Source organism: Nothobranchius furzeri, chromosome 10, assembly GCF_043380555.1.
Source record: "Nothobranchius furzeri strain GRZ-AD chromosome 10, NfurGRZ-RIMD1, whole genome shotgun sequence".
NCBI lineage: Eukaryota > Metazoa > Chordata > Actinopteri > Cyprinodontiformes > Nothobranchiidae > Nothobranchius > Nothobranchius furzeri.
This window is the reverse complement of record NC_091750.1, coordinates 70,714,963-70,781,403: the sequence shown is the minus strand read 5'-3', so window position 1 is coordinate 70,781,403 and position 66,441 is coordinate 70,714,963. Positions and strand designations below refer to the sequence as shown.

The following is a 66,441-nucleotide window of genomic DNA, read 5'->3' as shown; positions in this document are numbered from 1 at the left end:
TGACTGGACTTTGCCTAATGAAACCATTTAGAAACAATTTCATTTAGATGTCTTTATCAAAATGCAAGTTTCTACTTACTTGACGTTCTGGAGCATTAAAAAACGACCTGATGTCTGCTGTTTTTCGTTTCTCTGCCATTTCAACTGACCTGGTCTGCTGACAGTTGGACAGCAACACACACACAGATGGGATGTTGTCATTAGAACGGAGCTGGAGGATATTAATCAACAATAATATCTTGCCAATTTTGTACGTCTCCATAAGCATCCATTCTTTTTGTTTTCATTTCAATAAAAGGCTGTGGCCTAAAACGGAATAAGCAATTCAGAATAAAGATTTAAAAGTAGATCGTTAATAGTTGAAGCAACATGTCCTGAAATGACACGGCTATTAGCTGACCAACAGCTACACGTGTGGACGGATGCAAAGCATTAATCGTAAGTACTAAAACATATCTAACTTTTTCACAACAAAGAGAGAACATAAAATGTCTAATTAAAATTTTATTAAATCACATAACATGGAAGCTACTAAAATCCAAATAGTTCCATATTGATTTTAATATATTTGAATTTTTCCTTCTAAATATGTCTAGAAAAAATAACAAACTTCAAATCAGCTTTCACAAGTCAAGTATCAAAATGACTGAAATCTCTAATACATCATAGAAATGTTTGTAGGCTATTAGAGAATAACTGTAATATTTAATAACTATCTAAGTCCTACTGAACGAAAAAATAGACAAAATCTAAAAATATATTCTTGAAATATTTGTTTCATTTTAATAATAAAAATTAAAACTTTTACTTTACAAATACACTAAACATATACATACTCAATAGTTTATCTTTCAGTTTAATCAATCTCTCACTTTTCTCAGTTTTCATAGTGTTTTTGGGTCTGTGTGGCCAACGGGATCTTTGGCTCTATGTTTTACACTGAGAGCTTTGAGCAACGTGCCTCCATCACACATTTGCTGCTACCAGTTCATCCCTAAGCTGCACGGTGCACCTGCACTTTGACATATTGTAAACAGCTGCAGAGCCTGGGGAAGACGTGATAAGAGCGGTTAAACGCTGTGGTTTTCCATACATCAGACCAGTTAGTTTTGATTCTACCACATTCATCTGCTAAATAGGATGAAACACGGACATTTTCATCGATCTATAAATGCTCTGCAGTTTCCAGGGGCAGACCGCGAAAGCGTACGTGTCCGGATAAAGGAACTTTTGATCACCTTAGTGAATGGAATAATAATAGCGGAATAATCCTGGAATGACCCGAGAACATGAAGGGACAACTTTTTTTTTTACTGTGGTGGTGGTGGTCTGTCATAAAGAGATCTCCGACCGGTGATCAAAATCTAAAGATAATCGCTGTCTGTTTGACATTTATGACCACATTTGACATACATATTTAAGTTTGTAGAACAAGCGTGTGATAATTGACTTACCGTTGGAAACCGCTGACTTTTTGATTCCCGCTTCCTGTGAGCCTGCGGGCTGCTGTGAAGATATGAGCAGGGCAAAGCTGGTGTTGTGCCCAAAAGTGATCGTCTGCCAGAAACTGATTGCCGTCTGCAGGAGCGCGGGCAGCTGCTTAAAGCTGCAGCGCCTGGATTACTTGCATTGCCACTACTTCTGTGCAACTGGTATAACGTGTCACTGAAAAAATATTCCTGCTTCAAACTTATTTGATATCATTCAGAAGGATCATATGTGACACATTATATCCCAATCAGTCTCTAATGACAGCTGAATAACTTTGAAAGGATCATTAATACCCATAATATGCCATTTTAGTAAGTTTGAAGCAGGAATATTTTTTCTGTGACAAGATATAGGCAGCAATCACTTTTTGGCAGCTTGAAAATGGCATATTATCGATATTATTGTTCCTGTACACGTTATTCAGCAGTTCTCAGGGACGGCAATCAGTTTCTGGCAGATGATCATTTTTGGGCACAACACCGGCAGCCCCGCCCGTTGGAAACAGCGCGTGTGGACCGACCGTACCAACTTGAGGAATTGGGGGGGGGGGGGGGGGGGGGGGGACTATAATTTCTCAGCAATTAAAAACACATTGTTTTGTATTTGCAGACTAACTTTTACATTGTGGTTTTAGAAGAAAACACAGGTTTACTGATAGCATTAATACATTTACAATAACTTTTGTGGGGGGGACAACTTTGTGTGAGGGGGGGACGCGTCCCCCCCATCCCCCCTGGGATCTCCACCTATGGACGGGATAGTCTTAAATGCTTAAACCTTTAGGCCCTAGGCCTTTTTTCTTTGGGCCCTGGCACCTCCCAGTTGGGGGCCTTTGGAGTTTCATGTCCCAAGTGTCAGCGATTGTTTCCATTCCCCGATCACAGCTACAGCTACAATCAAAACAGTTTAGATTGTAAACAAAGCAAGTTTTGGATTTTGATACATTAAGATAAAATAATACTTTAACTTTATTTTAGAACAGCTGCCCTGTGTGAAAGTTCTAACAGGATGGAGGTTGTGAGTTCAAATTCCATTTAGGAAATTAAGTCAATTGTTTTATTTGTTCCAGGGGTCCTCAACTAAATTTGTTCAATGTTATTTTTTTCCCCCAGCAGACACCAGAGAAGGTGCTCTTCAAAAATAAAGTTCATATATCATTGTAACTTAATTTATTACATTTAAAATGGCCTTGTTTCCCATCTGGGCTGTTTGACTGTGGCTTTAGTTGTGTTTGGAGAATGTCGACAGTTGTAGATGTTTGGGACATGAAACTGTAGAGGCCATCAATTTGGAGGTGTTAGGGTTAAACAGGTTAAAAAAAGAATCACATCCTTTCTATGTTAATCTTTTCTGTTAGTGTTTTTCATCAAACTTGTTTATTTTGAATGAATTAATAAAAAATAAAGACCATTCTTATATAATTATTATGTAGTCTACTCAAATAGGATCTTTACTGATTCATGGTGCAAAAAAGAGTACTAACTGAAAATAACTGAAAAGCGGTTCTTAACTGATTATTGTTGTTTATACTGTTTCCTTTTCCTTATTAAATGTTAAGCCCTTTGGTCACCCTCTGAGTAGTGTGAAGTGCTACATAAATTACCATTGACTGATTGATTGAAACAGTCACTAACATTCATCCATCCATTACTGGAACACAACATTTTGTCATTCTTTGACTGCAGCAGAGCGTTGCACAGATTCAATCCAAGGGACACAAATGGCCCATGGGCCACATTTTAGAAAACCTGTCTGTTTTCACAGTCTCCATCAGAGTGAATGGCAGCTGTAGGCGAGGCAGGAGAGACTATATACAGGCTGACAAAGCTCTTCAAACTGACGAAATCGTCTTGCCTTATTTCAGATCTTAAATACACCAAACGAGTCAACTTGATGATTTAATAATGATTTATTATCAGTTATGTCACATATTGATATCAGTATTAACAAATGACCGTTGAACATATTTATTTCACATATTAATTGAAATAAAGTTGTCTGAGAAAGGTCAGATGACTCTTTGAAAACGCCGATTAAAATTTCATAAATCTGGTTGGTCCAAAACTTATAAACAATGAACCCTTAAAAGAGAAAGCACTTCCTATATTCGGCAGTTCCTGTTAAAAGCTTCCAGCTAACGCTAAATTGCCATCCAATGGGAAATCAATCCAGAGTTTTCTGTGTGATAATTTTAGTGGCACAAAGAATCATCATTTTGCAGAATCAACCAATTATTATTTGTTTAATCTGCAAAATAACTCATCAGCCATGAAACGGTCCGCCTGCAGACCCAGGGGGCTATCTCCGAACTGCTGATTCAGAGGCCTGTGATATCCAGAAGTCAAACTATTGGCTTTCCGAGAGGACTTCATGACCAGCCGAATCGCAGAGAACTGAACTGGCATTTGATGGGTTAAGATTAATTAGATAACTAATTAAACCTTGTTTAATTCAACTAGATTTATTTTATAATCCCAGACATCACTTATATAATTATGTTAATTGCAAAAATGAAGAAGGAAACCAAAACCAAATACAAAACAAAACAACAACAACAACACAGGAACATAATTGATAAATAGAAAAAATATTGTCTAAACTTATAAATAAAATTTAATTCCATTTATTTTCCCATAGTTTTCTCAGGCAATGTAAAATAAACTTATAAATACATCGACACCTCAGTTTAATAGTGTAAAACAAATAAACCAGACTGAAGACAAGTCTTCGAAATAATGACCTGATTAAATGTGATTGTTCTCATTTGTGTAAAATTATTTAGAAAAAAAACACTAAAAGTCCAAGAAGTAGATGAAATACACTCAGCCGGATGCTAGATGCATCACTGGTGGTTGTTGTTTTAGTAGTAGTTTTTGTAGGTGGTGCAGTGGTTCCAGTGGTTGGTTTATTAGTTGGAGTCGTTGGAGTAGTGGTTTTAGTGGTTGGTGTTGTGGTGGTAGTGGTTGAAGTAGTAGTTTTAGGGGTTGGTGTTGCGGTGGTAGTGGTTGAAGTAGTAGTTTTAGTGGTTGGAGTTGTGGTGGTAGTAGTTGGAGCAGTAGATGGTTTGGTAGTTTTAGTGGTTGGTGTTGTGGTGGTAGTGGTAGTGGTTGAAGTAGTCGTTTTAGGGGTTGGTGTTGCAGTGGTAGTGGTTGAAGTAGTAGTTTTAGTGGTTGGAGTTGTGGTGGTAGTAGTTGGAGCAGTAGATGGTTTGGTAGTTTTAGTGGTTGGTGTTGTGGTGGTAGTGGTTGAAGTAGTAGTTTTAGTGGTTGGTGTTGTGGTGGTAGTAGTTGGAGCAGTAGATGGTTTGGTAGTTTTAGTGGTTGGTGTTGTGGTGGTAGTGGTTGAAGTAGTAGATTTAGTGGTTGGAGTCGTGGTGGTAGTAGTTGAAGCAGTAGATGGTTTGGTAGTTTTAGTGGTTGGTGTTGTGGTGGTAGTGGTTGAAGTAGTAGTTTTAGTGGTTGGTGTTGTGGTGGTAGTAGTTGGAGCAGTAGATGGTTTGGTAGTTTTAGTGGTTGGTGTTGTGGTGGTAGTGGTTGAAGTAGTAGTTTTAGTGGTTGGAGTTGTGGTGGTAGTAGTTGGAGCAGTAGATGGTTTGGTAGTTTTAGTGGTTGGTGTTGTGGTGGTAGTGGTTGAAGTAGCAGTTTTAGTGGTTAGTGTTGTGATGGTAGTGGTTGGAGTAGTGGTTTTAGTGGTTGGAGTAGAAGTTGGTTTGGTGGTTGTAGTGGTTGGAGTAGAAGTTGGTTTGGTTGTTGTAGTGGTTGGTGTTGTGGTGGTAATGGTTGAAGTAGTAGTTTTAGTGGTTGGAGTTGTGGTGGTAGTAGTTGGAGCAGTAGATGGTTTGGTAGTTTTAGTGGTTGGTGTTGTGGTGGTAGTGGTTGAAGTAGCAGTTTTAGTGGTTAGTGTTGTGATGGTAGTGGTTGGAGTAGTGGTTTTAGTGGTTGGAGTAGAAGTTGGTTTGGTGGTTGTAGTGGTTGGAGTAGAAGTTGGTTTGGTTGTTGTAGTGGTTGGTGTTGTGATGGTAATGGTTGAAGTAGTAGTTTTAGTGGTTGGTGTTGTGGTAGTTGTGGTTGGAGTAGTTGGTTTAGTAGTTTTAGTGAATGTGGTTGTGGTGGTAGAGGTTGGTTTGGTAGCTGTAGTGGTTGGTATATTAGTTGGAGTCGTGGTGGTGGTTGGAGTAGTGGTTTTGGTGGTTGGTGTTGCGGTGGTAGTGGTTGAAGTAGTGGTTTTAGTGATTGGAGTTGTGGTGGTAGTGGTAAGAGTAGTAGTTGGTGTAGTAGTTGTATTGGTTGGTGATGTGGCGGTAGTGGTTGCAATAGTAGTAGTTATAGTTGTGGATGGTGAAGAAATTGTGGTGTTTGGGACCGCAGTTCTGGTAGTTGGAGTTACAGACATGATTGTTAGTTCTGAAATTGTGGTCTTTGCAGAGGTTGCTGAGGTCTGTGCTGTAGTTGTTTGAACAGCATTTGCTGTTGCAGCAGTTTTGATAGTGTTAAACTCAGCTGTAGATAGAAATACTGTTGATTTGCCTTTTAGAGTTGCAAATGTGGTCGTTGGCGCTAGATTTGTGATGGTTGCAGGCACAGCCATTGCTGAAGTAGGTTCTGCAATTGATGTTGCTGGCTCTGCAGTTGTGCTTATTGGTGCTGTGGTTGTAATTCTTGCTGGTATCGTTGGGGTTGTTAGTGCCGAAGTTGTGGTCATAAATGCTGTTGTTGTAATTACCTCTGTGCTGTTTGTGGGGGCAGCAGCTGTTGTTCTTTTAGATAATGAAATTGCACTTGTTGGTGCTTCAGAAGAGACTGCTGAAACAGAAGTAGAGTTAGATGGTAGTGTGGTTGTTGTTGTGGAAGAAACAATTGTCGCTGTAGGTACTGCAGTTGTGGTTGTTGATGCAGTTGTGCTCATAGGTGCTGCAGTTGTGGTAGTTGGTCCTGCAGTTGTGGTCCTAGGCGGTGCAGTTGTGGTTGATAGTGCTGCAACTTTTGATGCTGATGTTGCATTTGTGATAGTTGGTGTTGCAGTTGTGGTTGTAGGTACTGCTGCAGTGGTTGTTGGAGCTGCAGTTGTGGTTGTTGGTGCAGCAACTGTGGTTGTATGTGCTGAAATTGTTGTTATTGACACTGCAGTTGTGGTTGTTGGTGGAGCAGTTGTGGTTGTAGGTGCTTCAGTTGCGGTTGTTGTTGCTGCAGTTGTGGTTGTAGGTGATGCAGTTGTGGTTGTAGGTGCTGCAGTTGTGTTGGTAGGTGCTGCACTTGTGGTTGTAGGTGCCGCAGTTGTGGTTGTAGGTGCTGCAGTCGTGGGTGTTGATGCTGCAGTTGTAGTTGTTGGTGAAGTGGTAGTTGTATGTGCTGCAGTTGTGGTTGTTGGTGCTGCAGTTGTGGTTGTAGGTGCTTCAGTTGCGGTTGTTGGTGCTGCAGTTGTGGTTGTAGGTGCTGCAGTTGTGGTTGTAGGTGCTGCAGTTGTGGTTGTAGGCGCTGCAGTTGTGTTGGTAGGTGCTGCACTTGTGGTTGTAGGTGCCGCAGTTGTGGTTGTAGGTGCTGCAGTCGTGGTTGTAGGTGCTGCAGTTGTGGTTGTTGGTGCTGCAGTTGTGGTTGTTGGTGCTGCAGTTGTGGTTGTAGGTGCTGCACTTGTGGTCGTAGGTGCTGCAGTTGTGGTTGTAGGTGCTGCAGTTGTGGTTGTTGGTGCTGCGGTTGTGGTGGTTTTTGCTGAAGTGGAAGTTGTATGTGCTGCAGTTGTGGTTGTTGGTTCTGCAGTTGTGGTTGTAGGTGCTGCAGTAGTGGTTGTAGGTGCTTCAATTGTGGTTGTTGGTGCTGCAGTTGTGGTTGTAGGTGCTGCAGTAGTGGTTGTAGGTGCTGCAGTTGTGGTTGCAGGTGCTGCAGTTGTGGTTGTAGGTGCTTCAGTTACAGTTGTTGGTGTTCCAGTTGTGGTTGTAGGTGCTGCAGTTGTGGTTGTAGGTGCTGCAATTGTGGTTGTTTGTCCTGCGGTTGTGGTGGTTTGTGCTGAAGTGGAAGTTGTATGTGCTGCAGTTGTGGTTGTTGGTGCTGCAGTTGGGGTTGTAGGTGCTTCAGTTGCAGTTGTTGGTGCTGCAGTTGTGGTTGTAGGTGCTGCAGTTGTGGATGTAGGTATTGCAGTTGTGGTGGTTTGTGCTGAAGTGGTAGTTGTATGTGCTGCAGTTGTGGTTGTTGGTCCTGCAGTTGTGGTTGGAGGTGCTTCATTTGCGGTTGTTGGTGCTGCAGTTGTGGTTGTAGGTGCTGCAGTTGTGGTTTTTGGTGCTGCAGTTGTGGTTGTAGGTGCTTCAGTTGCAGTTGTAGGTGCTGCAGATGTGGTTGTAGGTGCTGTAGTTGTGGTTTTTGGTGCTGCAGTTGTGGTTGTAGGTGCTGCAGTTGTGGTTGTATGTGCTGCAGTTGTGGTTGGAGGTGCTGCGGTTGTGGTGGTTTGTGCTGAAAAGGTAGTTGTATGTGCTGCAGTTGTGGTTGTTGGTGCTGCAGTTGTGGTTGTAGGTTCTTCAATAGCAAATGTTGGTGCTGCAGTTGTGGTTGTAGGTGCTGCAGTAGTGGTTGTAGGTGGGCCAGTTGTGGTTGTAGAAGCTTCAGTTGCGGTTGTAGGTGCTGCAGATGTGGTTGTAGGCGCTGCAGTTGTGGTTGTTGGTGCTGAAGTAGTGATTTTAGGTGCTTCAGTTGTGGTTGCTGGTGCTGCAGTTGTTGTTGTAGGTGCTGCAGTTGTGGTTGTAGGTTCTGCTGTTGTGGTTGTAGGTGCGGCAGTTGTGGTTGTAAGTGCTGCAGTTGTGGTTGTTGGTGCTTCGGTTGTGGTGGTTTGTGCTGCAGTTGTGGTTGTAGGTACTGCAGTAGTGGGTATAGGTGCTACAGTTGTGGTTGTAGGTGCTTCAGTTGCGGTTGTAGGTGCTGCAGTTGTGGTTGTAGGTAATGCAGTTGTGGTTGTAGGTGCTGCAGTTGTGGTTGTAGGAGATCCAGTCGTGGGTGTTGATGCTGCAGTTGTAGTTGTTGGTGAAGTGGTAGTTGTATGTGCTTCAGTTGTGGTTGTTGGTGCTGCAGTTGTGGTTGTAGGTGCTTCAGTTGCGGTTGTTGGTGCTGCAGTTGTGGTTGTAGGTGCTGCAGTTGTGGTTGTAGGTGCTGCAGTTGTGGTTGTAGGTGCTGCAGTTGTGTTGGTAAGCGCTGCACTTGTGGTTGTAGATGCCGCAGTTGTGGTTGTAGGTGCTGCAGTCGTGGTTGTAGGTGCTGCAGTTGTGGTGGTTTGTGCTGAAGTGGAAGTTGTACGTGCTGCAGTTGTGGTTGTTGGTGCTGCAGTTGGTGTTGTAGGTGCTTCAGTTGCAGTTGTTGGTGCTGCAGTTGTGGTTGTAGGTGCTGCAGTTGTGGTCGTAGGTGCTGCAGTTGTGGATGTAGGTATTGCAGTTGTGGTGGTTTGTGCTGAAGTGGTAGTTGTATGTGCTGCAGTTGTGGTTGTTGGTCCTGCAGTTGTTGTTGGAGGTGCTTCAGTTGCGGCTGTTGGTGCTGCAGTTGTGCTTGTAGGTGCTGCAGTTGTGGTTTTTGGTGCTGCAGATGTGGTTGTAGGTGCTGTAGTTGTGGTTTTTGGTGCTGCAGTTGTGGTTGTAGGTGCTGTAGTTGTGGTTTTTGGTGCTGCAGTTGTGGTTTTTGGTGCTGCAGTTGTGGTTGTAGGTGCTGCAGTTGTGGTTGTTGGTGCTGCAGTTGTGGTTGTAGGTGCTGCAGTTGTGGTTGTAGGTGCTTCAGTTGCGGTTGTTGGTGCTGCAGTTGTGGTTGTAGGTGCTGCAGTTGTGGTTGTTGGTGCTGCGGTTGTGGTGGTTTGTGCTGAAGTGGTAGTTGTATGTGCTGCAGTTGTGGTTGTTGGTGCTGCAGTTGTGGTTGTCGGTTCTTCAATGGCAAATGTTGGTGCTGCAGCTGTGGTTGTAGGTGCTGCAGTAGTGGTTGTAGGTGCTGCAGTTGTGGTTGTAGAAGCTTCAGTTGTGGTTGTAGGTGCTGCAGATGTGGTTGTAGGCGCTGCAGTTGTGGTTGTTGGTGCTGAAGTTGTGGTTGTAGGTGCTTCAGTTGTGGTGTCTGGTGCTGCAGTTGTTGTTGTAGGTGCTGCAGTTGTGGTTGTAGGTTCTGCTGTTGTGGTTGTAGGTGCGGCAGTTGTGGTTGTAAGTGCTGTAGTTGTGGTTGTTGGTGCTTCGGTTGTGGTGGTTTGTGCTGCAGTTGTGGTTGTAGGTACTGCAGTAGTGGGTATAGGTGCTAAAGTTGTGGATGTAGGTGCTTCAGTTGCGGTTGTAGGTGCTGCAGTTGTGGTTGTAGGTATTGCAGTTGTGGTTGTAGGTGCTGCAGTTGTGGTTGTAGGAGCTCCAGTCGTGGGCGTTGATGCTGCAGTTGTAGTTATTGGTGAAGTGGTCGTTGTATGTGCTTCAGTTGTGGTTGTTGGTGCTGCAGTTGTGGTTGTAGGTGCCTCAGTTGTGGTTGTTGGTGCTGCAGTTGTGGTTGAAGGTGCTGCAGTTGTGGTTGTAGGTGCTGCAGTTGTGGTTGTAGGTGCTGCAGTTGTGTTGGTAGGCGCTGCACTAGTGGTTGTAGGTGCCGCAGTTGTGGTTGTAGGTGCTGCAGTCCTGGTTGTAGGTGCGGCAGTTGTGGTTGTAAGTGCTGCAGTTGTGGTTGTAGGTGCTTCGGTTGTGGTGGTTTGTTCTGCAGTTGTGGTTGTAGGTACTGCAGTAGTGGGTATAGGTGCTACAGTTGTGGTTGTTGGTGCTGCAGTTGTGGTTGAAGGTGCTGCAGTTGTGGTTGTAGGTGCTGCAGTTGTGGTTGTAGGTGCTGCAGTTGTGGTTGTAGGTGCTGCAGTTGTGTTGGTAGGCGCTGCACTTGTGGTTGTAGGTGCCGCAGTTGTGGTTGTAGGTGCTGCAGTCCTGGTTTTAGGTGCGGCAGTTGTGGTTGTAAGTGCTGCATTTGTGGTTGTTGGTGCTTCGGTTGTGGTGGTTTGTTCTGCAGTTGTGGTTGTAGGTACTGCAGTAGTGGGTATAGTTGCTACAGTTGTGGTTGTTGGTGCTGCAGTTGTGGTTGAAGGTGCTGCAGTTGTGGTTGTAGGTGCTGCAGTTGTGGTTGTAGGTGCTGCAGTTGTGTTGGTAGGCGCTGGACTTGTGGTTGTAGGTGCCGCAGTTGTGGTTGTAGGTGCTGCAGTCCTGGTTGTAGGTGCTGCAGTTGTGGTTGTTGGTGCTGCGGTTGTGGTGGTTTGTGCTGAAGTGGAAGTTGTATGTGCTGCAGTTGTGGTTGTAGGTGCTGCAGTTGCAGTTGTTGGTGCTGCAGTTGTGGTTGTAGGTGCTGCAGTTGTGGTTGTAGGTGCTGCAGTTGTGGTTGGAGGTGCTTCAGTTGCGGTTGTTGGTGCTGCAGTTGTGGTTGTAGGTGCTGCAGTTGTGGTTGTTGGTGCTGCGGTAGTGGTGGTTTGTGCTGAAGTGGTAGTTGTATGTGCTGCAGTTGTGGTTGTTGGTGCTGCAGTTGTGGTTGTAGGTTCTTCAATAGCAAATGTTGGTGCTGCAGTTGTGGTTGTAGGTGCTGCAGTAGTGGTTGTAGGTGCTGCAGTTGTGGTTGTAGAAGCTTCAGTTGCGGTTGTAAGTGCTGCAGACGTGGATGTAGGCGCTGCACTTGTGGTTGTTGGTGCTGCAGTTGTGGTTGTTGGTGCTGCAGTTGTGGTTGTTGGTGCTGAAGTTGTGGTTGTAGGTGCTTCAGTTGTGGTTGCTGGTGCTGCAGTTGTTGTTGTAGGTGCTGCAGTTGTGGTTGTAGATTCTGCTGTTGTGGTTGTAGGTGCAGCAGTTGTGGTTGTAAGTGCTGCAGTTGTGGTTGTTGGTGCTTTGGTTGTGGTGGTTTGTGCTGCAGTTGTGGTTGTAGGTACTGCAGTAGTGGGTATAGGTGCTACGGTTGTGGTTGTAGGTGCTTCAGTTGCAGTTGTAGGTGCTGCAGTTGTGGTTGTAGGTAATGCAGTTGTGGTTGTAGGAGCTCCAGTCGTGGGTGTTGATGATGCAGTTGTAGTTGTTGGTGAAGTGGTAGTTGTATGTGCTTCAGTTGTGGTTGTTGGTGCTGCAGTTGTGGTTGTAGGTGCTTCAGTTGCCGTTGTTGGTGCTGCAGTTGTGGTTGTAGGTGCTGCAGTTGTGGTTTTTGGTGCTGCAGTTGTGGTTTTTGGTGCTGCAGTTGAGGATTTTGGTGCTGCAGTTGTGGTTTTTGGTGCTGCAGGTGTGGTTGTAGGCGCTTCAGTTGCGGTTGTAGGTGCTGCAGATGTGGTTGTAGGTGCTGTAGTTGTGGTTTTTGGTGCTGCAGTTGTGGTTGTAAGTGCTGCAGTTGTGGTTGTAGGTGCTTCAGTTGCGGTTGTTGGTGCTGCAGTTGTGGTTGTAGGTGCTGCAGTTGTGGTTTTTGGTGCTGCAGTTGTGGTTGTAGGTGCTTCAGTTGTGGTTGTAGGTGCTGCAGCGGTGGTTGTAGGTGCTATAGTTGTTGTTTTTGGTGCAGCAGTTGTGGTTGTAGGTGCTGCAGTTGTGGTTTTAGGTGCTGCAGTTGTGGTTGGAGGTGCTTCAGTTGCGGTTGTTGATGCTGCAGTTGTGGTTGTAGGTGCAGCAGTTGTGGTTGTTGGTGCTGCGGTTGTGGTGGTTTGTGCTGAAGTGGTAGTTGTCTGTGCTGAAGTTGTGGTTGTAGGTGCTGCAATAGTGGTTGTAGGTGCTGCAGTTGTAGTTGTAGAAGCTTCAGTTGCGGTTGCTGGTGCTTCAGTTGTTGTTGTAGGTGCTGCAGTAGTGGTTGTAGGTTCTGCTGTTGTTGTTGTAGGTGCGGCAGTTGTGGTTGTAAGTGCTGCAGTTGTGGTTGTTGGTGCTTCGGTTGTGGTGGTTTGTGCTGCAGTTATGGTTGTAGGTACTGCAGTAGTGGTTGTTGGTGCTGCAGTAGTGGTTGTAGTTGCTGCAGTTGTGGTTGTAGAAGCTTCAGTTGCGGTTGCTGGTGCTGCAGTTGTTGTTGTAGGTGCTGCAGTTGTGGTTGTAGGTTCTGCTGTTGTGGTTGTAGGTGCGGCAGTTGTGGTTGTAAGTGCTGCAGTTGTGGTTGTTGGTGCTTCGGTTGTGGTGGTTTGTGCTGCAGTTGTGGTTGTAGGTACTGCAGTAGTGGGTGTAGGTTCTACAGTTGTGGTTGTAGGTGCTTCAGTTGCGGTTGTAGGTAATGCAGTTGTGGTTGTTGGTGCTGCAGTTGTGGTTGTAGGAGATCCAGTCGTGGGTGTTGATGCTGCAGTTGTAGTTGTTGGTGAAGTGGTAGTTGTAGGTTCTGCAGTTGTGGTTGTAGGTGCTGCAGTTGTGGTTGTAGGTGCTGCAGTTGTGTTGGTAGGTGCTGCACTTGTGGTTGTAGGTGCCGCAGTTGTGGTTGTAGGTGCTGCAGTCGTGGTTGTAGGTGCTGCAGTTGTGGTTGTTGGTGCTGCAGTTGTGGTTGTTGGTGCTACAGTTGTGGTTGTAGGTGCTTCGGTTGTGGTGGTTTGTGCTGCAGTTGTGGTTGTAGGTACTGCAGTAGTGGGTGTAGGTGCTACACTTGTGGTTGTAGGTGCTTCAGTTGCGGTTGTAGGTGCAGCAGTTGTGGTTGTAGGTAATGCAGTTGTGGTTGTAGGTGCTGCAGTTGTGGTTGTAGGAGCTCCAGTCGTGGGTGTTGATGCTTTAGTTGTAGTTGTGTGTGAAGTGGTAGTTGTAGGTGCTGCAGTTGTTGTTGTAGGTGCTGCAGTTGTGGTTGTAGTTGCTGCAGTCGTGGTTGTAGGTGCTGCAGTTGTGGTTGTTGGTGCTGCAGTTGTGGTTGTAGGTGCTGCACTTGTGGTCGTAGGTGCTGCAGTTGTGGTTGTAGGTGCTGCAGATGTGGTTGTTGGTGCTGCGGTTGTGGTGGTTTGTGCTGAAGTGGAAGTTGTATGTGCTGCAGTTGTGGTTGTTGGTGCTGCAGTTGTGGTTGTAGGTGCTGCAGTTGTGGTTGTAGGTGCTGCAATTGTGGTTGTTTGTCCTGCGGTTGTGGTGGTTTGTGCTGAAGTGGAAGTTGTATGTGCTGCAGTTGTGGTTGTAGGTGCTGCAGTTGTGCTTGTAGGTGCTGCAGTTGTGGATGTAGGTATTGCAGTTGTGGTGGTTTGTGCTGAGGTGGTAGTTGTTTGTGCTGCAGTTGTGGTTGTTGGTGCTGCAGTTGTGGTTGGAGGTGCTTCAGTTGCTGTTGTTGGTGCTGCAGTTGTGGTTGTAGGTGCTGCAGTTGTGGTTTTTGGTGCTGCAGTTGCGGTTGTAGGTGCTGCAGATGTGGTTGTAGGTGCAATAGTTGTGGTTTTTGGTGCTGCAGTTGTGGTTGTAGGTGCTGCAGTTGTGGTTGTAGGTGCAGCAGTCGTGGTTGTTGGTGCAGCAGTTGTGGTTGTTGGTGCTGCAGTTGTGGTTGTAGGTGCTGAAATTGTGGTTGTAGGTGCTTCAGTTGCGGTTGGAGGTGATTCAGTTGCGGTTGTTGGTGCTGCAGTTGTGGTTGTAGGTGCTGCAGTTGTGGTTTTTCGTGCTGCAGTTGTGGTTGTAGGTGTTTCAGTTGCGGTTGTAGGTACTGCAGATGTGGTTGTAGGTGCTGTAGTTGTGGTTTTTGATGCTGCAGTTGTGGTTGTAGGTGCTGCAGTTGTGGTTGGAGGTGCTTCAGTTGAAGTTGTTGCTGCTGCAGAGGTGGTTGTAGGTGCTGCAGTTGTGGTTGTAGGTGCTGCAGTTGTGGTTGTTGGTGCTGCGGTTGTGGTGGTGTGTGCTGAAGTGGTAGTTGTATGTGCTGCAGTTGTGGTTGTTGGTGCTGCAGTTGTGGTTGTAGGTTCTTCAAAAGCAAATGTTGGTGCTGCAGTTGTGGTTGTAGGTGCTGCAGTTGTGGTTGTAGGTGCTGCAGTTGTGGTTGTAGAAGCTTCAGTTGCGGTTTTAGGTGCTGCAGATGTGGTTGTAGTTGCTGCAGTTGTGGTTGTTGGTGCTGAAGTTGTGGTTGTAGGTGCTTCAGTTGTTGTTGCTGGTGCTGCAGTTGTTGTTGTAGGTGCTGCAGTTGTGGTTGTAGGTTCTGCTGTTGTGGTTGTAGGTGCGGCAGTTGTGGTTGTAAGTGCTGCCGTTGTGGTTGTTGGTGCTCCGGTTGTGGTGGTTTGTGCTGCAGTTGTGGTTGTAGGTGCTTCAGTTGCGGTTGTAGGTGCTGCTGTTGTGGTTGTAAGTAATGCAGTTGTGGTTGTAGGAGCTCCAGTCGTGGGTGTTGATGCTGCAGTTGTAGTTGTTGGTGAAGTGGTAGTTGTATGTGCTGCAGTTGTGGTTGTTGGTGCTGCAGTTGTGGTTGTAGGTGCTTCAGTTGCGGTTGTTGGTGCTGCAGTTGTGGTTGTAGGTGCTGCAGTTGTGGTTGAAGTTGCTTCAGTTGTGGTTGTAGGTGCTGCAATTGTGGTTGTTGGTGCTGCAGTTGTGGTTGTAGGTGCTTCAGTTGCGGTTGTTGGTGCTGCAGTTGTGGTTGTAGGTGCTGCAGTTGTGGTTGTAGTTGCTGCAGTTGCGGTTGTTGGTGCTGCAGTTGTGGTTGTAGGTGCTGCAGTTGTGGTTGTAGGTGCTGCAGTTGTGGTTGTAGGTGCTGCAATTGTGGTTGTTTGTCCTGTGGTTGTGGTGGTTTGTGCTGAAGTGGAAGTTGTATGTGCTGCAGTTGTGGTTGTTGGTGCTGCAGTTGGGGTTGTAGGTGCTTCAGTTGCAGTTGTTGGTGCTGCAGTTGTGCTTGTAGGTGCTGCAGTTGTGGGTGTAGGTATTGCCTTTGTGGTGGTTTGTGCTGAAGAGGTAGTTGTATGTGCTGCAGTTGTGGTTTTTGGTGCTGCAGTTGTGGTTGTAGGTGCTGCAGTTGTGGTTTTTGGTGCCGCAGTTGTGGTTGTAGGCACTTCAGTTGCGGTTGTAGGTGCTGCAGATGTGGTTGTAGGTGCTTTAGTTGTGGTTTTTGGTGCTGCAGTTGTGGTTGTAGGTGCTGCAATTGTGGTTGTTGGTGCTGCAGTTGTGGTTGTTGGTGCTACAGTTGTGGTTGTAGGTGCTGCAGTCGTGGTTGTAGGTGCTTCAATTGTGGTTGTAGGTGCTGCAGTTGTGGTTGTAGGTGCTGCAATAGTGGTTGTTTGTGCTGCAGTTGTGGTTGTAGGTGCTGCAGTTCTGGTTGTAGGTGCTGCAGTTGCGGTTGTAAGTGCTGCTGTTGTGGTTTTAGGTGCTGCAGTTGTGGTTGTAGGTGCTGCAGTTGTGGTTGTAGGTGCTGCAGTTGTGGTTTTTGGTGCTGCAGTTGTGGTTGTAGGTGCTGCACTTGTGGTCGTAGGTGCTGCAGTTGTGGTTGTAGGTGCTGCAGTTGTGGTTGTTCGTGCTGCGGTTGTGGTGGTTTGTGCTGAAGTGGAAGTTGTATGTGCTGCAGTTGTGGTTGTAGGTGCTGCAGTTGTGGTTGAAGGTGCTGCAGTTGTGGCTGTTGGTGCTGCAGTTGTGGTTGTAGGTGCTGCAGTTGTGGTTGTAGGTGCTGCAGTTGTGGTTGTAGGTGCTGCAGTTGTGTTGGTAGGTGCTGCAATTGTGGTGGTATGTGCCGCAGTTGTGGTTGTAGGTGCTGCAGTCGTGGTTTTAGGTGCTGCAGTTGTGGTTGTTGGTGCTGCAATTGTGGTTGTAGGTGCTTCAGCTGTGGTTGTAGGTGCTGCAGATGTGGTTGTAGGTGCTGTAGTTGTGGTTTTTGGTGCTGCAGTTGTGGTTGTAGGTGCTGCAGTTGTGGTTGTAGGTGCTGCAGTCGTGGTTGTTGGTGCTGCAGTTGTGGTTGTTGGTGCTGCAGTTGTGGTTGTCGGTGCTGCAGTAGTGGTTGTAGGTGCTTCAATTGTGGTTGTTGGTGCTGCAGTTGTGGTTGTAGGTGCTGCAGTAGTGGTTGTAGGTGCTGCAGTTGTGGTTGCAGGTGCTGCAGTTGTGGTTGTAGTTGCTGCAGTTGCGGTTGTTGGTGCTGCAGTTGTGGTTGTAGGTGCTGCAGTCGTGGTTGTAGGTGCTGCAGTTGTGGTTGTAGGTGCTGCAATTGTGGTTGTTTGTCCTGCGGTTGTGGTGGTTTGTGCTGAAGTGGAAGTTGTATGTGCTGCAGTTGTGGTTGTTGGTGCTGCAGTTGGGATTGTAGGTGCTTCAGTTGCAGTTGTTGGTGCTGCAGTTGTGGTTGTAGGTGCTGCAGTTGTGGATGTAGGTATTGCAGTTGTGGTGGTTTGTGCTGAAGTGGTAGTTGTATGTGCTGCAGTTGTGGTTTTTGGTGCTGCAGTTGTGGTTTTTGGTGCTGCAGTTGTGGTTTTTGGTGCCGCAGTTGTGGTTGTAGGTGCTTCAGTTGCGGTTGTAGGTGCTGCAGATGTGGTTGTAGGTGCTGTAGTTGTGGTTTTTGGTGCTGCAGTTGTGGTTGTAGGTGCTGCAGTTGTGGTTGTAGGTGCTGCAATCGTGGTTGTTGGTGCTGCAGTTGTGGTTGTTGGTGCTGCAGTTGTGGTTGTAGGTGCTGCAGTTGTGGTTGTAGGTGCTTCAATTGTGGTTGTAGGTGCTGCAGTTGTGGTTGTAGGTGCTGCAATAGTGGTTGTAGGTGCTGCAGTTGCGGTTGTAGGTGCTGCAGTTGTGGTTGTAGGTGCTGCAGTTGCGGTTGTAGGTGCTGCTGTTGTGGTTTTAGGTGCTGCAGTTGTGGTTGTAGGTGCTGCAGTTGTGGTTGTTGGTGCTGCGGTTGTGGTGGTTTGTGCTGAAGTGGAAGTTGTATGTGCTGCAGTTGTGGTTGTAGGTGCTGCAGTTGTGGATGTAGGTGCTGCAGTTGTGGCTGTTGGTGCTGCAGTTGTGGTTGTAGGTGCTGCAGTTGTGGATGTAGGTGCTGCAGTTGTGTTGGTAGGTGCTGCAATTGTGGTTGTAGGTGCCGCAGTTGTGGTTGTAGGTGCTGCAGTCGTGGTTGTAGGTGCTGCAGTTGTGGTTGTTGGTGCTGCAATTGTGGTTGTAGGTGCTTCAGTTGCGGTTGTAGGTGCTGCAGATGTGGTTGTAGGTTCTGTAGTTGTGGTTTTTGGTGCTGCAGTTGTGGTTGTAGGTGCTGCAGTTGTGGTTGTAGGTGCTGCAGTCGTGGTTGTTGGTGCTGCAGTTGTGGTTGTTGGTGCTGCAGTTGTGGTTGTCGGTGCTGCAGTAGTGGTTGTAGGTGCTTCAATTGTGGTTGTTGGTGCTGCAGTTGAGGTTGTAGGTGCTGCAGTAGTGGTTATAGGTGCTGCAGTTGTGGTTGTAGGTGCTGCAGTTGCGGTTGTAGGTGCTGCTGTTGTGGTTGTAGGTGCTGCAGTTGTGGTTGTAGGTGCTGCAGTTGTGGTTTTTGGTGCTGCTGTTGTGGTTTTTGGTGCTGCAGTTGTGGTTTTTGATGCTGCAGTTGTGGTTGTAGGTGCTTCAATTGCGGTTGTAGGTGCTGCAGATGTGGTTGTAGGTGCTGCAGTAGTGGTTGTAGGTGCTTCAATTGTGGTTGTTGGTGCTGCAGTTGTGGTTGTAGGTGCTGCAATAGTGGTTGTAGGTGCTGAAGTTGTGGTTGTAGGTGCTGCAGTCGTGGTTGTAGGTGCTGCAGTTGTGGTTGTTGTTGCTGCAATTGTGGTTGTAGGTGCTTCAGTTGCGGTTGTAGGTGCTGCAGATGTGGTTGTAGGTGCTGTAGTTGTGGTTTTTGGTGCTGCAGTTGTGGTTGTAGGTGCTGCAGTTGTGGTTGTAGGTGCTGCAGTCGTGGTTGTTGGTGCTGCAGTTGTGGTTGTTGGTGCTGCAGTTGTGGTTGTCGGTGCTGCAGTAGTGGTTGTAGGTGCTTCAATTGTGGTTGTTGGTGCTGCAGTTGTGGTTGTAGTTGCTGCAGTAGTGGTTGTAGGTGCTGCAGTTGTGGTTGCAGGTGCTGCAGTTGTGGTTGTAGGTGCTGCAGTGGCGGTTGTAGGTGCTGCTGTTGTGGTTGTAGGTGCTGCAGTTGTGGTTGTAGGTGCTGCAGTTGTGGTTTTTGGTGCTGCAGTTGTGGTTTTTGGTGCTGCAGTTGTGGTTTGTGATGCTGCAGTTGTGGTTGTAGGTGCTTCAGTTGCGGTTGTAGGTGCTGCAGATGTGGTTGTAGGTGCTGTACTTGTGGTTGTAGGTGCTTCAATTGTGGTTGTTGGTGCTGCAGTTGTGGTTGTAGGTGCTGCAATAGTGGTTGTAGGTGCTGCAGTTGTGGTTGTAGGTGCTGCAGTTGTGGTTGTAGGTGCTGCAATTGTGGTTGTTTGTCCTGCTGTTGTGGTGGTTTGTGCTGAAGTGGAAGTTGTATGTGCTGCAGTTGTGGTTGTTGGTGCTGCAGTTGGGGTTGTAGGTGCTTCAGTTGCAGTTGTTGGTGCTGCAGTTGTGGTTCTAGGTGCTGCAGTTGTGGTTGTAGGTGCTGCAGTTGTGGATGTAGGTATTGCAGTTATGGTGGTTTGTGCTGAAGTGGTAGTTGTATGTGCTGCAGTTGTGGTTTTTGGTGCTGCAGTTGTGGTTGTAGGTGCTGCAGTTGTGGTTGTAGGTGCTGCAGTCGTGGTTGTTGGTGCTGCAGTTGTGGTTGTTGGTGCTGCAGTTGTGGTTGTCGGTGCTGCAGTAGTGGTTGTAGGTGCTTCAATTGTGGTTGTTGGTGCTGCAGTTGTGGTTGTAGGTGCTGCAGTAGTGGTTGTAGGTGCTGCAGTTGTGGTTGCAGGTGCTGCAGTTGTGGTTGTAGGTGCTGCAGTGGCGGTTGTAGGTGCTGCTGTTGTGGTTGTAGGTGCTGCAGTTGTGGTTGTAGGTGCTGCAGTTGTGGTTTTTGGTGCTGCTGTTGTGGTTTTTGGTGCTGCAGTTGTGGTTGTAGGAGCTGCTGTTGTGGTTGTAGGTGCTGCAGTTGTGGTTGTAGGTGCTGCAGGTGTGGTTTTAGGTGCTTCAGTTGCGGTTGTTGGTGCTGCAGTTGTGGTTGTAGGTGCTGCAGTTGTGGTTGTTGGTGCTGCAGTTGTGGTTGTTGGTGCTGCAGTTGTGGTTGTAGGTGCTGCAGTTGTGGTTTTTGGTGCAGCAGTTGTGGTTGTAGGTGCTTCAGTTGCGGTTGTAGGTGCTGCAGATGTGGTTGTAAGTGCTGTAGTTGTGGTTTTTGGTGCTGCAGTTGTGGTTGTAGGTGCTGTAGTTGTGGTTTTTGGTGCTGCAGTTGTGGTTGTAGGTGCTGCAGTTGTGGTTGTAGGTGCTGCAGTCGTGGTTGTTGGTGCTGCAGTTGTGGTTGTTGGTGCTGCAGTTGTGGTTGTCGGTGCTGCAGTAGTGGTTGTAGGTGCTTCAATTGTGGTTGTTGGTGCTGCATTTGTGGTTGTAGGTGCTACAGTAGTGGTTGTAGGTGCTGCAGTTGTGGTTGCAGGTGCTGCAGTTGTGGTTGTAGGTGCTGCAGTGGCGGTTGTAGGTGCTGCTGTTGTGGTTGTAGGTGCTGCAGTTGTGGTTGTAGGTGCTGCAGTTGTGGTATTTGGTGCTGCAGTTTTGGTTTTTGATGCTGCAGTTGTGGTTGTAGGTGCTTCAGTTGCGGTTGTAGGTGCTGCAGATGTGGTTGTAGGTTCTGTAGTTGTGGTTGTAGGTGCTGCAGTAGTGGTTGTAGGTGCTTCAATTGTGGTTGTTGGTGCTGCAGTTGTGGTTGTAGGTGCTGCAATAGTGGTTGTAGGTGCTGCAGTTGTGGTTGTAGGTGCTGCAGTTGTGGTTTTAGGTGCTGCAGTTGTGGTTGTAGGTGCTGCAATTGTGGTTGTTTGTCCTGCGGTTGTGGTGGTTTGTGCTGAAGTGGAAGTTGTATGTGCTGCAGTTGTGGTTGTTGGTGCTGCAGTTGGGGTTGTAAGTGCTTCAGTTACAGTTGTTGGTGCTGCAGTTGTGGTTGTAGGTGCTGCAGTTGTGGTTGTAGGTGCTGCAGTTGTGGATGTAGGTATTGCAGTTGTGGTGGTTTGTGCTGAAGTGGTAGTTGTATGTGCTGCAGATGTGGTTTTTGGTGCTGCAGTTGTGGTTGTAGGTGCTGCAGTTGTGGTTTTTGGTGCCGCAGTTGTGGTTGTAGGTGCTTCAGTTGCAGTTGTAGGTTCTGGAGATGTGGTTGTAGGTGCTGTAGTTGTGGTTTTTGGTGCTGCAGTTGTGGTTGTAGGTGCTGCAGTTGTGGTTGTAGGTGCTTTAATCGTGGTTGTTGGTGCTGCAGTTGTGGTTGTTGGTGCTGCAGTTGTGGTTGTAGGTGCTGCAGTAGTGGTTGTAGGTGCTTCAATTGTGGTTGTTGGTGCTGCAGTTGTGGTTGTAGGTGCTGCAATAGTGGTTGTAGGTGCTGCAGTTGTGGTTGTAGGTGCTGCAGTTGTGGTTGTAGGTGCTGCAGTTGCGGTTGTAGGTGCTGCTGTTGTGGTTTGAGGTGCTGCAGTTGTGGTTGTAGGTGCTGCAGTTGTGGTTGTAGGTGCTGCAGTAGTGGTTGTAGGTGCTTCAATTGTGGTTGTTGGTGCTGCAGTTGTGGTTGTAGGTGCTGCAATAGTGGTTGTAGGTGCTGCAGTTGTGGTTGTAGGTGCTGCAGTTGTGGTTGTAGGTGCTGCAGTTGCGGTTGTAGGTGCTGCTGTTGTGGTTTTAGGTGCTGCAGTTGTGGTTGTAGGTGCTGTAGTTGTGGTTTTTGGTGCTGCAGTTGTGGTTGTAGGTGCTGCACTCTTGGTCGTAGGTGCTGCAGTTGTGGTTGTAGGTGCTGCAGCTGTGGTTGTTGGTGCTGTAGTTGTGGTTGTCGGTGCTGCAGTAGTGGTTGTAGGTGCTTCAATTGTGGTTGTTGGTGCTGCAGTTGTGGTTGTAGGTGCTGCAGTTGTGGTTGTATGTGCTGCAGTTGTGGTTTTTGGTGCTGCAGTTGTGGTTGTAGGTGCTGCAGTTGTGGTTTTTGGTGCCGCAGTTGTGGTTGTAGGTGCTTCAGTTGCGGTTGTAGGTTCTGCAGATGTGGTTGTAGGTGCTGTAGTTGTGGTTTTTGGTGCTGCAGTTGTGGTTGTAGGTGCTGCAATCGTGGTTGTTGGTGCTGCAGTTGTGGTTGTTGGTGCTGCAGTTGTTGTTGTAGGTGCTGCAGTAGTGGTTGTAGGTGCTTCAATTGTGGTTGTTGGTGCTGCAGTTGTGGTTGTAGGTGCTGCAATAGTGGTTGTAGGTGCTGCAGTTGTGGTTGTAGGTGCTGCAGTTGTGGTTGTAGGTTCTGCAGTTGTGGTTGTAGGTGCTGCAGTTGCGGTTGTAGGTGCTGCTGTTGTGGTTTTAGGTGCTGCAGTTGTGGTTGTAGGTGCTGCAGTTGTGGTTTTTGGTGCTGCAGTTGTGGTTGTAGGTGCTGCAGATGTGGTCGTAGGTGCTGCAGTTGTGGTTGTAGGTGCTGCAGCTGTGGTTGTTGGTGCTGCAGTTGTGGTTGTTGGTGCTGCAGTAGTGGTTGTAGGTGCTTCAATTGTGGTTGTTGGTGCTGCAGTTGTGGTTGTAGGTGCTGCAGTAGTGGTTGTAGGTGCTGCAGTTGTGGTTGCAGGTGCTGCAGTTGTGGTTGTAGGTGCTGCAGTGGCGGTTGTAGGTGCTGCTGTTGTGGTTGTAGGTGCTGCAGTTGTGGTTGTAGGTGCTGCAGTTGTGGTTTTTGGTGCTGCTGTTGTGGTTTTTGGTGCTGCAGTTGTGGGTTTTGGTGCTGCAGTTGTCGTTGTAGGTGCTTCAGTTGCGGTTGTAGGTGCTGCAGATGTGGTTGTAGGTGCTGTAGTTGTGGTTTTTTGTGCTGCAGTTGTGGTTGTAGGTGCTGTAGTTGTTGTTTTTGGTGCTGCAGTTGTGGTTGTACGTGCTGCAGTTGTGGTTGTAGGTGCTGCAGTTGTGGTTGGAGGTGCTTCAGTTGCGGATGTTGGTGCTGCAGTTGTGGTTGTAGGTGCTGCAGTTGTGGTTATTGGTGCTGCGGTTGTGGTGGTTTGTGCTGAAGTGGTAGTTGTATGTGCTGAAGTTGTGGTTGTAGGTGCTGCAATAGAGGTTGTAGGTGCTGCAGTTGTGGTTGTAGAAGCTTCAGTTGCGGTTACATGTGCTGCAGTTGTTGTTGTAGGTGCTGCAGTTCTGGTTGTAGGTTCTGCTGTTGTGGTTGATGGTGCTGCAGTTGTGGTTTTTGGTGCTGCAGTTGTGGTTGTAGGTGCTGCACTTGTGGTCGTAGGTGGTGCAGTTGTGGTTGTAGGTGCTGCAGTTGTGGTTGTTGGTGCTGCGGTTGTGGTGGTTTGTGCTGAAGTGGAAGTTGTATGTGCTGCAGTTGTGGTTGTTGGTGCTGCAGTTGTGGTTGTAGGTGCTGCAGTTGCAGTTGTTGGAGCTGCAGTTGTGGTTGTAGGTGCTGCAGTTGTGGTTGTAGGTGTTGCAGTTGTGGTTGTAGGTGCTGCAGTTGTGGCTGTTGGTGCTGCAGTTGTGGTTGTAGGTGCTGCAGTTGTGGTTGTAGGTGCTGCAGTTGTGTTGGTAGGTGCTGTAATTGTGGTTGTAGGTGCCGCAGTTGTGGTTGTAGGTGCTGCAGTCGTGGTTGTAGGTGCTGCAGTTGTGGTTGTTGGTGCTGCAATTGGGGTTGTAGGTGCTTCAGTTACAGTTGTTGGTGCTGCAGTTGTGGTTGTAGGTGCTGCAGTTGTGGCTGTAGGTGCTGCAGTTGTGGATGTAGGTATTGCAGTTGTGGTGGTTTGTGCTGAAGTGGTAGTTGTATGTGCTGCAGTTGTGATTTTTGGTGCTGCAGTTGTGGTTGTAGGTGCTGCAGTTGTGGTTTTTGGTGCCGCAGTTGTGGTTGTAGGTGCTTCAGTTGCGGTTGTAGGTTCTGCAGATGTGGTTGTAGGTGCTGCAATAGTGGTTGTAGGTGCTTCAGTTGTGGTTGTAGGTGCTGCAGTTGTGGTTGTAGGTGCTGCAGTTGCGGTTGTAGGTGCTGCTGTTGTGGTTTTAGGTGCTGCAGTTGTGGTTGTAGGTGCTGCAGTTGTGGTTTTTGGTGCTGCAGTTGTGGTTGTAGGTGCTGCACTCTTGGTCGTAGGTGCTGCAGTTGTGGTTGTAGGTGCTGCAGCTGTGGTTGTTGGTGCTGCAGTTGTGGTTGTCGGTGCTGCAGTAGTGGTTGAAGGTGCTTCAATTGTGGTTGTTGGTGCTGCAGTTGTTGTTGTAGGTGCTGCAGTTGTGGTTGTATGTGCTGCAGTTGTGGTTTTTGGTGCTGCAGTTGTGGTTTTTGGTGCCGCAGTTGTGGTTGTAGGTGCTTCAGTTGCGGTTGTAGGTTCTGCAGATGTGGTTGTAGGTGCTGTAGTTGTGGTTTTTGGTGCTGCAGTTGTGGTTGTAGGTGCTGCAATCCTGGTTGTTGGTGCTGCAGTTGTGGTTGTTGGTGCTGCAGTTGTTGTTGTAGGTGCTGCAGTAGTGGTTGTAGGTGCTTCAATTGTGGTTGTTGGTGCTGCAGTTGTGGTTGTAGGTGCTGCAATAGTGGTTGTAGGTGCTGCAGTTGTGGTTGTAGGTGCTGCAGTTGTGGTTGTAGGTGCTGCAGTTGTGGTTGTAGGTGCTGCAGTTGCGGTTGTAGGTGCTGCTGTTGTGGTTTTTGGTGCTGCAGTTGTGGTTGTAGGTGCTGCACTTGTGGTCGTAGGTGCTGCAGTTGTGGTTGTAGGTGCTGCAGCTGGGGTTGTTGGTGCTGCAGTTGTGGTTGTAGGTGCTGCAATAGTGGTTGTAGGTGCTGCAGTTGTGGTTGTAGGTGCTGCAGTTGTGGTTGTAGGTGCTGCAGTTGTGGTTGTAGGTGCTGCAGTTGTGGTTGTAGGTGCTGCAGTTGTGGTTTTTGGTGCTGCAGTTGTGGTTGTTGGTGCTGCAGTAGTGGTTGTAGGTGCTACAATTGTGGTTGTTGGTGCTGCAGTTGTGGTTGTAGGTTCTGCAGTAGTGGTTGTAGGTGCTGCAGTTGTGGTTGCAGGTGCTGCAGTTGTGGTTGTAGGTGCTGCAGTGGCGGTTGTAGGTGCTGCTGTTGTGGTTGTAGGTGCTGCAGTTGTGGTTGTAGGTGCTGCAGTTGTGGTTTTTGGTGCTGCTGTTGTGGTTTTTGGTGCTGCAGTTGTGGTTTTTGGTGCTGCAGTTGTGGTTGTAGGTGCTTCAGTTGCGGTTGTAGGTGCTGCAGATGTGGTTGTAGTTGCTGTAGTTGTGGTTTTTGGTGCTGCAGTTGGGGTTGTAGGTGCTGCAGTTGTGGTTGTAGGTGCTGCAGTTGTGGTTGTTGGTGCTGCAGTTGTGGCTGTAGGTGCTGCAGTTGTGGTTGTTGGTGCTGCGGTTGTGGTGGTTTGTGCTGAAGTGGTAGTTGTATGTGCTGAAGTTGTGGTTGTAGGTGCTGCAATAGTGGTTGTAGGTGCTGCAGTTGTGGTTGTAGAAGCTTCAGTTGCGGTTGCCTGTGCTGCAGTTGTTGTTGTAGGTGCTGCAGTTGTGGTTGTAGGTTCTGCTGTTGTGGTTGTTGGTGCAGCAGTTGTGGTTTTTGGTGCTGCAGTTGTGGTTGTAGGTGCTGCACTTGTGGTCGTAGGTGCTGCAGTTGTGGTTGTAGGTGCTGCAGTTGTGGTTGTTGGTGCTGTGGTTGTGGTGGTTTGTGCTGAAGTGGAAGTTGTATGTGCTGCAGTTGTGGTTGTAGGTGCTGCAGTTGCAGTTGTTGGAGCTCCAGTTGTGGTTGTAGGTGCTGCAGTTGTGGTTGTAGGTGCTGCAGTTGTGGTTGTTGGTGCTGCAGTTGTGGTTGTTGGTGCTGCAGTTGTGGTTGTTGGTGCTGCGGTTGTGGTGGTAGGTGCTGCAGTTGTGGTTGTAGAAGCTTCAGTTGCGGTTGTAGGTGCTGCACTCGTGGTTGTAGGTGCTGCAGTTGTGGTTGTTGGTGCTGCAGTTGTGGTTGTTGGTGCTGCAGTTGTGGTTGTTGGTGCTGCGGTTGTGGTGGTTTGTGCTGAAGTGGAAGTTGTATGTGCTGCAGTTGTGGTTGTACGTGCTGCAGTTGTGGTTGTAGGTGCTGCAATTGTGGTTATTTGTCCTGCGGTTGTGGTGGTTTGTGCTGAAGTTGAAGTTGTATGTGCTGCAGCTGTGGTTGTAGGTGCTGCAGTTGTGCTTGTAGGTGCTGCAGTTGTGGATGTAGGTATTTCAGTTGTGGTGGTTTGTGCTGAAGTGGTAGTTGTATGTGCTGCAGTTGTGGTTGTTGGTGCTGCAGTTGTGGTTGGAGGTGCTTCAGTTGCTGTTGTTGGTACTGCAGTTGTGGTTGTAGGTGCTGCAGTTGTGGTTTTTGGTGCAATAGTTGTGGTTTTTGGTGCTGCAGTTGTGGTTGTAGGTGCTGCAGTTGTGGTTGTAGGTGCAGCAGTCGTGGTTGTTGGTGCTGCAGTTGTGGTTGTAGGTGCTGCAGTTGTGGTAGTAGGTGCTGCAGTTGTGGTTTTTGGTGCTGCAGTTGTGGTTGTAGGTGCTGCACTTGTGGTCGTAGGTGCTGCAGTTGTGGTTGTAGGTGCTGCAGTTGTGGTTGTTGGTGCTGCGGTTGTGGTGGTTTGTGCTGAAGTGGAAGTTGTATGTGCTGCAGTTGTGGTTGTTGGTGCTGCAGTTGTGGTTGTAGGTGCTGCAGTTCCAGTTGTTGGTGCTGCAGTTGTGGTTGTAGGTGCTGCAGTTGTGGTTGTAGGTGCTGCAGTTGTGGTTGTAGGTGCTGCAGTTGTGGCTGTTCGTGCTGCAGTTGTGGTTGTAGGTGCTGCAGTTGGGTTGGTAGGTGCTGCAATTGTGGTTGTAGGTGCCGCAGTTGTGGTTGTAGGTGCTGCAGTCGTGGTTGTAGGTGCTGCAGTTGTGGTTATTGGTGCTGCAATTGTGGTTGTAGGTGCTTCAGTTGCGGTTGTAGGTGCTGCAGATGTGGATGTAGGTGCTGTAGTTGTGGTTTTTGGTGCTGCAGTTGTGGTTGTAGGTGCGGCAGTTGTGGTTGTAGGTGCTGCAGTCGTGCTTGTTGGTGCTGCAGTTGTGGTTGTTGGTGCTGCAGTTGTGGTTGTCGGTGCTGCAGTAGTGGTTGTAGGTGCTTCAATTGTGGTTGTTGGTGCTGCAGTTGTGGTTTGTTGTGCTGCAGTTGTGGTTGTAGGTGCTTCAGTTGCAGTTGTAGGTGCTGCAGCTGTGGTTGTAGGTGCTGTAGTTGTGGTTTTTGGTGCTGCAGTTGTGGTTGTAGGAGCTGCTGTTGTGGTTGTAGGTGCTGCAGTTGTGGTTGGAGGTGCTTCAGTTGCAGTTGTTGGTGCTGCAGTTGTGGTTGTAGGTGCTGCAGTTGTGGTTGTTGGTGCTGCGGTTGTGGTGGTTTGTGCTGAAGTGGTAGTTGTATGTGCTGCAGTTGTGGTTGTAGGTGCTGCAGTAGTGGTTGTAGGTGCTGCAGTTGTGGTTGTAGATGCTTCAGTTGCGGTTGCTGGTGCTGCAGTTGTTGTTGTAGGTGCTGCAGTTGTGGTTGTTCGTGCTGCAGTTGTGGTTTTTGGTGCTGCAGTTGTGGTTTTTGGTGCCGCAGTTGTGGCTGTAGGTGCTTCAGTTGCAGTTGTAGGTGCTGCAGATGTGGTTGTAGGTGCTGCAGTTGTGGTTTTTGGTGCTGCAGTTGTGGTTGTAGGTGCTGCAGTCGTGGTTGTTGGTGCTGCAGTTGTGGTTGTTGGTGCTTCAGTTGTGGTTTTAGGTGCTGCAGTAGTGGTTGTAGGTGCTTCAATTGTGGTTGTTGGTGCTGCAGTTGTGGTTGTAGGTGCTGCAGTAGTGGTTGTAGGTGCTGCAGTTGTGGTTGTAGGTGCTGCAGTTGTGGTTGTAGGTACTGCAGTAGTGGGTGTAGGTGCTACAGTTGTGGTTGTAGGTGCTTCAGTTTCGGTTGTTGGTGCTGCAGTTGTGGTTGTAGGAGCTCCAGTCGTGGGTGTTGATGCTGTAGTTGTAGTTGTTGGTGAAGTGGTAGTTGTAGGTGCTGCAGTTGTGGTTGTAGGTGCTGCAGTTGTGTTGGTAGGTGCTGCACTTGTGGTTGTAGGTGCTGCAGTCGTGGTTGTAGGTGCTGCAGTTGTGGTTGTTGGTGCTGCAGTTGTGGTTGTTGGTGCTGCAGTTGTGGTTGTAGGTGCTGCACTTGTGGTCGTAGGTGCTGCAGTTGTGGTTGTTGGTGCTGCAATTGTGGTTGTAGGTGCTTCAGTTGCGGTTGTAGGTGCTTCAGATGTGGTTGTAGGTGCTGCAGTTGTGGTTGTTGGTGCTGCAATTGTGGTTGTAGGTGCTTCAGTTGCGGTTGTAGGTGCTGCAGATGTGGTTGTAGGTGCTGTAGTTGTGGTCGTAGGTGCTGCAGTTGTGGTTGTTGGTGCTGCAATTGTGGTTGTAGGTGCTTCAGTTGCGGTTGTAGGTGCTGCAGATGTGGTTGTAGGTGCTGTAGTTGTGGGTTTTGGTGCTGCAGTTGTGGTTGTAGGTGCTGCTGTTGTGGTTGTAGGTGCTGCAGTTGTGGTTCTAGGTGCTGCAGTCGTGGTTGTTGGTGCTGCAGTTGTGGTTGTTGGTGCTGCAGTTGTGGTTGTCGGTGCTGCAGTAGTGGTTGTAGGTGCTTCAATTGTGGTTGTTGGTGCTGCAGTTGTGGTTGTAGGTGCTGCAGTAGTGGTTGTAGGTGCTGCAGTTGTGGTTGCAGGTGCTGCAGTTGTGGTTGTAGGTGCTGCAGTGGTGGTTGTAGGTGCTGTTGTTGTGGTTGTAGGTGCTGCAGTTGTGGTTGTAGGTGCTGAAGTTGTGGTTGTAGGTGCTGCAGTTGTGGTTGTAGGAGCTTCAGTTGTGGTTGTAGGTGCTGCAATCGTGGTTGTTGGTGCTGCAGTTGTGGATGGAGGTGTTGCAGTTGTGGTGGTTTGTGCTGAAGTGGTAGTTGTATGTGCTGCAGTTGTGGTTGTTGGTGCTGCAGTTGCGGTTGGAGGTGCTTCAGTTGCTGTTGTTGGTGCTGCAGATGTGGTTGTAGGTGCAAGAGTTGTGGTTTTTGGTGCTGCAGTTGTGGTTGTAGGTGCTGCAGTTGTGGTTGTAGGTGCAGCAGTCGTGGTTGTTGGTGCTGCAGTTGTGGTTGTAGGTGCTGCAGTTGTGGTTGTAGGTGCTGCAGTTGTGGTTGTAGGTGCTTCAGTTGCGGTTGGAGGTGCTTCAGTTGCGGTTGTTGGTGCTGCAGTTGTGGTTGTAGGTGCTGCAGTTGTGGTTTTTGGTGCTGCAGTTGTGGTTGTAGGTGCTTCAGTTGCGGTTGTAGGTGCTGCAGATGTGGTTGTAGGTGCTGTAGTTGTTGTTTTTGATGCTGTTGTGGTTGTAGGTGCTGCAGTTTTGGTTGGAGGTGCTTCAGTTGCAGTTGTTGCTGCTGCAGTTGTGGTTGTAGGTGCTGCAGTTGTGGTTGTTGGTGCTGCGGTTGTGGCTGTTTGTGCTAAAGTGGTAGTTGTATGTGCTGCAGTTGTGGTTGTTGGTGCTGCAGTTGTGGTTGTAGGTTCTTCAATAGCAAATGTTGTTGCTGCAGTTGTGGTTGTAGGTGCTGCAGTAGTGGTTGTAGGTGCTGCAGTTGTGGTTGTAGAAGCTTCAGTTGCGGTTGCTGGTGCTGCAGTTGTTGTTGCAGGTGCTGCAGTTGTGGTTGTTGGTGCTGCAGTTGTGGTTGTATGTGCTGCAGATGTGGTTGTAGGTGCTGTAGTTGTGGTTTTTGGTGCTGCAGTTGTGGTTGTAGGTGCTGCAGTTGTGGTTGTAGGTGCTGCAGTCGTGGTTGTTGGTGCTGTAGTTGTGGTTGTTGGTGCTGCAGTTGTGGTTGTAGGTGCTGCAGTAGTGGTTGTAGATGCTTCAATTGTGGTTGTTGGTGCTGCAGTTGTGGTTGTAGGTGCTGCAGTAGTGGTTGAAGGTGCTGCAGTTGTGGTTGTAGGTGCTGCAGTTGTGGTTGTAGGTGCTGCAGTTGTGGTTGTAGGTGCTGCAGTTGTGGTTGTAGGTGCTGCAGTTGTGGTTGTTGGTGCTGCAGTTGTGGTTGTAGGTGCTGCAGTAGTGGTTGTAGGTGCTTCAATTGTGGTTGTTGGTGCTGCAGTTGTGGTTGTTGGTGCTGCAGTTGTGGTTGTAGGTGCTGCAGTTGTGGTTGTAGGTGCTGCAGTTGTGGTTGTAGGTGCTGCAGTAGTGGTTGTAGGTGCTTCAATTGTGGTTGTTGGTGCTGCAGTTGTGGTTGTTGGTGCTGCAGTTGTGGTTGTAGGTGCTGCAGTAGTGGTTTTAGGTGCTTCAATTGTGGTTGTTGGTGCTGCAGTTGTGGTTGTAGGTGCTGCAGTAGTGGTTGTAGGTGCTGCAGTAGTGGTTGTAGGTGCTGCAGTTGCGGTTGTAGGTGCTGCTGTTGTGGTTGTAGGTGCTGCAGTTGTGGTTGTAGGTGCTGCAGTTGTGGTTGTAGGTGCTGCAGTTGTGGTTTTTGGTGCTGCAGTTGTGGTTGTAGGTGCTTCAGTTGCGGTTGTAGGTGCTGCAGATGTTGTTGTAGGTGCTGTAGTTGTGGTTTTTGGTGCTGCAGTTGTGGTTGTAGGTGCTGCAGTTGTGGTTGTAAGTGCTTCAGTTGCGGTTGTTGGTGCTGCAGTTGTGGTTGTAGGTCCTGCAGTTGTGGTTTTTGGTGCTGCAGTTGTGGTTGTAGGTGCTTCAGTTGCAGTTGTAGGTGCTGCAGCCGTGGTTGTAGGTGCTGTAGTTGTGGTTTTTGGTGCTGCAGTTGTGGTTGTAGGAGCTGCTGTTGTGGTTGTAGGTGCTGCAGTTGTGGTTGTAGGTGCTGCAGTTGTGGTTGGAGGTGCTTCAGTTGCGGTTGTTGGTGCTGCAGTTGTGGTTGTAGGTGCTGCAGTTGTGGTTGTTGGTGCTGCAGTTGTGGTTGTTGGTGCTGCAGTTGTGGTTGTTGGTGCTGCAGTTGTGGTTGTAGGTGCTGCAGTTGTGGTTTTTGGTGCTGCAGTTGTGGTTGTAGGTGCTTCAGTTGCAGTTGTAGGTGCTGCAGCAGTGGTTGTAGGTGCTGCAGTTGTGGTTTTTGGTGCAGCAGTTGTGGTTGTAGGTGCTTCAGTTGCGGTTGTAGGTGCTGCAGATGTGGTTGTAAGTGCTGTAGTTGTGGTTTTTGGTGCTGCAGTTGTGGTTGTAGGTGCTGCAGTTGTGGTTGTAGGTGCTGCAGTCGTGGTTGTTGGTGCTGCAGTTGTGGTTGTTGGTGCTGCAGTTGTGGTTGTAGGTGCTGCAGTAGTGGGTGTAGGTGCTTCAATTGTGGTTGTTGGTGCTGCAGTTGTGGTTGTAGGTGCTGCAGTAGTGGTTGTAGGTGCTGCAGTTGTGGTTGTAGGTGCTGCAGTTGCGGTTGTTGGTGCTGCAGTTGTGGTTGTAGGTGCTGCAGTCGTGGTTGTAGGTGCTGCAGTTGTGGTTGTAGGTGCTGCAATTGTGGTTGTTTGTCCTGCGGTTGTGGTGGTTTGTGCTGAAGTGGAAGTTGTATGTGCTGCAGTTGTGGTTGTTGGTGCTGCAGTTGGGGTTGTAGGTGCTTCAGTTGCAGTTGTTGGTGCTAGAGTTGTGGTTGTTGGTGCTGCAGTTGTGGTTGTAGGTGCTGCAGTAGTGGTTTTAGGTGCTTCAATTGTGGTTGTTGGTGCTGCAGTTGTGGTTGTAGGTGCTGCAGTAGTGGTTGTAGATGCTTCAATTGTGGTTGTTGGTGCTGCAGTTGTGGTTGTAGGTGCTGCAGTAGTGGTTGTAGGTGCTGCAGTTGTGGTTGTAGGTGCTGCAGTTGTGGTTGTAGGTGCTGCAGTTGTGGTTGTAGGTGCTGCAGTTGTGGTTGTTGGTGCTGCAGTTGTGGTTGTAGGTGCTGCAGTAGTGGTTGTAGGTGCTTCAATTGTGGTTGTTGGTGCTGCAGTTGTGGTTGTTGGTGCTGCAGTTGTGGTTGTAGGTGCTGCAGTTGTGGTTGTAGGTGCTGCAGTTGTGGTTGTAGGTGCTGCAGTTGTGGTTGTAGGTGCTGCAGTTGTGGTTGTAGGTGCTGCAGTTGTGGTTGTAGGTGCTGCAGTAGTGGTTGTAGGTGCTTCAATTGTGGTTGTTGGTGCTGCAGTTGTGGTTGTTGGTGCTGCAGTTGTGGTTGTAGGTGCTGCAGTAGTGGTTTTAGGTGCTTCAATTGTGGTTGTTGGTGCTGCAGTTGTGGTTGTAGGTGCTGCAGTAGTGGTTGTAGGTGCTGCAGTAGTGGTTGTAGGTGCTGCAGTTGCGGTTGTATGTGCTGCTGTTGTGGTTGTAGGTGCTGCAGTTGTGGTTGTAGGTGCTGCAGTTGTGGTTGTAGGTGCTGCAGTTGTGGTTTTTGGTGCTGCAGTTGTGGTTGTAGGTGCTTCAGTTGCGGTTGTAGGTGCTGCAGATGTTGTTGTAGGTGCTGTAGTTGTGGTTTTTGGTGCTGCAGTTGTGGTTGTAGGTGCTGCAGTTGTGGTTGTAAGTGCTTCAGTTGCGGTTGTTGGTGCTGCAGTTGTGGTTGTAGGTGCTGCAGTTGTGGTTTTTGGTGCTGCAGTTGTGGTTGTAGGTGCTTCAGTTGCAGTTGTAGGTGCTTCAGCAGTGGTTGTAGGTGCTGTAGTTGTGGTTTTTGGTGCTGCAGTTGTGGTTGTAGGAGCTGCTGTTGTGGTTGTAGGTGCTGCAGTTGTGGTTGTAGGTGCTGCAGGTGTGGTTGGAGGTGCTTCAGTTGCGGTTGTTGGTGCTGCAGTTGTGGTTGTAGGTGCTGCAGTTGTGGTTGTTGGTGCTGCAGTTGTGGTTGTTGGTGCTGCAGTTGTGGTTGTAGGTGCTGCAGTTGTGGTTTTTGGAGCAGCAGTTGTGGTTGTAGGTGCTTCAGTTGCGGTTGTAGGTGCTGCAGATGTGGTTGTAAGTGCTGTAGTTGTGGTTTTTGGGCCTGCAGTTGTGGTTGTAGGTGCTGCAGTTGTGGTTGTAGGTGCTGCAGTCGTGGTTGTTGGTGCTGCAGTTGTGGTTGTTGGTGCTGCAGTTGTGGTTGTAGGTGCAGCAGTAGTGGGTGTAGGTGCTTCAATTGTGGTAGTTGGTGCTGCAGTTGTGGTTGTAGGTGCTGCAGTAGTGGTTGTAGGTGCTGCAGTTGTGGTTGTAGGTGCTGCAGTTGCGGTTGTTGGTGCTGCAGTTGTGGTTGTAGGTGCTGCAGTCGTGGTTGTAGGTGCTGCAGTTGTGGTTGTAGGTGCTGCAATTGTGGTTGTTTGTCCTGCGGTTGTGGTGGTTTGTGCTGAAGTGGAAGTTGTATGTGCTGCAGTTGTGGTTGTTGGTGCTGCAGTTGGGGTTGTAGGTGCTTCAGTTGCAGTTGTTGGTGCTAGAGTTGTGGTTGTTGGTGCTGCAGTTGTGGTTGTAGGTGCTGCAGTAGTGGTTTTAGGTGCTTCAATTGTGGTTGTTGGTGCTGCAGTTGTGGTTGTAGGTGCTGCAGTAGTGGTTGTAGGTGCTGCAGTAGTGGTTGTAGGTGCTGCAGTTGCGGTTGTAGGTGCTGCTGTTGTGGTTGTAGGTGCTGCAGGTGTGGTTGTAGGTGCTTCAGTTGCGGTTGTTGGTGCTGCAGTTGTGGTTGTAGGTGCTGCAGTTGTGGTTGTTGGTGCTGCAGTTGTGGTTGTTGGTGCTGCAGTTGTGGTTGTAGGTGCTGCAGCAGTGGTTGTAGATGCTTCAATTGTGGTTGTTGGTGCTGCAGTTGTGGTTGTAGGTGCTGCAGTAGTGGTTGTAGGTGCTGCAGTTGTGGTTGTAGGTGCTGCAGTTGTGGTTGTAGGTGCTGCAGTTGTGGTTGTAGGTGCTGCAGTTGTGGTTGTTTGTGCTGCAGTTGTGGTTGTAGGTGCTGCAGTAGTGGTTGTAGGTGCTTCAATTGTGGTTGTTGGTGCTGCAGTTGTGGTTGTTGGTGCTGCAGTTGTGGTTGTAGGTGCTGCAGTTGTGGTTGTAGGTGCTTCAGTTGTGGTTGTAGGTGCTGCAGTTGTGGTTGTAGGTGCTGCAGTTGTGGTTGTAGGTGCTGCAGTAGTGGTTGTAGGTGCTTCAATTGTGGTTGTTGGTGCTGCAGTTGTGGTTGTTGGTGCTGCAGTTGTGGTTGTAGGTGCTGCAGTAGTGGTTTTAGGTGCTTCAATTGTGGTTGTTGGTGCTGCAGTTGTGGTTGTAGGTGCTGCAGTAGTGGTTGTAGGTGCTGCAGTAGTGGTTGTAGGTGCTGCAGTTGCGGTTGTAGGTGCTGCTGTTGTGGTTGTAGGTGCTGCAGTTGTGGTTGTAGGTGCTGCAGTTGTGGTTTTTGGTGTTGCAGTTGTGGTGGTAGGTGCTTCAGTTGCGGTTGTAGGTGCTGCAGATGTTGTTGTAGGTGCTGTAGTTGTGGTTTTTGGTGCTGCAGTTGTGGTTGTAGGTGCTGCAGTTGTGGTTGTATGTGCTTCAGTTGCGGTTGTTGGTGCTGCAGTTGTGGTTGTAGGTGCTGCAGTTGTGGTTTTTTGTGCTGCAGTTGTGGTTGTAGGTGCTTCAGTTGCAGTTGTAGGTGCTGCAGCCGTGGTTGTAGGTGCTGTAGTTGTGGTTTTTGGTGCTGCAGTTGTGGTTGTAGGAGCTGCTGTTGTGGTTCTAGGTGCTGCAGTTGTGGTTGTAGGTGCTGCAGGTGTGGTTGGAGGTGCTGCGGTTGCGGTTGTTGGTGCTGCAGTTGTGGTTGTTGGTGCTGCAGTTGTGGTTGTTGGTGCTGCAGTTGTGGTTGTAGGTGCTGCAGTTGTGGTTTTTGGTGCAGCAGTTGTGGTTGTAGGTGCTTCAGTTGCGGTTGTAGGTGCTGCAGATGTGGTTGTAAGTACTGTAGTTGTGGTTTTTGGTGCTGCAGTTGTGGTTGTAGGTGCTGCAGTTGTGGTTGTAGGTGCTGCAGTCGTGGTTGTTGGTGCTGCAGTTGTGGTTGTTGGTGCTGCAGTTGTGGTTGTAGATGCTTCAATTGTGGTTGTGGGTGCTGCAGTTGTGGTTGTAGGTGCTGCAGTAGTGGTTGTAGGTGCTGCAGTTGTGGTTGTAGGTGCTGCAGTTGTGGTTGTAGGTGCTGCAGTTGTGGTTGTAGGTGCTGCAGTTGTGGTTGTAGGTGCTGCAGTTGTGGTTGTTGGTGCTGCAGTTGTGGTTGTAGGTGCTGCAGTAGTGGTTGTAGGTGCTTCAATTGTGGTTATTGGTGCTGCAGTTGTGGTTGTTGGTGCTGCAGTTGTGGTTGTAGGTGCTGCAGTTGTGGTTGTAGGTGCTGCAGTTGTGGTTGTAGGTGCTGCAGTAGTGGTTGTAGGTGCTTCAATTGTGGTTGTTGGTGCTGCAGTTGTGGTTGTTGGTGCTGCAGTTGTGGTTGTAGGTGCTGCAGTAGTGGTTTTAGGTGCTTCAATTGTGGTTGTTGGTGCTGCAGTTGTGGTTGTAGGTGCTGCAGTAGTGGTTGTAGGTGCTGCAGTAGTGGTTGTAGGTGCTGCAGTTGTGGTTGTAGGTGCTGCTGTTGTGGTTGTAGGTGCTGCAGTTGTGGTTGTAGGTGCTGCAGTTGTGGTTGTAGGTGCTGCAGTTGTGGTTTTTGGTGCTGCAGTTGTGGTTGTAGGTGCTTCAGTTGCGGTTGTAGGTGCTGCAGATGTTGTTGTAGGTGCTGTAGTTGTGGTTTTTGGTGCTGCAGTTGTGGTTGTAGGTGCTGCAGTTGTGGTTGTAAGTGCTTCAGTTGCGGTTGTTGGTGCTGCAGTTGTGGTTGTAGGTCCTGCAGTTGTGGTTTTTGGTGCTGCAGTTGTGGTTGTAGGTGCTTCAGTTGCAGTTGTAGGTGCTGCAGCCGTGGTTGTAGGTGCTGTAGTTGTGGTTTTTGGTGCTGCAGTTGTGGTTGTAGGAGCTGCTGTTGTGGTTGTAGGTGCTGCAGTTGTGGTTGTAGGTGCTGCAGTTGTGGTTGGAGGTGCTTCAGTTGCGGTTGTTGGTGCTGCAGTTGTGGTTGTAGGTGCTGCAGTTGTGGTTGTTGGTGCTGCAGTTGTGGTTGTTGGTGCTGCAGTTGTGGTTGTAGGTGCTGCAGTTGTGGTTTTTGGTGCTGCAGTTGTGGTTGTAGGTGCTTCAGTTGCAGTTGTAGGTGCTGCAGCAGTGGTTGTAGGTGCTGCAGTTGTGGTTTTTGGTGCAGCAGTTGTGGTTGTAGGTGCTTCAGTTGCGGTTGTAGGTGCTGCAGATGTGGTTGTAAGTGCTGTAGTTGTGGTTTTTGGTGCTGCAGTTGTGGTTGTAGGTGCTGCAGTTGTGGTTGTAGGTGCTGCAGTCGTGGTTGTTGGTGCTGCAGTTGTGGTTGTTGGTGCTGCAGTTGTGGTTGTAGGTGCTGCAGTAGTGGGTGTAGGTGCTTCAATTGTGGTTGTTGGTGCTGCAGTTGTGGTTGTAGGTGCTGCAGTAGTGGTTGTAGGTGCTGCAGTTGTGGTTGTAGGTGCTGCAGTTGCGGTTGTTGGTGCTGCAGTTGTGGTTGTAGGTGCTGCAGTCGTGGTTGTAGGTGCTGCAGTTGTGGTTGTAGGTGCTGCAATTGTGGTTGTTTGTCCTGCGGTTGTGGTGGTTTGTGCTGAAGTGGAAGTTGTATGTGCTGCAGTTGTGGTTGTTGGTGCTGCAGTTGGGGTTGTAGGTGCTTCAGTTGCAGTTGTTGGTGCTAGAGTTGTGGTTGTTGGTGCTGCAGTTGTGGTTGTAGGTGCTGCAGTAGTGGTTTTAGGTGCTTCAATTGTGGTTGTTGGTGCTGCAGTTGTGGTTGTAGGTGCTGCAGTAGTGGTTGTAGGTGCTGCAGTAGTGGTTGTAGATGCTTCAATTGTGGTTGTTGGTGCTGCAGTTGTGGTTGTAGGTGCTGCAGTAGTGGTTGTAGGTGCTGCAGTTGTGGTTGTAGGTGCTGCAGTTGTGGTTGTAGGTGCTGCAGTTGTGGTTGTAGGTGCTGCAGTTGTGGTTGTTGGTGCTGCAGTTGTGGTTGTAGGTGCTGCAGTAGTGGTTGTAGGTGCTTCAATTGTGGTTGTTGGTGCTGCAGTTGTGGTTGTTGGTGCTGCAGTTGTGGTTGTAGGTGCTGCAGTTGTGGTTGTAGGTGCTGCAGTTGTGGTTGTAGGTGCTGCAGTTGTGGTTGTAGGTGCTGCAGTTGTGGTTGTAGGTGCTGCAGTAGTGGTTGTAGGTGCTTCAATTGTGGTTGTTGGTGCTGCAGTTGTGGTTGTTGGTGCTGCAGTTGTGGCTGTAGGTGCTGCAGTAGTGGTTTTAGGTGCTTCAATTGTGGTTGTTGGTGCTGCAGTTGTGGTTGTAGGTGCTGCAGTAGTGGTTGTAGGTGCTGCAGTAGTGGTTGTAGGTGCTGCAGTTGCGGTTGTATGTGCTGCTGTTGTGGTTGTAGGTGCTGCAGTTGTGGTTGTAGGTGCTGCAGTTGTGGTTGTAGGTGCTGCAGTTGTGGTTTTTGGTGCTGCAGTTGTGGTTGTAGGTGCTTCAGTTGCGGTTGTAGGTGCTGCAGATGTTGTTGTAGGTGCTGTAGTTGTGGTTTTTGGTGCTGCAGTTGTGGTTGTAGGTGCTGCAGTTGTGGTTGTAAGTGCTTCAGTTGCGGTTGTTGGTGCTGCAGTTGTGGTTGTAGGTGCTGCAGTTGTGGTTTTTGGTGCTGCAGTTGTGGTTGTAGGTGCTTCAGTTGCAGTTGTAGGTGCTGCAGCAGTGGTTGTAGGTGCTGTAGTTGTGGTTTTTGGTGCTGCAGTTGTGGTTGTAGGAGCTGCTGTTGTGGTTGTAGGTGCTGCAGTTGTGGTTGTAGGTGCTGCAGGTGTGGTTGGAGGTGCTTCAGTTGCGGTTGTTGGTGCTGCAGTTGTGGTTGTAGGTGCTAGAGTTGTGGTTGTTGGTGCTGCAGTTGTGGTTGTTGGTGCTGCAGTTGTGGTTGTAGGTGCTGCAGTTGTGGTTTTTGGAGCAGCAGTTGTGGTTGTAGGTGCTTCAGTTGCGGTTGTAGGTGCTGCAGATGTGGTTGTAAGTGCTGTAGTTGTGGTTTTTGGTGCTGCAGTTGTGGTTGTAGGTGCTGCAGTTGTGGTTGTAGGTGCTGCAGTCGTGGTTGTTGGTGCTGCAGTTGTGGTTGTTGGTGCTGCAGTTGTGGTTGTAGGTGCAGCAGTAGTGGGTGTAGGTGCTTCAATTGTGGTAGTTGGTGCTGCAGTTGTGGTTGTAGGTGCTGCAGTAGTGGTTGTAGGTGCTGCAGTTGTGGTTGTAGGTGCTGCAGTTGCGGTTGTTGGTGCTGCAGTTGTGGTTGTAGGTGCTGCAGTCGTGGTTGTAGGTGCTGCAGTTGTGGTTGTAGGTGCTGCAATTGTGGTTGTTTGTCCTGCGGTTGTGGTGGTTTGTGCTGAAGTGGAAGTTGTATGTGCTGCAGTTGTGGTTGTTGGTGCTGCAGTTGGGGTTGTAGGTGCTTCAGTTGCAGTTGTTGGTGCTAGAGTTGTGGTTGTTGGTGCTGCAGTTGTGGTTGTAGGTGCTGCAGTAGTGGTTTTAGGTGCTTCAATTGTGGTTGTTGGTGCTGCAGTTGTGGTTGTAGGTGCTGCAGTAGTGGTTGTAGGTGCTGCAGTAGTGGTTGTAGGTGCTGCAGTTGCGGTTGTAGGTGCTGCTGTTGTGGTTGTAGGTGCTGCAGGTGTGGTTGGAGGTGCTTCAGTTGCGGTTGTTGGTGCTGCAGTTGTGGTTGTAGGTGCTGCAGTTGTGGTTGTTGGTGCTGCAGTTGTGGTTGTTGGTGCTGCAGTTGTGGTTGTAGGTGCTGCAGTAGTGGTTGTAGATGCTTCAATTGTGGTTGTTGGTGCTGCAGTTGTGGTTGTAGGTGCTGCAGTAGTGGTTGTAGGTGCTGCAGTTGTGGTTGTAGGTGCTGCAGTTGTGGTTGTAGGTGCTGCAGATGTGGTTGTAGGTGCTGCAGTTGTGGTTGTTTGTGCTGCAGTTGTGGTTGTAGGTGCTGCAGTAGTGGTTGTAGGTGCTTCAATTGTGGTTGTTGGTGCTGCAGTTGTGGTTGTTGGTGCTGCAGTTGTGGTTGTAGGTGCTGCAGTTGTGGTTGTAGGTGCTGCAGTTGTGGTTGTAGGTGCTGCAGTTGTGGTTGTAGGTGCTGCAGTTGTGGTTGTAGGTGCTGCAGTAGTGGTTGTAGGTGCTTCAATTGTGGTTGTTGGTGCTGCAGTTGTGGTTGTTGGTGCTGCAGTTGTGGTTGTAGGTGCTGCAGTAGTGGTTTTAGGTGCTTCAATTGTGGTTGTTGGTGCTGCAGTTGTGGTTGTAGGTGCTGCAGTAGTGGTTGTAGGTGCTGCAGTAGTGGTTGTAGGTGCTGCAGTTGCGGTTGTAGGTGCTGCTGTTGTGGTTGTAGGTGCTGCAGTTGTGGTTGTAGGTGCTGCAGTTGTGGTTGTAGGTGCTGCAGTTGTGGTTTTTGGTGTTGCAGTTGTGGTTGTAGGTGCTTCAGTTGCGGTTGTAGGTGCTGCAGATGTTGTTGTAGGTGCTGTAGTTGTGGTTTTTGGTGCTGCAGTTGTGGTTGTAGGTGCTGCAGTTGTGGTTGTATGTGCTTCAGTTGCGGTTGTTGGTGCTGCAGTTGTGGTTGTAGGTGCTGCAGTTGTGGTTTTTTGTGCTGCAGTTGTGGTTGTAGGTGCTTCAGTTGCAGTTGTAGGTGCTGCAGCCGTGGTTGTAGGTGCTGTAGTTGTGGTTTTTGGTGCTGCAGTTGTGGTTGTAGGAGCTGCTGTTGTGGTTGTAGGTGCTGCAGTTGTGGTTGTAGGTGCTGCAGGTGTGGTTGGAGGTGCTGCAGTTGCGGTTGTTGGTGCTGCAGTTGTGGTTGTTGGTGCTGCAGTTGTGGTTGTTGGTGCTGCAGTTGTGGTTGTAGGTGCTGCAGTTGTGGTTTTTGGTGCAGCAGTTGTGGTTGTAGGTGCTTCAGTTGCGGTTGTAGGTGCTGCAGATGTGGTTGTAAGTGCTGTAGTTGTGGTTTTTGGTGCTGCAGTTGTGGTTGTAGGTGCTGCAGTTGTGGTTGTAGGTGCTGCAGTCGTGGTTGTTGGTGCTGCAGTTGTGGTTGTTGGTGCTGCAGTTGTGGTTGTAGGTGCTGCAGTAGTGGGTGTAGGTGCTTCAATTGTGGTTGTTGGTGCTGCAGTTGTGGTTGTAGGTGCTGCAGTAGTGGTTGTAGGTGCTGCAGTTGTGGTTGTAGGTGCTGCAGTTGCGGTTGTTGGTGCTGCAGTTGTGGTTGTAGGTGCTGCAGTCGTGGTTGTAGGTTCTGCAGTTGTGGTTGTAGGTGCTGCAATTGTGGTTGTTTGTCCTGCGGTTGTGGTGGTTTGTGCTGAAGTGGAAGTTGTATGTGCTGCAGTTGTGGTTGTTGGTGCTGCAGTTGGGGTTGTAGGTGCTTCAGTTGCAGTTGTTGGTGCTGCAGTTGTGGTTGTCGGTGCTGCAGTTGTGGTTGTAGGTGCTGCAGTAGTGGTTTTAGGTGCTTCAATTGTGGTTGTTGGTGCTGCAGTTGTGGTTGTAGGTGCTGCAGTAGTGGTTGTAGGTGCTGCAGTAGTGGTTGTAGGTGCTGCAGTTGCGGTTGTAGGTGCTGCTGTTGTGGTTGTAGATGCTGCAGGTGTGGTTGGAGGTGCTTCAGTTGCGGTTGTTGGTGCTGCAGTTGTGGTTGTAGGTGCTGCAGTTGTGGTTGTTGGTGCTGCAGTTGTGGTTGTAGGTGCTGCAGTTGTGGTTGTAGGTGCTGCAGTTGTGGTTGTAGGTGCTGCAGTTGTGGTTGTAGGTGCTGCAGTAGTGGTTATAGGTGCTTCAATTGTGGTTGTTGGTGCTGCAGTTGTGGTTGTTGGTGCTTCAGTTGTGGTTGTAGGTGCTGCAGTAGTGGTTTTAGGTGCTTCAATTGTGGTTGTTGGTGCTGCAGTTGTGGTTGTAGGTGCTGCAGTAGTGGTTGTAGGTGCTGCAGTAGTGGTTGTAGGTGCTGCAGTTGCGGTTGTAGGTGCTGCTGTTGTGGTTGTAGGTGCTGCAGTTGTGGTTGTAGGTGCTGCAGTTGTGGTTTTTGGTGCTGCAGTTGTGGTTGTAGGTGCTTCAGTTGCGGTTGTAGGTGCTGCAGATGTTGTTGTAGGTGCTGTAGTTGTGGTTTTTGGTGCTGCAGTTGTGGTTGTAGGTGCTGCAGTTGTGGTTGTAAGTGCTTCAGTTGCGGTTGTTGGTGCTGCAGTTGTGGTTGTAGGTGCTGCAGTTGTGGTTTTTTGTGCTGCAGTTGTGGTTGTAGGTGCTTCAGTTGCAGTTGTAGGTGCTGCAGCCGTGGTTGTAGGTGCTGTAGTTGTGGTTTTTGGTGCTGCAGTTGTGGTTGTAGGAGCTGCTGTTGTGGTTGTAGGTGCTGCAGTTGTGGTTGTAGGTGCTGCAGGTGTGGTTGGAGGTGCTTCAGTTGCGGTTGTTGGTGCTGCAGTTGTGGTTGTAGGTGCTGCAGTTGTGGTTGTTGGTGCTGCAGTTGTGGTTGTAGGTGCTGCAGTTGTGGTTTTTGGTGCAGCAGTTGTGGTTGTAGGTGCTTCAGTTGCGGTTGTAGGTGCTGCAGATGTGGTTGTAAGTTCTGTAGTTGTGGTTTTTGGTGCTGCAGTTGTGGTTGTAGGTGCTGCAGTTGTGGTTGTAGGTGCTGCAGTCGTGGTTGTTGGTGCTGCAGTTGTGGTTGTTGGTGCTGCAGTTGTGGTTGTAGGTGCTGCAGTAGTGGTTGTAGGTGCTGCAGTTGTGGTTGTAGGTGCTGCAGTTGCGGTTGTAGGTGCTGCTGTTGTGGTTGTAGCTGCTGCAGTTGTGGTTGTAGGTGCTGCAGTTGTGGTTGTAGGTGCTGCAGTTGTGGTTTTTGGTGCTGCAGTTGTGGTTTTTGGTGCTGCAGTTGTGGGTGTAGGTGCTTCAGTTGCGGTTGTAGGTGCTGCAGATGTGGTTGTAGGTGCTGTAGTTGTGGTTTTTGGTGCTGCAGTTGTGGTTGTAGGTGCTGCAGTTGTGGTTTTTGGTGCTGCAGTTGTGGTTGTAGGTGCTTCAGTTGTGGTTGTAGGTGCTGCAATCGTGGTTGTTGGTGCTGCAGTTGTGATTCTTGGTGCTGCAGTTGTGGTTGTAGGTGCTGCAGTAGTGGTTGTAGGTGCTTCAATTGTGGTTGTTGGTGCTGCAGTTGTGGTTGTAGGTGCTGCAGCGGTGGTTGTAGGTGCTGCAGTTGTGGTTGTAGGTGCTGCAGATGTGGTTGTAGGCGCTGCAGTTGTGGTTGTTGGTGCTGAAGTTGTGGTTGTAGGTGCTTCAGTTGTTGTTGCTGGTGCTGCAGTTGTTGTAGGTGCTGCAGTTGTGGTTGTAGGTTCTGCTGTTGTGGTTGTAGGTGCGGCAGTTGTGGTTGTAAGTGCTGCAGTTGTGGTTGTTGGTGCTTCGGTTGTGGTGGTTTGTGCTGCAGTTGTGGTTGTAGGTGCTTCAGTTGCGGTTGTTGGTGCTGCAGTTGTGGTTGTAGGTAATGCAGTTGTGGTTGTAGGTGCTGCAGTTGTGGTTGTAGGAGCTCCAGTCGTGGGTGTTGATGCTGCAGTTGTAGTTGTTGGTGAAGTGGTAGTTGTATGTGCTGCAGTTGTGGTTGTTGGTGCTGCAGTTGTGGTTGTAGGTGCTTCAGTTGCGGTTGTTGGTGCTGCAGTTGTGGTTGTAGGTGCTGCAGTTGTGGTTGTAGGTGCTGCAGTAGTGGTTGTAGATGCTTCAATTGTGGTTGTTGGTGCTGTAGTTGTGGTTGTAGGTGCTGCAGTAGTGGTTGTAGGTGCTGCAGTTGTGGTTGTAGGTGCTGCAGTTGTGGTTGTAGGTGCTGCAGTTGTGGTTGTTGGTGCTGCAGTTGTGGTTGTAGGTGCTGCAGTAGTGGTTGTAGGTGCTTCAATTGTGGTTGTTGGTGCTGCAGTTGTGGTTGTTGGTGCTGAAGTTGTGGTTGTAGGTGCTGCAGTAGTGGTTGTAGGTGCTGCAGTTGTGGTTGTAGGTGCTGCAGTTGTGGTTGTAGGTGCTGCAGTTGTGGTTGTTGGTGCTGCAGTTGTGGTTGTAGGTGCTGCAGTAGTGGTTGTAGGTGCGTCACTTGTGGTTGTTGGTGCTGCAGTTGTGGTTGTTGGTGCTGCAGTTGTGGTTGTAGGTGCTGCAGTAGTGGTTTTAGGTGCTTCAATTGTGGTTGTTGGTGCTGCAGTTGTGGTTGTAGGTGCTGCAGTAGTGGTTGTAGGTGCTGCAGTTGCGGTTGTAGGTGCTGCTGTTGTGGTTGTAGGTGCTGCAGTTGTGGTTGTAGGAGCTGCAGTTGTGGTTGTAGGTGCTGCAGTTGTGGTTTTTGGTGCTGCAGTTGTGATTGTAGGTGCTTCAGTTGCGGTTGTAGGTGCTGCAGATGTTGTTGTAGGTGCTGTAGTTGTGGTTTTTGGAGCTGCAGTTGTGGTTGTAGGTGCTGCAGTAGTGGTTGTAAGTGCTTCAGTTGCGGTTGTTGGTGCTGCAGTTGTGGTTGTAGGTGCTGCAGTTGTGGTTTTTGGTGCTGCAGTTGTGGTTGTAGGTGCTTCAGTTGCAAATGTAGGTGCTGCAGCCATGGTTGTAGGTGCTGTAGTTGTGGTTTTTGGTGCTGCAGTTGTGGTTGTAGGAGCTGCTGTTGTGGTTGTAGGTGCTGCAGTTGTGGTTGTAGGTGCTGCAGGTGTGGTTGGAGGTGCTTCAGTTGCGGTTGTTGGTGCTGCAGTTGTGGTTGTAGGTGCTGCAGTTGTGGTTGTTGGTGCTGCAGTTGTGGTTGTTGGTGCTGCAGTTGTGGTTGTAGGTGCTGCAGTTGTGGTTTTTGGTGCAGCAGTTGTGGTTGTAGGTGCTTCAGTTGCGGTTGTAGGTGCTGCAGATGTGGTTGTAAGTGCTGTAGTTGTGGTTTTTGGTGCTGCAGTTGTGGTTGTAGGTGCTGCAGTTGTAGGTGCTGCAGTCGTGGTTGTTGGTGCTGCAGTTGTGGTTGTTGGTGCTGCAGTTGTGGTTGTAGGTGCTGCAGTAGTGGGTGTAGGTGCTTCAATAGTGGTTGTTGGTGCTGCAGTTGTGGTTGTAGGTGCTGCAGTAGTGGTTGTAGGTGCTGCAGTTGTGGTTGTAGGTGCTGCAGTTGTGGTTGTAGGTTCTAGAGTTGCGGTTGTAGGTGCTGCTGTTGTGGTTGTAGCTGCTGCAGTTGTGGTTGTAGGTGCTGCAGTTGTGGTTGTAGGTGCTGCAGTTGTGGTTTTTGGTGCTGCAGTTGTGGTTTTTGGTGCTGCAGTTGTGGTTTTTGGTGCTTCAGTTGCGGTTGTAGGTGCTGCAGATGTGGTTGTAGGTGCTGTAGTTGTGGTTTTTGGTGCTGCAGTTGTGGTTGTAGGTGCTGTAGTTGTGGTTTTTGGTGCTGCAGTTGTGGTTGTAGGTGCTTCAGTTGTGGTTGTAGGTGCTGCAATCGTGGTTGTTGGTGCTGCAGTTGTGATTCTTGGTGCTGCAGTTGTGGTTGTAGGTGCTGCAGTAGTGGTTGTAGGTGCTTCAATTGTGGTTGTTGGTGCTGCAGTTGTGGTTGTAGGTGCTGCAGTGGTGGTTGTAGGTGCTGCAGTTGTGGTTGTAGGTGCTGCAGATGTGGTTGTAGGCGCTGCAGTTGTGGTTGTTGGTGCTGCAGTTGTGATTCTTGGTGCTGCAGTTGTGGTTGTAGGTGCTGCAGTAGTGGTTGTAGGTGCTTCAATTGTGGTTGAAGGTGCTTCAGTTGTGGTTGTTGGTGCTGCAGTTGTGGTTGTAGGTGCTGCAGATGTGGTTGTAGGTGCTGCAGTTGTGGTTGTAGGTGCTGCAGTAGTGGTTGTAGGTGCTTCAATTGTGGTTGTTGGTGCTGCAGTTGTGGTTGTAGGTGCTGCAGTTGTGGTTGTAGGTTCTGCTGTTGTGGTTGTAGGTGCGGCAGTTGTGGTTGTAAGTGCTGCAGTTGTGGTTGTTGGTGCTTCGGTTGTGGTGGCTTGTGCTGCAGTTGTGGTTGTAGGTGCTTCAGTTGCGGTTGTAGGTGCTGCAGTTGTGGTTGTAGGTAATGCAGTTGTGGTTGTAGGTGCTGCAGTTGTGGTTGTAGGAGCTCCAGTCGTGGGTGTTGATGCTGCAGATGTAGTTGTTGGTGAAGTGGTAGTTGTATGTGCTGCAGTTGTGGTTGTTGGTGCTGCAGTTGTGGTTGTAGGTGCTTCAGTTGCGGTTGTTGGTGCTGCAGTTGTGGTTGTAGGTGCTGCAGTTGTGGTTGTAGGTGCCGCAGTTGTGGTTGTAGGTGCTGCAGTTGTGTTGGTAGGCGCTGCACTTGTGGTTGTAGGTGCCGCAGTTGTGGTTGTAGGTGCTGCAGTCGTGGTTGTAGGTGGTGCAGTTGTGGTTGTTGGTGCTGCAGTTGGGGTTTTAGGTGCTGCACTTGTGGTCGTAGGTGCTGCAGTTGGGGTTGTAGGTGTGTCAGTTGCAGATGTTGGTGCTGCAGCTGTGGTTGTAGGTGCTGCAGTTGTGGTTGTAGGTGCTGCAGCTGTGGATGTAGGTATTGCAGTTGAGGTGGTTTGTGCTGAAGTGGTAGTTGTATGTGATGCAGTTGTGGTTGTTGGTGCTGCAGTTGTGGTTGTAGGTGCTGCAGTTGTGGTTTTTGGTGCCGCAGTTGTGGTTGTAGGTGCTTCAGTTGCGGTTGTAGGTGCTGCAGATGTGGTTGTAGGGGCTGTAGTTGTGGTTTTTGGTGCTGCAGTTGTGGTTGTAGGTGCTGCAGTTGTGGTTGTAGGTGCTGCAGTTGTGGTTGTAGGTGCTTCAGTTGCGGTTGTAGGTGCTGCAGATGTGGTTGTAGGTGCTGTAGTTGTGGTTTTTGGTGCTGCAGATGTGGTTGTAGGTGCTGCAGTTGTGGTTGTAAGTGCTTCAGTTGCGGTTGTTGGTGCTGCAGTTGTGGTTGTAGGTGCTGCAGTTGTGGTTGGAGGTGCTTCAGTTGCAGTTGTTGGTGCTGCAGTTGTGGTTGTAGGTGCTGCAGTTTTGGTTGTTGATGCTGCGGTTGTGGTGGTTTGTGCTGAAGTGGTAATTGTATGTGCTGTGGTTGTAGGTGCTGCAGTAGTGGTTGTAGGTGCTGCAGTTGTGGTTGTAGAAGCTTCAGTTGCGGTTGCTGGTGCTGCAGCTGTTGTTTTAGGTGCTGCAGTTGTGGTTGTTGGTGCTGCAGTTGTGGTTGTATGTGCTGCAGTTGTGGTTTTTGGTGCCGCAGTTGTGGTTGTAGGTGCTTCAGTTGGGGTTGTAGGTGCTGCAGATGTGGTTGTAGGTGCTGTAGTTGTGGTTTTTGGTGCTGCAGTTGTGGTTGTAGGTGCTGCAGTTGCGGTTGTAGGTGCTGCAGTCGTGGTTGTTGGTGCTGCAGTTGTGGTTGTTGGTGCTGCAGTAGTGGTTGTAGGTGCTTCAATTGTGGTTGTTGGTGCTGCAGTTGTGGTTGTAGGTGCTGCAGTAGTGGTTGTAGGTGCTGCAGTTGTGGTTGTAGGTGCTGCAGTTGCGGTTGTAGGTGCTGCTGTTGTGGTTGTAGGTGCTGCAGTTGTGGTTGTAGGTGCTGCAGTTGTGGTTTTTGGTGCTGCAGTTGTGGTTGTAGGTGCTTCAGTTGCGGTTGTAGGTGCTGCAGATGTGGTTGTAGGTGCTGTAGTTGTGGTTTTTGGTGCTGCAGTTGTGGTTGTAGGTGCTGCAGTTGTGGTTGTAAGTGCTTCAGTTGCGGTTGTTGGTGCTGCAGTTGTGGTTGTAGGTGCTGCAGTTGTGGTTTTTGGTGCTGCAGTTGTGGTTGTAGGTGCTTCAGTTATGGTTGTAGGTGCTGCAATCGTGGTTGTTGGTGCTGCAGTTGTGATTGTTGGTGCTGCAGTTGTGGTTGTAGGTGCTGCAGTAGTGGTTGTAGGTGCTTCAATTGTGGTGGTTGGTGCTGCAGTTGTGGTTGTAGGTGCTGCAGTAGTGGTTGTAGGTGCTGCAGTTGTGGTTGTAGGTGCTGCAGTTGTGGTTGTAGGTGCTGCAATTGCGGTTGTAGGTGCTGCTGTTGTGGTTGTAGGTGCTGCAGTTGTGGAGGTAGGTGCTGCAGTTGTGGTTGTAGGTGCTGCAGTTGTGGTTTTTGGTGCTGCAGTTGTGGTTGTAGGTGCTGCAGTTGTGGTTGTAGGTGCTTCAGTTGCAGTTGTAGGTGCTGCAGATGTGGTTGTAGGTGCTGTAGTTGTGGTTTTTGGTGCTGCAGTTGTGGTTGTAGGTGCTGCAGGTGGGGTTGTAAGTGCTTCAGTTGCGGTTGTTGGTGCTGCAGTTGTGGTTGTAGGTGCTGCAGTTGTGGTTTTTGGTGCTGCAGTTCTGGTTGTAGGTGCTTCAGTTGCAGTTGTAGGTGCTGCAGCAGTGGTTGTAGGTGCTGTAGTTGTGGTTTTTGGTGCTGCAGTTGTGGTTGTAGGAGATGCTGTTGTGGTTGTAGGTGCTGCAGTTGTGGTTGTAGGTGCCACAGTTGTGGTTGGAGGTGCTTCAGTTGCGGTTGTTGGTGCTGCAGTTGTGGTTGTAGGTGCTGCAGTTGTGGTTGTAGAAGCTTCAGTTGCGGTTGCTGGTACTGCAGTTGTTGTTGTAGGTGCTGCAGTTGTGGTTGTTGGTGCTGCAGTTGTGGTTGTAGGTGCTGCAGTTGTGGTTATTGGTGACGCAGTTGTGGTTGTAGGTGCTTCAGTTGCGGTTGTAGGTGCTGCAGATGTGGTTGTAGGTGCTGTAGTTGTGGTTTTTGGTGCTGCAGTTGTGGTTGTAGGTGCTGCAGTTGTGGTTGTAAGTGCTTCAGTTACGGTTGTTGGTGCTGCAGTTGTGGTTGTAGGTGCTGCAGTTGTGGTTGTAGGTGCTGCAGTTGCAGTTGTTGGTGCTGCAGTTGTGGTTGTAGGTGCTGCAGTTGTGGTTGTTGGTGCTGCGGTTGTGGTGGTTTGTGCTGAAGTGGTAGTTGTATGTGCTGCAGTTGTGGTTGTAGGTGCTGCAGTAGTGGTTGTAGGTGCTGCAGTTGTGGTTGTAGAAGCTTCAGTTTCGGTTGCTGGTGCTGCAGTTGTTGTTTTAGGTGCTGCAGTTGTGGTTGTTGGTGCTGCAGTTGTGGTTGTATGTGCTGCAGTTGTGGTTTTTGGTGCTGCAGTTGTGGTTGTAGGTGCTTCAGGTGGGGTTGTAGGTGCTGCAGATGTGGTTGTAGGTGCTGTAGTTGTGGTTTTTGGTGCTGCAGTTGTGGTTGTTGGTGCTGCAGTTGTGGTTGTAGGTGCTGCAGTTGTGGTTGGAGGTGCTTCAGTTGCAGTTGTTGGTGCTGCAGTTGTGGTTGTAGGTGCTGCAGTTGTGGTTGTTGGTGCTGCGGTTGTGGTGGTTTGTGCTGAAGTGTTAGTTGTATGTGCTGCAGTTGTGGTTGTAGGTGCTGCAGTAGTGGTTGTAGGTGCTGCAGTTGTGGTTGTAGAATCTTCAGTTGCGGTTGCTGGTGCTGCAGTTGTTGTTTTAGGTGCTGCATTTGTGGTTGTTGGTGCTGCAGTTGTGGTTGTATGTGCTGCAGTTGTGGTTTTTGGTGCCGCAGTTGTGGTTGTAGGTGCATCAGTTGGGGTTGTAGGTGCTGCAGATGTGGTTGTAGGTGCTGTAGTTGTGGTTTTTGGTGCTGCAGTTGTGGTTGTAGGTGCTGCAGTTGTGGTTGTAGGTGCTGCAGTCGTGGTTGTTGGTGCTGAAGTTGTGGTTGTTGGTGCTGCAGTAGTGGTTGTAGGTGCTTCAGTTGGGGTTGTAGGTGCTGCAGATGTGGTTGTAGGTGCTGTAGTTGTGGTTTTTGGTGCTGCAGTTGTGGTTGTAGGTGCTGCAGTTGCGGTTGTAGGTGCTGCAGTCGTGGTTGTTGGTGCTGCAGTTGTGGTTGTTGGTGCTGCAGTAGTGGTTGTAGGTGCTTCAATTGTGGTTGTTGGTGCTGCAGTTGTGGTTGTAGGTGCTGCAGTAGTGGTTGTAGGTGCTGCAGTTGTGGTTGTAGGTGCTGCAGTTGCGGTTGTAGGTGCTGCTGTTGTGGTTGTAGGTGCTGCAGTTGTGGTTGTAGGTGCTGCAGTTGTGGTTGTAGGTGCTGCAGTTGTGGTTTTTGGTGCTGCAGTTGTGGTTGTAGGTGCTTCAGTTGCGGTTGTAGGTGCTGCAGATGTGGTTGTAGGTGCTGTAGTTGTGGTTTTTGGTGCTGCAGTTGTGGTTGTAGGTGCTGCAGTTGTGGTTGTAAGTGCTTCAGTTGCGGTTGTTGGTGCTGCAGTTGTGGTTGTAGGTGCTGCAGTTGTGGTTTTTGGTGCTGCAGTTGTGGTTGTAGGTGCTTCAGTTGTGGTTGTAGGTGCTGCAATCGTGGTTGTTGGTGCTGCAGTTGTGATTGTTGGTGCTGCAGTTGTGGTTGTAGGTGCTGCAGTAGTGGTTGTAGGTGCTGCAGTTGTGGTTGTAGGTGCTGCAGTTGTGGTTGTATGTGCTGCAGTTGTGGTTTTTGGTGCCGCAGTTGTGGTTGTAGGTGCATCAGTTGTGGTTGTAGGTGCTGCAGATGTGGTTGTAGGTGCTGTAGTTGTGGTTTTTGGTGCTGCAGTTGTGGTTGTAGGTGCTGCAGTTGTGGTTGTAGGTGCTGCAGTCGTGGTTGTTGGTGCTGCAGTTGTGGTTGTTGGTGCTGCAGTAGTGGTTGTAGGTGCTTCAATTGTGGTTGTTCGTGCTGCAGTTGTGGTTGTAGGTGCTGCAGTAGTGGTTGTAGGTGCTGCAGTTGTGGTTGTAGGTGCTGCAGTTGCGGTTGTAGGTGCTGCTGTTGTGGTTGTAGGTGCTGCAGTTGTGGTTGTAGGTGCTGCAGTTGTGGTTTTTGGTGCTGCAGTTGTGGTTGTAGGTGCTTCAGTTGCGGTTGTAGGTGCTGCAGATGTGGTTGTAGGTGCTGTAGTTGTGGTTTTTGGTGCTGAAGTTGTGGTTGTAGGTGCTGCAGTTGTGGTTGTAAGTGCTCCAGTTGCGGTTGTTGGTGCTGCAGTTGTGGTTGTAGGTGCTGCAGTTGTGGTTGTAGGTGCTGCAGTAGTGGTTGTAGGTGCTTCAATTGTGGTTGTTGGTGCTGCAGTTGTGGTTGTAGGTGCTGCAGTAGTGGTTGTAGGTGCTGCAGTTGTGGTTGTAGGTGCTGCAGTTGCGGTTGTAGGTGCTGCAGTTGTGGTTTTTGGTGCTGCAGTTGTGGTTTTTGGTGCTGCAGTTGTGGTTTTTGGTGCTGCAGTTGTGGTTGTAGGTGCTTCAGTTGCGGTTGTAGGTGCTGCAGATGTTGTTGTAGGTGCTGTAGTTGTGGTTGTAGATGCTGCAGTTCTGGTTGTAGGTGCTGCAGTTGTGGTTGTAAGTGCTTCAGTTGCGGTTGTTGGTGCTGCAGTTGTGGTTGTAGGTGCTGCAGTTGTGGTTTTTGGTGCTGCAGTTGTGGTCGTAGGTGCTTCAGTTGCAGTTGTAGGTGCTGCAGCCGTGGTTGTAGGTGCTGTAGTTGTGGTTTTTGGTGCTGCAGTTGTGGTTGTAGGAGCTGCTGTTGTGGTTGTAGGTGCTTCAGTTGTGGTGGTTTGTGCTGAAGTGGTAGTTGTATGTGCTGCAGTTGTGGTTGTAGGTGCTGCAGTTGTGGTTGTTGGTGCTTCGGTTGTGGTTGTTTGTGCTGCAGTTGTGGTTGTAGGTACTGCAGTAGTGGGTATGGGTGCTACAGTTGTGGTTGTAGCTGCTTCAGTTGCGGTTGTAGGTGCTGCAGTTGTGGTTGTAGGTAATGCAGTTGTGGTTGTAGGTGCTGCAGTTGTGGTTGTAGGAGCTCCAGTCGTGGGTGTTGATGCTGCAGTTGTAGTTGTTGGTGAAGTGGTAGTTGTATGTGCTGCAGTTGTGGTTGTTGGTGCTGCAGTTGTGGTTGGTGGTGCTGCAGTTGTGGTTGTAGGTGATTCAGTTGCAGTTGTTGGTGCTGCATTTGTGGTTGTAGGTGCTGCAATTGTGGTTGTTTGTCCTGCGGTTGTGGTGGTTTGTGCTGAAGTGGAAGTTGTATGTGCTGCAGTTGTGGTTGTTGGTGCTGCAGTTGGGGTTGTAGGTGCTTCAGTTGCAGTTTTTGGTGCTGCAGTTGTGGTTGTAGGTGCTGCAGTTGTGGTTGTAGGTGCTGCAGTTGTGGATGTAGGTATTGCAGTTGTGGTGGTTTGTGCTGAAGTGGTAGTTGTATGTGCTGCAGTTGTGGTTGTTGGTGCTGCAGTTTTGGTTGGAGGTGCTTCAGTTGCGGTTGTTGGTGCTGCAGTTGCGGTTGTAGGTGCTGCTGTTGTGGTTGTAGGTGCTGCAGTTGTGGTTGTAGGTGCTGCAGTTGTGGTTTTTGGTGCTGCAGATGTGGTTGTAGGTGCTGTAGTTGTGGTTTTTGCTGCTGCAGTTGTGGTTGTAGGTGCTGCAGTTGTGGTTTTTGGTGCTGCAGATGTGGTCGTAGGTGCTGCAGTTGTGGTTGTAGGTGCTTCAGTTGCGGTTGTTGGTGCTGCAGTTGAAGTTGTAGGTGCTGCAGTTGTGGTTTTTGGTGCTGCAGTTGTGGCTGTAGGTGCTTCAGTTGCAGTTGTAGGTGCTGCAGCCGTGGTTGTAGTTGCTGTAGTTGTGGTTTTTGGTGCTGCAGTTGTGGTTTTTGGTATTGCAGTTGTGGTTGTAGGTGCTGCAGATGTGGTTGTAGGTGCTGTAGTTGTGGTTTTTGGTGCTGCAGTTGTCGTTGTAGGTGCTGCAGTTGTGGTTGTTGGTGCTGCAATTGTGGTTGGAGGTGCTTCAGTTGCAGTTGTTGGTGCTGCAGTTGTGGTTGTAGGTGCTGCAGTTGTGGTTGTTGGTGCTGCGGTTGTGGTGGTTTGTGCTGAAGTGGTAGTTGTATGTGCTGCAGTTGTGGTTGTAGGTGCTGCAGTAGTGGTTGTAGGTGCTGCAGTTGTGGTTTTTGGTGCCGCAGTTGTGGTTGTAGGTGCTTCAGTTGCGGTTGTAGGTGCTGCAGATGTGGTTGTAGGTGCTGTAGTTGTGGTTTTTGGTGCTGCAGTTGTGGTTGTAGGTGCTGCAGTTGCGGTTGTAGGTGCTGCTGTTGTGGTTGTAGGTGCTGCAGTTGTGGTTGTAGGTTCTGCAGTTGTGGTTTTTGGTGCTGCAGTTGTGGTTGTAGGTGCTGCAGTTGTGGTTGTAGGTGCTGCAGATGTGGTTGTAGGTGCTATAGTTGTGGTTTTTGGTGCTGCAATCGTGGTTGTAGGTGCTGCAGTTGTGGTTGTAGGTGCTTCAGTTGCGGTTGTTGGTGCTGCAGTTGTAGTTGTAGGTGCTGCAGTTGTGGTTGTAGGTGCTTCAGTTGCAGTTGTAGGTGCTGCAGCCGTGGTTGTAGGTGCTGTAGTTGTGGTTTTTGGTGCTGCAGTTGTGGTTTTTGGTATTGCAGTTGTGGTTGTAGGTGCTGCAGATGTGGTTGTAGGTGCTGTAGTTGTGGTTTTTGGTGTTGCAGTTGTGGTTGTAGGTGCTGCAGTTGTGGTTGTAGGTGCTGCAGTTGTGGTTGTTGGTGCTGCAATTGTGGTTGGAGGTGCTTCAGTTGCGGTTGTTGGTGCTGCAGTTGTGGTTTTTGGTGCTGCAGTTGTGGTTGTTGGTGCTGCGGTTGTGGTGGTTTGTGCTGAAGTGGTAGTTGTATATGCTGCAGTTGTGGTTGTAGGTGCTGCAGTAGTGGTTGTAGGTGCTGCAGTTGTGGTTTTTGGTGCCGCAGTTGTGGTTGTAGGTGCTTCAGTTGCGGTTGTAGGTGCTGCAGATGTGGTTGTAGGTGCTGTAGTTGTGGTTTTTGGTGCTGCAGTTGTGGTTGTAGGTGCTGCAGTTGTGGTTGTAGGTGCTGCAGTCGTGGTTGTTGGTGCTGCAGTTGTGGTTGTTGGTGCTGCAGTTGTGGTTGTAGGTGCTGCAGTAGTGGTTGTAGGTAATGCAGTAGTGGTTGTAGGTGCTTCAATTGTGGTTGTTGGTGCTGCAGTTGTGGTTGTAGGTGCTGCAGTAGTGGTTGTAGGTGCTGCAGTTGCGGTTGTAGGTGCTGCTGTTGTGGTTGTAGGTGCTGCAGTTGTAGTTGTAGGTGCTGCAGTTGTGGTTTTTGGTGCTGCAGTTGTGGTTGTAGGCGCTTCAGTTGCGGTTGTAGGTGCTGCAGATGTTGTTGTAGGTGCTGTAGTTGTGGTTTTTGGTGCTGCAGTTGTGGTTGTTTGTGTGTCAGTTGTGGTTGTAGGTGCTGCAGTTGCGGTTGTTGGTGCTGCCGTTGTGGTGGTTTGTGCTGAAGTGGTAGTTGTATGTGCTGCAGTTGTGGTTGTTGGTGCTGCAGTTGTGGTTGTAGGTGCTTCAATAGCAGTTGTTGGTGCTGCAGTTGTGGTTGAAGGTGCTGCAGTAGTGGTTGTAGGTGCTGCAGTTGCGGTTGTAGGTGCTTCAGTTGCAGTTGTTGGTGCTGCAGATGTGGTTGTTGGTGCTGAAGTTGTGGTTGTAGGTGCTTCAATAGCAGTTGTTGGTGCTGCAGTTGTGGTTGAAGGTGCTGCAGTAGTGGTTGTAGGTGCTGCAGTTGCGGTTGTAGGTGCTTCAGTTGCAGTTGTAGGCGCTGCAGTTGTGGTTGTTGGTGCTGAAGTTGTGGTTGTAGGTGCTTCAGTTGTGGTTGCTGGTGCTGCAGTTGTGGTTGTAGGTGCTGCAGTTGTGGTTGTAAGTTCTGCATTTGTGGTTGTAGGTGCGGCAGTTGTTGTTGTAAGTGCACCAGTTGTGGCTGTAGGTACTGCAGTAGTGGGTATAGGTGCTACAGTTGTGGTTGTAGGTGCTTCAGATGCGGTTGTAGGTACTGCAGTTGTGGTTGTAGGTGCTGCAGTTGTGGTTGTAGGTGCTGCTGTTGTGGTTTTAGGTGCTGCAGTTGTGTTGGTAGGTGCTGCACTTGTGGTTGTAGGTGTCGCAGTTGTGGTTGTAGGTGCTGCAGTTGTGGTTGTAGGTGCTGCAGTTGTGGTTGTTGGTGCTGCGGTTGTGGTGGTTTGTGCTGAAGTGGAAGTTGTATGTGCTGCAGTTGTGGTTGTTGGCCCTGCAGTTGTTGGCCTTGCAGTTGTTGGCGCTCCAGTTGATATCGTTGGTGCTGCAGTTGTGGTTGCTGGTGCTGCAGTTGTGGTTGCTGGTGCTGCAGTTGTGGTTGCTGGTGTTGCAGTTGTGGTTGCTGGTGCTGCAGTTGTGGTTCTTGGTCCTGCAGTTGTGGTTGTTGGTCCTGCAGTTGAGGTTGTTGGTCCTGCAGTTGTGGTTGTTGGTCCTGCAATTGTGGTTGTTTGTAATGCAGTTCTTGTCATTGGTGCTGCAGTTGTTTTTGTCAGAGCCACTGTGGTCAGTGTTGTGGCTAGTTGACTGTTGCACAGGCCTGTTACACAGCAGCTTGGCCCACTGGTTATATTACCAACCTTTTGCATGAATGGAAGACTACCCAGGTATTTTGCAGTCATACATGTAATTGGCGTTATGCAGCCCATTGCTTCTGATGTTGTGGTTCCATCAGTCACTGTACATATTAAAAACAGAATTTCAATATAAAAAGACTTTCTTTACAACTATTTATAATTATCAACTTAGCTGCATTTTTAAACATTTTCCTGTGTTTAAAATAACATTTTCTCAAGAAAACATGCGGATAGTGTTCATTTATCTAATGTTAGTAAACACAATGCTTTCTGGAAAAAACATTTTTTGTTTCACTTTTCACATGTTTCTGTTTCTTCTCTCTTTTGACTCAATTGTTAAAAAAATATATTGTTTATCCAGATAGATAAAACATTTCCAGACTTACATTTACAAAAAATTAAAATAAAACAATAAATACAATTACTTACCAGTAGCTGAGAAGCAGTTTGTTTCTTCTCCCGAACACTGTATACTTGGAGTTGTGCACTGGGGATTGGTTGGGTCACAAATGTAACAGCTTAAGCTGTTGGGACTTTGGCTACTGGGTACTAAAATACATTAAAAAAATTTTTTATTGAACATCCATTTGATCTTTATAAACACTGGGACCCTTTTTTGTTAAACTCACCAGGTAGTAACTGTGAATTGCAGTTGTCAGTGTTACAGCAACTAGCAGATGCTATTGCCGATGCAACCCCTATGTTGACAGAAAATGTCTGATTGCCTGTGCCTGGGCACAGGGATGATGGTGCACAGTCCATGTAAATTTGCGATCCTGTTGTTGAAGATGAAGTGGCTGTAGAGTAAGCATTCAAGTTAAATGGTAAATGGCCTATACTTGATTTAGCAACGTCTAGAGTCCTAGAACCCCCCAAGGCATTGTACAACACAATCTGTCATCAACCTATTCACACACACATTCACACCCTGGTGGTGATGAGCTTCAGTGTAGCTGCAGCTGCCCTGGGCTACACTGACAAAAGCAAGGTTTCCAAGCACTGGCGCCACCAGTCCCTCTGCACATCCAGGGCACAAAGCTCCCATTCCATTACATCCCAAAGAGGCTCTGTCGGGTTGAGATCTGGTGACTGTGGGGGCCATTATAGTACAGTGAACTCACTGACATGTTTAAGAAGCCAGCAAAAAATGGCTGGAGCTTCATGACATGGTGCATTATCCTGCTGAAAGTAGCCATCAGAAGATGGGTACATGGTGGTCACGAAGGGATGGACATGGTCAGAAACAATGTTCAGGTAGCCCGTGGCATTTAAACCATGCCCAATTGGCACTAAGGGGCCTAAAGTGTGCCAAGAAAACATCCTCCACACCATTGTAATGTGATGAAGGAGCTATTCCTCCAAGGTTATTTAACCTCTATCCACAGTTGCCTTTTGACACAGCGCCAGAGTGCATGAGACAGCCTCAAGGTCATGCATTTGCTTCTAAACTGTTTACTTTCCAGCAAAAAGAAGACAGAAGATGAAGAGACTCTTTTCTTTTATTAAATCAAAGAACTCTATTTTAAGAAAGCTAATCAAAACAACTGTTAGTCAATAATACAATGTGACTGATCTGTGAAATGACAATGTTATGATTAATATGTTTTAATAAGTAATATGACTTATTCTAGTTCACTAGACACACGTAATGAAAACAATCACATGACACATTGCTGTACTGATCCAATCAGAAACTTCCTAGTCTGAAACGTGGCATAGTCTCTGTGGTGTTTATAAATCTGCCAGCTTTGATTCGACCAGAATTCAAAACATCCTAACACATCTTAACATCTTAAGTTCAGTTCTCAAGATCCCATGGAGTTTACCACATGCTAAGTGAAGTATTGGACCGGCCATTCTGTACTTCTCTTTTTAAGTTGAGAACCATCAAGCTGGGAAAAATCTGTTGTTTTTACCAACCAAGCAACGGTTCCTTTCAGAATAAAAGCTGAACTCGCTGACCCAAGGAGGGTCCCCTTTTGACGCTGTGAACCACCTGTCGCTTTTTACCTGGAGACTATCCAAAGAATGGTATGTCGTACTGTCGACGCTGTTTCATCGGCTCCAGTACCAGAGGAGGGTCTGTGGACCTGGCATCCGGATCTTTACAGAGATCTCAAATCTTTTTTTTTTTTTAACCGTGTCCTGTCTGGCTGTGAAGCAAGCAGAATTGATGTCTGAATGCTGGTGACAAGCCTTACAGATTTATTCTCAGGTGGAGCGTCAAAGCGTCTGCTTTTAACGTCACGACTGATACTTAAAACTTTATTGTTATTGTTTTTGAATGCTTTGTAATTCCGACCAGACACGGAGACAGAGGTGAAAGAGAAAAGAAAAGACAAATGGTGGGAAGAGAGAGAGAGGGCGGTCCACAAAAATAAACAATAATGAACAAGAGTGCTTCTAGACCTGCAGAAAGAGAAGAGCAGAAAAAGGGACATAAAACAATACATCAGGAACAAGCTATCACTGCGTCAACCTGATGATGAAATATAAAATCAACATTGTTTAACTGAACAATCACACGATAATAAATCATAGTGCATTTAGTGGCAACGACAGCCTTGAGACAAGTGTTGAACGTGCCCAAGCCCATACTATTGAGAGCACCTTGTGAGCACCTGTGTGGGTACACGCGCTTGTTTATGTAAGGTTTCTCTACAGGAGCGTCCAATAGAGAGTGCGAGGGACCACAGATCTGCCCCCAAAGATGCGTAGGAGACGGGGGAGCTCCAAGTCCCAGAGATCCAGGTGCTGCCCCAGAACACAGGAACCCCAAGGGGACTGCAACCAGAAAGGCCCCCCGCCCCCCTCGAGAGGCACAGAGGATCGCCCTGGGGGGCCACAACCAGCAGCCGGCAGAGCCCCGGGAGATATCAGCGGCAAGCCCACAGGCCCGCCCGCCGCCTCCCACCCCCTAGCCGGCCGAGCCCGGGACCCAGCGACCCGGGACCCAGGGGCGACCAGGCAGCCACCGGGATTGACCAGGCAGGCTCCAAAGATCTTAAACCCCCTGACCCGAGAGCCACGAACACTCAGGCAGACCAAGGCACCACACCCCACACCAGGTGTGGCAGGGGGAGGGGAGACGAAGATCTATATCATCAAAGGAGGTCCCAGGAGAGGGGAGGAGTCAAAGAGATCTCAATTCTGAGGGTATGTGGATGCGACAATATGCCGTCTCATGTGGTTATGAAACTATTCTGATCAGTTAGGAGAAAAACATCATCCCACTCAGACTTGTCTCTCCGGATACAAAGGTTCTGAATGACACTCATTCACATGCACCAACCATCTCACACCCCATTCAAACAGAACATCCATCTTTAGCAGAGTTAGTCTTGTTAAATTGTTTAAAATTATTTAGTAATAAATCATCTTTAAACGGTTGAAGGTCTCTCTCTTCTCTTGTCTCTCAGTTAATACAAAGTGTTATCTAAATCCCTGCATGAAAAAGTTCCAATCTTCTGATTTAAATAACCCAGTGTCCGCAAGATGGATTTCATACTAGATATGAAATTTTAATGTCTTATGGTCCTTAATTAAATGTAAATTACTAATGTCACACCATTACACCACCACCACCAGCCTACACAGTGGTAACAATGCATGATGGATCCTTGTTCTCGTTCTGTTTACGCCAAATTCTGACTCTACCATTTTAATGTCTTAATAGAAATGGAGACTCATCAGACCAGGCAACATTTTTCCAGTCTTCAACTGTCCAATTTTGGTGAGCTCATGCAAATTGTAGCCTGATTTTCCTATTTGTAGTGGAGATGAGTGGTACCCGGTGGGGTCTTCTGCTGCTGTAGCCCAACTGCCTTAAGGTTGTGCGTGTTGTGGCTTCACAAATGCTTTGCTGTGTTCCTCGGTTTTAACGAGTGCTTATTTCAGTCAAAGTTGGTCTTCTATCACCTTGAATCAGTCAGCCCATTCTCCTCTGACCTCTAGCCTCAACAAGGCCTTTTCGCCCACAGGACTGTTGCATACGGGATGTTTTTCCCTTTTCACACCATTCTTTGTAAACCCTAGAAATGGTTGTGGGTGAAAATCCCAGTACCTGAGCAGATACTGAAATACTCAGACCGGCCCGTCTGGCTCCAACAACCATGCCACACTTAGAATGGCTTAAATCATCTTTCTTTCCCATTCTGACTTTCAGTTTGAAGTTCAGGAGATGGTCTTGACCAGGACCACGCCCCTAAATGCACCGAAGCAACTGCCATGTGATTGGTTGATTAGATAATTGCATTAAGGAGAAGTTGAACAGGTGTTCCTAAAAATCCTTTAGGTGAGTGTAGATAGCGTCTTTATGAAGTTGAAAACATGTAGTGGGATAAAGCAACCTACATTTTAAAACTTTGTTTTGTTTTCTTATAATTTTTCTGTCCTGTCGGTCTCTTTTCTTCCTGCATCGTCTCCCAATTCTACAAAAAACCTGCTGCCTGGTGTCCTATGTTTTCACCTCCTGAGTTCCTTGTGATTAAAGCAGATCAAAGGAATCTACCTACTTCAAAAATAGCACAATGTGCACTGCGCGATGGACGCACCGGTGGGTCACCGGAGCACAAGACATGTGATGCGCTCCGCAGCGTATGAGGCCCGAAAGACAAAAAGCACAAGAGGATATGATCTGGCAAAAACGATTGTGTGTTAAGTGCATTTTTTGGGGGGTGCAAGGCGACAATTTGAGAATGTTCCTGTGTCCGTGAGCTTTCTGGAGCACAACAGCAATCAGCGCTCTGCATCCTCTCCGCTCAAAAGAATCCCAGAGAGTCCACATTAATAATGTAATAAAAGTAGAACTTTTTTTTGGGCTCCCCCTGAGTGTGTGAGTTGAGGGCTTCCAGGGAAGCCCGCCGTAACCCTTTTGGTGTGCCGGTGTAACGTCCAGAAAGGGTCAATTTTGACCTATATATTGACTATATAGTGGCCGGTCACCAATAGACATAATTCCACTATCTGAGTGGAGCTGCTACTCTATCTTCTAACACCCAGAAGATTCTGCAGTGCTTGTTGACATTCCATGAAGACAAGGTTGTCAGCCTGTGTCTCCAAACAAAGCTTTCTTCTGATGGGACTGCAGGATTCCCCACACTGAATGAAAAGTGAACATTTACAACTCATAAGTTAAATAATCATTAAATAAATCATATGGTTGAATGAACCAGATGTTATATGAATAATAATAATAATGTTTGGATAATCGGTGCCTAATTCAGTGAAGTTGAAATGAATGCTATTATTACAATGAAACATTTATATGTTATGATCAGAACTGTTTGAGTTAACAAGTGAATCATTATCTACACTCATACACAATGTTCATAAGATATAAATTACAGTTAAGGTCACATCTCACATAATGTTTAAAGATTATTTATTCACAGAGTTACAACATTTTTGTATCTGATGAAGGTGTAGTTTCTGAGGGATGTTTGGTAAACCTACAACATGTTTGGAAAACACTCGCTTCAGTGGGAGGAATCTTCCCGCATGCGCTCTGGTTCTGCAACGCGCTCCAAGCCAATCTCCACAACTTCAGCTCGCTGTGCACATATGCGCTGACAGCGAGCTGCGCTGAGCAGTGTCCAGCTCAGATGTTCAGATGGGAATCTTTTCTTGAGTGATTTAGCTACATCTGCAATGAGCGTAACGAATATAATGTCAGTTCACCTGCATGGGAGGATTGCTGACTATTTTTAAAGCGAATATCCCCTGCAAGATGGTATCCTTCCCCACCATCATCAATAGTTTTGAACTGATTACGTTCGAACTGGGTAATACCCATCCAGTCCTATGTGTGCTTGTTTATCGCCCCCCTAAGTTCAATAAGGACTTCATTGAAGAATGGTCAGAACTTTTGGCACAAATAATAACGAAATACGAACGAGTCCTGATTATGGGTGATTTTAATGTTCATGTTTGCTGTCCTGCCAAGCCCCTTGTGAAAGATTTTACTGATACACTTAATTCTTTTGGTCTTAAGCAGGTTGTGTCGGTTCCTACCCATAACCAGTCTCATATTTTAGATTTAGTGATGTTTTATGGGATAAATGTTAATAATTTGTGTGTTGACGAAACTGTCATTTCTGATCATTTTCCAGTTTTGTTTGATTTTGATTGTCCGGTGAGCTTAGGTAAAAGGCATGTGGCGCTGCGCCAGACACGGGTTATTACCCCGGCTACAGCTGATAGATGTTGTGCTTCTTTCACTGAACTGCTGGCCTCCACCCTATTTTACACCAATCCAGATGATGCTTTGTGTGTTTTTCACTCAGCCTGTCTCATAGTGATGGATACCTTTGCTCCTTTAAAGGTTAGATGCCCTAAGCCAAAATCTGACCCTTGGTTAAACTCTCACACACATGAACTCAGAAGATTATGCAGAAGGTGTGAACGCAGATGGAAGAAGGATAAACTATCCATTACACTTGAGCTTTTTAGAAATGCACTAGATGAATATCAGAAAGCAGTCAGGAATTCTAGAAATAAATACTTCGCCAGCATTATTACTACCCATTCTGGGAACCAGAGGGTTTTATATAAAACGCTAAATGCAGTTTTGTCCACTGATGACTCTCCTACGGTTGCAATCACAGATGATCTCTGCTCCCAATTTTTAAGTTTTTCCCTAGACAAAGTCTCCAATACTAGGAGTCTAATCATCTCCCCCGGAGATGTTCTGCTACCCGTATCTGTTTGTACCGGATGCTTTGACCATTTTGAGCCGATCACACTGCCTGCCTTGGAGAGATTAATATTTTCCATGAAGCCATCAGGATGTCCTGATGACATTGTACCAGCCAGACTCTTCCAGGAGGTTCTTCCAGTGGTAGCCCCTCATGTGCTCAACATTATTAACTCCAGCCTTCTTTTGGGAATTATACCCTCTGTTTTTAATCTTGCCGCGCTTCAACCACTACTGAAAAAATCTGGCCTAGACCCAACTGACCTCGGGAACTTTTGCCCCATTTCAAAGCTCCCCTTCTTGTCAAAAGTGATGGAAAATGCTGTTTATAATCAAATTATGCCACATCTGAACAATTTTGGGGTCTTGGATAAATTTCAGTCTGGTAATCTGCTCACATCAGGGTTTTTAATGATATTATTTTAGCCACTGATTCCGGTTCCCATGTTGCCCTGGTGATGTTGGACCTCTCAGCTGCATTTGACACGGTTGACCTTGACATTTTATTATTCCGCCTTGAGAATTTGGTCGACATTAAGGGATCCGCGCCTGACTGGTTCTGCTCCTACTTTGACAACAGGTCTATTAGAGTTAGAATGGACGGCTGTTTATCTCCCTCTGCTGCTCTTCCTTGGGGCGTGCCACAGGCGTCTATCCTCTGCCCCCTTTTATTTAGCATTTATATTCTTCCACTGGGACTAATCTTCAGGAAGTTTAACATTAACTTTCATCTTTATGCGGACGACTGCCAGATTTATGTTCCATTGAAGACTTTTTCCTCCATCCAGCCGCTCCTTGATTGCCTGAGTGAGGTTAAAGACTGGCTGTCAGCAAATTTTCTGCTGCTGAATGATTTTAAGACCGAGTTTATTGTTTTTACTCCGAATGGCTCGTCTTCCTCCGCTCCTGACTTTTCTGCTCTTCCTTTTAAAATTAGTCAAACAATTGCTAATCTTGGAATTAAAATTGATGTGGCTCTAAAAATGGACCCTCATGTTAATCACATGGTTAAATCATGTTTTTATCAGCTGAGACGTCTTTCCAAACTAAAATCCATTCTGAATCGGTACCACCTCGAGACAACCATTCACGCTTTCATCACCTCAAGGTTGGACTACTCCAATGCAATTCTGTTTGGCATTTCAAAAGCCGCATTATCTCGCCTTCAGCTGATACAAAATACGACAGCAAGATTTCTGACCAATACTGGCCGTCGGCAGCACATCACTCCAATTTTAGCAAGACTTCACTGGCTTCCTGAGCACTACTGTATACGTTTTAAAATTTTATTGTTAGTTTTTAAGGCGCTGAATGGCTTAGCACCACCTTACATATCCAAGTTACTCACTGTCACGGTGAGGGGATGGTTGGACCCAAAATGCAGAAACCCAGGATGACACAAGGCAGATGGTTGAATAAATAAAAATCCTTTATTTTAAGGTGAGCAAAAACAAAAATAAATCCAAGGCAGGGCGCCAAAATCCACTAACTCTAGAGAACACAAGAAGACCAAAAAACTAATAATCCAAAAGGGAGAACGAGACTGACAGGATTACAAACAAACATTAATGGACTGACACAAGACAAAGACAAGACAGGGCTTAAATACACTGGGAGAGGCAACCAGGAAAACAGGCAGCAGGTGTGCGGAGTGAGCTGCTGGAGGGAAGGCAGGTGACGATAATAATCTAAATGGGGAAACAGAACAGAGAATGGCAGATAACCCTCAAATACAATATTTAAACCTAAAGACTGAGGGAAAGGCTCACACAAACTGTCTGGAGGAGGACATAATACACACACATATACACTCATACACACACACAAACACTAACTGGGCAGGACATACACACACACACACACAAACACCAACTGGGCAGGACACGTACACACACACACACACACACACACACACACACACACATACACACACACACACACACACACACACACACACACAAACACTGAGCTGGGGACAAGGCTGGAGCTACAGACTGGAGGAGGCTGAGGATGACTAAATGAAACACCGGACCTGAAGGGATAATATGAGGACCTACAACCAAAAGACACAATATAGAGACGCAGACCATGACACCCACCCTTTATGTGCCAGGCAGGACTCTCCGTTCAGGTGACCTACACCTACTACAGATTCCCCGTCAACGCTGCAAAGCTCGTGGAGAACGAGCTTTTTCTGTCTGCGCTCCGAAACTCTGGAATGATCTCCCGCTGAATATCAGACTCTCCTCCTCCATTGGGGTTTTTAAGTCTCACTTAAAGACTTACTTTTATTCCCTTGCTTTTACTGCCTAGCTATTTTATCGATGATTTATTTACACTGTTCTTTTAATGATTTTATTGACTTCTCTTGGTTGGTTCTTTGTGCTATGCTCTAGTTGTTTTATTCTTTTATATTATTCGTTTAACCTTATATGTTTTTACCCGTGTACAGCACTTTAGTCATCTCACATGCTGTTTTTAAATGTGCTTTATCAAATAAATGGAATGGAATGGAAAATGGAATGCGTCGGGGTAATTCTTTCTATTCTTTCTCCGTCAAAATAAATGGTCAAATGCGGGAACTATCCGGTCAACACAACACAAGCCCTGCTTTTGACTGTTTTGTTTTCTTGTGAAAATTGTTGGAAAGAGATAAATTTTAACTTGATTACCACCAGAGCCTGTGCCGTTATCTCCGTGATGGTAAATGAGGGAAAAACAAATTGATCGGATCCTGCACGTCTTTTAACACATTGGTCAGGATTGACACACTTTGTTTTCATTTAGTTGGTTAAAAAAAAGTCGGGCTCGGGCCGGGCCAGAGAATCCTAAAAACCTTTTCGGACCGCGTCGGGCTGGGGCTCCACCCCCTCGGGCCGGGCCGGACACTCAGATTTTAGGCCCGTGCAGGGCTCTACTTCAGAGTCCATCTGTCTTAGACGCAACCAACCGTCATGCCTGTTGTGATCTGGAGACAACTCGAGACCGGTCTGATCGCGCTGCGGTTACTCTGTGAACCTCAGTGCCTTGGGGTCCACCAGACTTCCTGACATTCCAGATCTACAACGTGGGTCTCCATCAGGGATTGTAGACTCAACAGATTGTGTCTGATGTTGTTTTATTAATAATCAACTCTAGTTTATAGCAGACCAAATTCTTTTACAACCAGAACTCACAGTTTCTTCCAGATACAAAGGTTCGGATATACATCTACCATTCCATCATCACACATCACCATTCCATTATACACTCATCACATATCATTCATAGCTTGTCATGTGTTATAATTAGTCTTGAAAATAAAGTTTATTTTTAAGTATATACTTGACTCTGTCTGAATTAATACAAAGTGTGTTTATGGTCCCTGAATAAGCAAAACATCCTAAATTCTTCTGGTTAAACATTCAAAGATCAATCAGCTTGATATTCTATATTTATATAGAATCATCACATCTTACTGGTCATAATTTAACCCCCCAATCTCACAACAGTGGGCTCCCCTTAGCTCCCCTGTAATTCAAACCCTGGTTAGGTGTCTTGCCCAACGACACACCAGCAGCATTTCCTTGCCAGGAGCTGGGACTGATCCTGCAATATTTCAGTTACTGGCAACCTGCTCTACCTCCTAAGCTGCTGCTGCCCCATTCAGTTAGAGAATTTAATTTAAAATGTACAAAATAATTCTATATAAATACTGCATCATATAAAGCAACACAGAAAAAGTACCTGTAATGGAAGCTGTTATACACATCATTTCTGTGGTACATGTCTTCTGTATCGTGGTTGAGCATGCTTGATCTGTGCAGGTGTTGCACTGCAGGGCTCCAGCTGCAAATAAGAGAAACACAATTTAATCAGTTTTTTCCCCTGGAAGTTTCTAAACTGTCACAAAAAAAATCCACAGAATTAATCAAGAATTTATGAGAAGAATGTAATTGTTTTTGTAATTTTGGTTGGTTGTTAAACCCATATTGTTTTTCAATTATTTATCTTTATTAATTGTTTATTTCTATTAAAACATAACAATGCATTTCCAGCTATACCGTGTTAGAACCTTGTAAGGAGGCTTGAATTTGATCTCTCTCTCTCTCTCTCTCTCTCTCTCTCTCTCTCTCTCTCTCTCTCTCTCTCTCTCTCTCTCCATTTGAAATGGAATGCAATATGGCAGCTATGGCTAGTCAAACTCAGTCAGCACTGTAGGATTGTGTGTCAGTTTCACAATCATTCAACCACATTTTGAAGCAGTGCAGAATGCAGTTCTGCATTTGCGGTCGTCAGTGCTGTATTCTGACCAAATATGTTCTATTTACTCCTGCACCACTGGAGAAATGGTAAACTTTCAGAAAGAATTGGTTCAATTTTTCTTTACACCTCCTTACGTTTTTGAAGCAAATCCCATCTACATAGCTAATCAACATTAGTCAACACAGAAAAGGCTTTAACAGTATAGCTTCCACAACTGAATTTGTTTGGTGTGATGTAAAATAAAATTAAATTTAAAAAATGACAGGTTTCCTAGAACAAACATAAATAAAAGATATGTTTGACTTTAATTCAATATCAAATGTTTCTAAATAATTAAAAAGGTCTAAATTGAAAAGAATAAAATTATCTAGTGCAAGAAGCCTATGTCCTCATATGGACGCAGGGTCTCAGGAGGTTAACATGGTAGTAAGATCCCAGAATGTCATTTTTAATATTTGACCTAATTCACTACAAGTCCATCATATTTCCCCCTAATAATTAGAATTTCATTGGAAATTCTGGGATGAGGTTTAGTGAGCAATTTGCATTTCTACAATCACTGATGTATTTGATACCGTTAATAAGAAAGTATCTAAAAATCTTTGCACATTGCAGATGTCTACAATTAATACTTGGAATGACTCCGAAATAAAATAGTAAAATCTGAAACATCAAATGAAATACTGCACACTTTGATGAATAATACAATTTTAATATTTCAACATTTTAAACTTTACAACAACAAAGAAATCCACCTTTGAGCATATTTCTATCAACAGAAATGGTTACAAAATCACAAGTGGAGTTACCTGTGCTGGTGAGCACCCAGACGAGAGTCAGAGAAAATAATTGTTTCATTGTTTCATTGTCTCAGGAGAGTTCTGTAGATAATTTCAAACTAAGATCTCAGGGTTTCACTACATCTTATATACTGCCTGGGTGACTGGGTGTGTTAGCACATACCCACGTCATAATTCAAAAACCAACTTGTCTTTGTCAAAATATCCTGACAATAAGACAACACACCTTGACACACCTTTTCAGCACGTCAATATGGAATTAGGTGGAATGGTTCACAATACAAAATCTATTTACATACCAATATGATGGAATCTAGAACCGGCTTTCCCAATTTGTCTTTGAGCTTGTTCTTGGCCCTGCCCTCCGTGTAAAAGTGCAAACCAGCTGGTTGGATTTTTTACTTTTGTACTTTGGCTTCATCAGTTTCTTATGTCATAAAATTCAAACATAGGTTGGATCATCTTGTAGAAATGTAGATTTTGTGCCATTAACCTGTGTCGTATAATTTAGAGAATAGTTTCATTAGTCAGTCAAGGTGAGAATGTATTCGGATTTTGTAAAAATTTGTTAAAGAAACAATTTAAATATGATCTGAAATGGTATTTATTGAAACTATCACTGGCTTTCCCACATAAATTGTAATTCATTTATTAAAAACAATTTTTCAACTTCTAAATTGTTACACCCACATTGGGGGCAAAATCTAGTTTTAACCCTTTGTTTACTATTGAGTCAAATTCTCATAAATCCAATTCTCTCCCTTAAAGAGGGAGACTAGAGGTCTTCTCACACCTCTATTCTCAGCTCACTGCCCGGGGCTGGAGGCTAGGAGAGGGAGCTGGCCGTCTGGTTGGGGTCTGGGGTAGTGGGTTGCTTCGCCCTGCGTTGGGCGGGGTTGCCTGCTCATCGTTACCCCAGTAAGAGCTGGGCCATCTCCTTCCAGGAATGGTCATGCCCGCAGTGCAGCTGTACCTGGACCAGAGTGTGTGAGTGGGTGTATGACGTGCCCTCTTGGGGGTCTTTAGGTTGGATGTGTGAGTGTGAGGGTGGGCGTGTGTAATTGTAAGGTGGGGTCTGTGGCACCACAACACCTTTGGCTTACCCATTCCATGCCTCGTCTGGATCATCCAGATGATCATGGGCAAAATTCAGCTGGGCCTGGACATGGGATGACTTGAGCAGGGGATCTTTCCATACAATGCATGACAGCATTGTGTAGGCTA

The 66,441-nt window shown here is 47.9% G+C and overlaps 4 protein-coding genes across 4 annotated transcripts; all 4 read right to left on the bottom strand.

The window, feature by feature from the left end:
• Positions 1-6,655: 6,655 nt before the first annotated feature.
• LOC139072058 (mucin-2-like) lies at positions 6,656-14,808 on the bottom strand (the record flags this gene model as incomplete). The annotated part of the gene is made up of 9 exons (XM_070555248.1): positions 6,656-6,881; positions 6,993-7,196; positions 7,396-7,469; positions 8,356-8,537; positions 9,279-11,054; positions 11,105-11,180; positions 12,607-13,376; positions 13,557-13,620; positions 14,038-14,808. Coding segments are annotated over 9 exons (4,143 nt in total), but the record flags the coding sequence as incomplete, so codon positions are not given.
• Positions 14,809-18,717: 3,909 nt separating this feature from the next.
• Positions 18,718-19,221, bottom strand: LOC139072306 (mucin-7-like; the record flags this gene model as incomplete). The annotated part of the gene is made up of 1 exon (XM_070555953.1): positions 18,718-19,221. A coding segment is annotated over one exon (504 nt), but the record flags the coding sequence as incomplete, so codon positions are not given.
• Positions 19,222-20,284: 1,063 nt separating this feature from the next.
• Positions 20,285-39,864, bottom strand: LOC139072057 (mucin-2-like; the record flags this gene model as incomplete). The annotated part of the gene is made up of 13 exons (XM_070555247.1): positions 20,285-20,492; positions 20,536-20,576; positions 20,851-22,046; positions 22,578-22,844; positions 23,002-23,138; positions 23,947-24,083; positions 24,460-25,322; positions 25,482-25,637; positions 25,765-25,831; positions 26,878-28,360; positions 33,844-33,877; positions 34,563-35,490; positions 38,968-39,864. Coding segments are annotated over 13 exons (6,414 nt in total), but the record flags the coding sequence as incomplete, so codon positions are not given.
• A 4,279-nt stretch (positions 39,865-44,143) lies between these two features.
• LOC139072056 (mucin-5AC-like) lies at positions 44,144-49,539 on the bottom strand (the record flags this gene model as incomplete). The annotated part of the gene is made up of 7 exons (XM_070555246.1): positions 44,144-44,327; positions 44,439-44,516; positions 44,590-44,648; positions 45,763-46,358; positions 46,696-46,799; positions 47,566-47,618; positions 47,662-49,539. Coding segments are annotated over 7 exons (2,952 nt in total), but the record flags the coding sequence as incomplete, so codon positions are not given.
• Positions 49,540-66,441: the final 16,902 nt, after the last annotated feature.